Raw genomic sequence first — 72,089 nt, 5'->3', positions numbered from 1 at the left:
ATAATAAATATGTTACTAGTGTCATTTATGCTAGTAGTTCAGAAAATAATTTTTAGAGATGTTTTTACGAGTGTTCTGATACACCTAGTTTTAGTAGTTGTACACCAGAGATATTTTAATATTATTTTAATCCACCTCCAAGCCAACCAATCACAACTCACCCTACACCCCCAAGACACTCCAAGGCTGGTCATTTACTCCCTTTGGCCGAAATTGAAAGGAGAGAAAAGAGAGAAACTTTCATGAACACTTAATCTTCAAAGCTTGATTTCTTCTGAACCAAAACTCAAATCAAAACTCCAATTTCACCAAAATGATCCTCTCTTCTTCCTCTACATAACCATGCAACTTATCAAGGATGGAAATAAGGTGAGATGGCTGTCTCCCTCCCATTTCAATTCGGTTTTCAAGGAAAACCATGCAAAACATGTGTTCTCTTGATGTTCTTCCTTAGGAATCATGCTTAACTTGACTTGAGGGCCAAGAAACGTTAATTTCCAGCAAGTCTAAGGTGAGATATCTCTTCCTAACATGCTGAGGGAGATTTGGTCAGTTGAGAGTTTGTCAATTTAAAGTTGTTCTTGATGTGTTTTAGGAGGAAAAAGTGCTTAAGGACCACCTGAAAGTCTAACTGAATTAGGAGCAGCAAAACCAGGTAGGGTGTCACGAAATTAATCTTGATTATTTGTGTTTGAGTTGTGTGAATGTTGTATAAATTGGCTGTGCTAAAAATTGGTTGCTTATATGATTGATTCTTGGTGAAAATTTGGTGAAATTTTGATGAAATTTGATGAAATTCAAGCTTTAAAGTTCATGTTCTTGGGCAGATGGAAAAACGAAAACCTAAGCTTAAATTGAGGTTCAATTTGTGTTGAAATCATGTAGAAAAGATGGGGTTTTAATGGCTGCTAATTTATTATGAATTATAGTAAAAATCGGTTGCCGAAAAGACTGAAAAACGGGTAAAAACAGAGAAAGAATCTGAAGAATTTATGAAGAACATGAAGAACACTTTGAGTGTGGTGAAGAACAATGAAGAACACCTTTTTGATTCATAAAAGGGCAAGGAAGTAATTAATTTGGTGTTTGAGGGGTTATATGGTAATTTCTGGAAGTTAGGGTGGTAAAAGTAGAAATATTAAAAGTTACGGGTGGTAAAAAGTGAATTTTAAAGGTTAAAAGTAAAAGTAAGTTAATTTTCGAAAATTTAATGATAAAATAATAAAAAATAATAAAATATTAAATAATAATATTTAATTAAAAATAATATTTTAATAAAAATAATAAAATAATGCGGAAAAGGCAGTTTTCTGTAAAAGTTTTAGAAAGACAACTTTAAGCGCAGAATTTCATAATTACCTTCATAAAACACTTAGGGAGTGGTAAAAACATATTAGTGAGGCAAAGATAAATAAAAGATAAAAAGTTGAAGAAAAGATAAAAATCGAAGAAAAAGTCTGTAAAGTTTTAATGACAGAAAAACAGACAGAGACTAGTGAAAGAACTAGGGCAACATAGTTAGTCCTGGAATTGCGAATAGGGTTATGTATTATATGAAAAGTTAAACTGTTTTAGTATAGACTTAATGAACCTATACTTGGGACAGACTAACTATTCATACCGAAATTTACATAAGCTTTAAATACATATGTTAAACAGAGAAATCAGAGCAGAGTAAAGAAACACAGAGAACAGAGTAACCAGAGTAGAGTAAAGGGATACAGAGAAAAGAGTAATCAGAGCAAAGTAAAAAGACAAAGAGAAAAGAGTAATGTGATAAAGAGAAATGGTTTGAATTAAGATGTTGTAAAAGTGAAAGATGTAAAGTTTGTACAGTATGATTGAACAGAGAAAGAAAGAGGTACTGCATAAGAATGTGAAAATGATGATGAATAATGAGAATGATGATGAATGATGATAATGAGAATGATTATGTGATGATTTGTTGCTTGAGGCAACCCAAGAGATATTTATTTGTTGCTTGAGGCAACCCAAGAGATGTGTTTATTCATTTGTTGCGTTAAGGCAACTCCAGATATACTTGTATGATCATCTGCTGCAGTGAGGCAGTCAGATAGATAATGGTATGATCACTGAGAACGCTTTCCTACGGTACAGATCCATATTTTATTTCTGTAAGGCAGAGGGGTTATTTCCTGCTACAGAAGTACCGTGACCACCTGTTCCATTTCTGTAGTGGCAGAGGGGTTATTTCCTGTATACAGAAGGTGTGTCGGCGTACATCCCTGCAGTGGCAGATGTGTTATTTCCTGCGTGCAGTGGACCCTGTGGTGGCAGAGGGGTTATTTCCTGCACACAGGGGTATAGCCAATAGGAAAGCCTTATCCAGACAGAGGTTGCTGGATAACGTCGGGAGCGGGTTAGTAACCGACAAATGAGCTCATTACCTGCACTAGGGCTAGACATGCATCATATTTGGTTGCGCATTTACTCTGTTATGGTTGTTGTTTGAATGTATGATTTCTTTGTTTGTATTCTATTCACTGTGTCTGTGTTTTATTTTCTTGTATTCTCTTGTTTTTGTTTTGCTTTCTTTTTTCTCTGTTTTCTCTAGTTTTCTGCTTCTTCTGTTCACTACTCTCGGTATTCTGCTATTTATCTGCTAAACAACACAGAATTAATGAACTTAACTAATAACCCCGACCCCACTAAGAACTCCCCAGTTCTTACCCCTTCTCTCTCCCTTCCCCCTTCAGATGGAAGCAAGAGTTCCTCTCCGTAGTTCGCTGACGATCGTTTGCGAAAAGGATTCCGCTCTAGGTAGTCTTCTGAGTCTAGGGTGAATCCCGTTCTCTGTTTATATGTATATACTGTGAGACCAGCCAATGTCTGCACCCTGTTTGTACGTGAACTTTAACCTAAATCCTATGTACGAGACTCCTGTTGTGTGGCTACTTGATGAGGTACCAGAGAGATGTCCTATGGCAATGTCTGATCGTGCAGAGGAGTAGCAGATGATGTTCTACCTTTTGGTGACGTTCCACCTGACTTGAGTTTTGAAGACTTAGAATGCACTTTCCCTCACTTTAGTAGTTTAGAGGGACTAGGCGAGTATAGAGTCTAGGCTAGCCTGGGCGCCAGCTTAGGGACTTCTTGAACAGGTCAGGACCTGGGATGTTGTATGTATATATATGTATATAGATATTATTTAGCTATATCTAGGGGCGTTCTAACTAATAGTCTATTTTCTAATAAAGGCTGGATAACTGAATGTTGCTAGCTAGTTGTGATGTATTTATGTGTGGTTGCTTATAACTGTTTTATCTGTTATCAGCTGTGAGTTGATTATGAATGATTCCGTCTATTGATCCAAATGTTTTCAAAAAAAAAAAGTACCTCGCTAACTAACTACGCTTTTAACAACGAATCAGGCTCATATAATAAATAATAGATAATAATTAGGATGACAAATTGGTAGCACTCAGTTTCTGGTATGTCCTAGGCATACTGAAAATTGGGTCGTTACAAAATGCTTTTCAAGTTGATTCTTTTAAAGCTTTGAGATTGAGTTTAACCCGTTGAGAATTTATTTGAGTTAATTTTATTGAGAATGTGAAAAATAGAATCCACTCTTGAATTCAGCCCGGCTTGCTTTAAATGATCTGGTTTGATAAATGATTGTTGCTGAACCGTTTCTTTAAAGCTTTGGAAATGAGTTAATTCAGTTGATATTGGTGTGATTTTGAAACAGTTTTCTTGAGATATGCCAATGAGGCGACTGTTGGATTTAGCTTGATTTTGAATTGATTTTGGATTCTAGACTGTTGAAAAGGATTGTGGAACGGTTTAGTTCGGACCCGAACCGGGTGGCAAAGTCCAAGTTTTAGGGGAGATGCTGCCGAAATTTCTATAACATCCGAGTCTTTATTGAAATGTTGTTTGGAAAAATGATGAGTTAAAGACTTATACTATTTTATTTGAATTATCAAGAAAAGGATGATTCATGCTTTTGAAATGAATTACTAAAGAGGAAATTGTGATTTAGTCTTGCTTCTTAAGAAAGGCATTGTATCTCTTTCAGGGGAAAGTTATTTAGATGAAACTTATGTTTTAAAGCTATTTTAAGTGTGACAAGGGCAATGCCTTTGAATTTGACTTGAGGGTTTCAATTAGAGGAATTTCAATGACTTTGAAAGAACTTGAATGTCTATTGACAAGTTTCATTTTGAAATGTTTTGAGAAAGGTTTTAAGTACTCTTCGAATTCTGAATTCTTGCAAGACTAAAACAATTTTGAACAGTTGAAACGTTCTAGAATTTATCATAGATGTTGAAGTTGGTTTTGCCTAAGTAAAGGAAACGGCTTTGAAAGAAGTAAATGATTACGTGACTCGGTTTGGCTTAGATCCTATTTTATTACTCAAATCGAAAAGCCAATGTTTTAATGATTTTAAATGAATTTGGCGAAATGAGTTATGCTATTCTTCCCTAAGGACTTGGGACTCTGCCGAGGAACTTTTGTTACAAAAATCCCATTGTTGGATGGGTGATTTTGAATGTTTCAAAAGGAATCTTTAACTTTCCATGGTTTTGGAAGTTTTGGAAAGAGGAAGCCGAGAGTGGCTTGTTTTAAAAAGGGGAATTTTCCTTGAGTAAAAGTGGCTTATGAGCCTGAGATAGTTTGAGAAATGAGATCTTTAAAGGCAAGGCTGAAAAGAGTTGAAATCTGATTTCAAAGTGAAATGAACTGAAAAAAGTGATTTATGGCTTAAATGCCGGTTTTATGAATTTGATGATGTTGAATGGTGGAAGTGTTGTTTTGTTGTGAGCCGGAATGGCTGTGTATGATTATGAATAATGGCTGGTTCTGGATTGAACCGTGAGTTGGAATGGCTGTGTATGATTATCAATATTGGCTGGTTCTGGATTGGACCGTGAGCCGGATGGCTGAGATGGATGTTGATCCATGGCTGAGAATGAATGCATATATGCTGAGATATTGATAATTGTGATGTTGCACTTCCACTATCGGAGATAAGAGTTTTCCTGGGAGAAAGCAGTGGCTAGCCACCACGTGCTCCAGGTTGAGACTCGAAGCTCTTTTGACCCTATGTCGTCAGGGTGGCCGGGCACTGTGAAAGCCCCGAATGAGCTCACCCCCATAAATATTCACCAGTGAGGGTGATGGATATGGATCATGATTATGATCAAGTTTATATTGAGTATAACTCGAGTTGGGGAGACACGATAGAGGGACAGTTCAATGGTTAGCTACCAGGACTTGTCGGGTTGGCTCTATAACCGACAGATGATATCATCAGCCACTAGGGACAAGCATGCATCATATGCATCTATGTGACATTGTTTGGGTGTGCATATTGTACTTGGTTTGCCTTGTGATTACTTGTGATTAACTGCTATTTGTTCTACTTGCTGTGACTGTTTGTTTGTGCTTGAACTTCCTATCTGTGTTTGCAACTGGAACTTTGTTGGATTGTGGTGATTGGTTGATGGTTGGATTGTTTGGGCCTAGGGCCGTGGTTAAAATGAGATGGACCGGTGGTTGGTTTCGGTTTTGTGTGTTTCTGGTTTGGAAAAATATGAAAGGCTATTTTGGTTCAGCATAAATAAATCTTTTTGAAAGGCTTTTGAGTTTTTGAGAATTGAACGGTTCTTCTTTCAGAAAAGATTTTCAGACTTTACTTTTATTATAAACCGTTGTTTTTGAAAAGGAGGCATAAGACGGTTATCAATCACTAGTACGGTTTATCTTCACGTATCCTATTACAGTAATTCCCAAAAACCCTCTACTGAGAACCCTTTCGAGGATGATGTTCTCACCCCCCGTACATTTTTTCCCTTTCAGGATATGGGCGCAGAAGTCACAAAGAGTTTATTTAGTTGTTGTTGAAAAGCTCTGTATTGCTTTAGATTATTACTTATTATACCCTCGCCTTTATCTTGATATATTCTGTAAGAGGGATAGGAATTGTATTGGGTAATGCTTGTAATATTATTTATATATATATATATATATATGTGTGTATATATATGGATGTACTCTTTGTGAGTTGTTGTAAGTGTATTGAATGTATGGATGTACGTTGTATAGCAAAAGTATTTTTGGGAACGGTATTGCGGTTTAAAGTTTGAAACAGGCTCATACTTTAGTATTAAATAATATAAGTGTCGTCGTAATGTCCGAGCTATCAGAATCGCGCAGCCGGAAGCGTGAACTTTGGTAGTTAGGGTGTTATAATTTATGTATTTTAAATAAAAAAATTTTAATTTTATATATAGATATCATTTCATAAGCACTAGTTTGTATGAAAATAATTTATTTTTTTGTTGATAAAAAATAAACTAAAAAAATAAGAGAAAGAAATTTATCCAAAATAAGTTTATAAACCACAAAGATATAGTTTTGAATTTTTTCAACTTTGTTTATATTAAATTATTAATAAAATACTTCTTGCTATGCTTTCTTCCTCTTCGTTTTGTTGCTGCTATGCTATATTGCTATCTGAGAATTGGCGATTTTTTTTATTAAACATGACATTGGAGTAAAAAATGACGTGTTCTCATTGCAATTTAACTCATGTTTGTTTCAAAATTTTCTTTTTTATTATTTTTTTTTGTCTCGGTGCATCGAATCAATGCCCATTCTTGTTGATGTGTTTTATACTTTTATTCATTGACTATTAAAAAAAATATAAAAATATAAAAAGTTGAGAAATCGTGTGACAGTGTATAAAGAGTATTGGAGTTTGTGTCCGTGGATCGCCATATCTTGTGCAACGTGCATATTATTATTATTATTATTATTATTATTATTATTATTATTATTATTATTATTATTATTATTATTATTATTGGAGTTTGTGTCCGTGGATTGCCATATCTTGTGCAACGTGCATATTATTATTATTATTATTATTATTATTATTATTATTATTATTATTATTATTATTAATGAATGAACTCGTGTTAAGCATGGAAATTAAAAATTACATAATATATACATAATGGTTTATTAACATCTTGCATTATATAATAGAAAAAAAAAACTACATGAAAATAAGAATAGTACCATGTCCAGCACAAAATATAAATAAATGGATGCTGTATTACCAGATTTAATAAATTACTTTCATTCAAATAAAGGTTATGATTAATAGATAAATTAAACATATATATTACAAAAAAAAAAATTGAACTTTTACTAAATAATCAAACAATTATGTTTTATCCAAAATGTTAGAGGAAAATTACAATTAATTTTAAAGAAAAATTCATAAATAAAAAATAATAAGGTAAATTACAATTAACTTTAGAAAAAAAATTATAAATAAAAAAATAGTGAAAAAAATAAATAAATGTAAAGATAAAATTGTTATGATAAAATTGTTTGGACATTAAAAATTATATAAAGATTAGGTTTTGATAGTAGTAAGTGGTTAAATAATATTATCCAAAAAAAAAAGAACCTAATAGAAAAGAGAATTGACAAATAGAACTAAAATTAAAGAATTAAATTTATGACAAAGAAATGATCATATTAAATAAAAAAATATTAATTATCAAAAATAAAAATATAAATTATAAAATGTGAAAATAAATAATTAATTAAAGTTTTAATAATATGAAAATTAAACATGATGTAACATGTAATAGCAATGAGGAAAATGAAATATATATATCTCTCAAAAATAGTATATTTTTTTTGGAATTTGAAAATTAAAAAGTACAAATTGATATATCCTTATGAATGAGTCAACTATAAATAATTAAATATAATAAAAACAGAATCATGTGATTTAGTTCAAGATTTACATGAACATTCTAATATTGTCTATATAAGGTAATAAGTTTTAGAAGAAAATCAAAGAGAATTTTTACTTACAAGTGTTTTGTATTTACAAGCTTTACAAGTTTGAAGAGAACAAAATCCACTAAACGTGCTATTTATGTTATGTACCTCTTTAAAAGACTTTTAAATCAATTAAAATCAATTAACGCGCAAATATATAACTACTATGTTTCAAAAGATTTCGTTTCTTTTTTTGAGTTTCTTGCCAAATTTGTTGGATCTCCTTCGTGCGTTCTTTCTTTGCTTCTTTTTTTTTTCGATTTTCATGGTTTCTGAAATCAAGCTTTGAAATCGTTTTAAAGATAATAGAACTTCAGAAATACACCCAAACGATTACATAAATACACCCAAACGATTATAGAAATACACCCAAATGATTACAGAAATACACCCAAACGGTTACAAAAAGGATTACAGAAATACACCCAAACAGTTACAAAAATACACCAAAGGATTACAGAAATACACCCAAAGAAATTAAGAAATACACCTAAAACATGGGGAGACAGTATATTTCTTTTTGAAATCTTTTAATGTTTTGCTGGTTAAGGATGAGGCACATGACAGAAACAATCTAGAAGAAAAACCTAGAAGAACAGTAAAACAGTACCTTGAATAATGTTTCTTCGTTTTTTCTGGTGATTTTTGATGGAGATTTGTATCTTTTCTTCTTGATTTCTTCTACTCTTCGCGAGGAGTTAGAACGTTTCTGCATAATCATAATTTGTTTCGAATGTCCCTTAAATCTTGACGGTTTGCGTTTTGATTGAGGAAGAAGAGGAAGAGTGAATGTGTTGTGGAAGGGTGATTAAGGCGCGTGCGTTGGACGCTTGATTCTAAAAGAGTGGTGCGCATGCTTTTTTCTTGAACTTGAAACAATTTGTATAGGTTGTAAGTCAAAAAGACTTGTATGTGTAGCAGGCCTGAAAATCAAAATATGAAATAAACCAAATAAAAAAAAGCAATTAAAGTATAAAAAATAAAAACATGTGATATGTAATAATATATTTTGATTATTGGAAAGTTAAACTAAAATATAGTGATATATGATGTGATTATCATATAAATTAGATGGTACAAAAAATATGCTTTCACCATTCAATGTAACAAAAATAATCTATTGATGGAAAATGTAATCTACAAAAAGATTAAAAGAATGATGGTCATCCCTAATTATTTCTACATGATTTTTTAATTTTAATATATTACATAGGTACTTAGATGATATAATTAGCATTACTATTAGAAGATATGAGATTTGGGATCAAATATACCTTAGATACTGAACATTAAAAAAAATATATACGGATTAAGCTACTACTATTATTTATAATGTATTGATAAATGGTGTCTAAAATAACAGAAAGAAGGAAGTGTTAAAAAATAGGATATGATATAATTAAAAATATAGAGTAGTAAAATTACATATGTTCAATGAAAACACAGCACATGCATAGCTGTAAATACAATGTTTGGAAAGAAAACATAATTATAATAAATATGAGAAGAGAAAAAAGTTCTAATCATCCTCTAGCAAACTCTAAATAATAAAGGGTCACTTTTTTAAAATCTCAGCATACATTAACCTCCTGAAATGAACAAAAAGAAATTAATGATTAAATAAATTATATTCAAAATCAACTATATAAAGACAACCAATTACACATTTAATTGAGTTTTTAAGGTGTCTAATTCATTAGCAAAGCAACCAACAATCTTCTGACTTTCTTTACTGAAGATTGAGACATAAGCCTCCCCACTATCATCAGCAACTTTTATAGCCATAATGTATCTAAAAGAGGACAAACTAAATTTTAATAACATTTTATAATATAAACTTCTTTTCAGAATAAAGATTTCAAAAGTTGAATTTTCTTAAACTGCATTATTCATCATTTTTTGGCAACCTTCACACCAATACCCAACATAGATGCTCTCTCTCTACGACTTTTTTTGTTGCAAGTTTTGCAAGCATGATACCACATTGCTTGTCTGAATTTATGAAGCTTATGTATCTTTTAAGGCTGAAAAATGAAGGTTGTGAGAATAACAAATTAGAAAATCCAATCAATTTGCAAAACTTCAAAAATTTGAATTTCCTGATAAAAACATACACATACTGGAACTATTTAAACTATTATAACACTATAGGAAGTTAGAACTCAATGAATGCACAATTCAATTCTAGTCTTGATTAACCATTAAGAAACTTTGAAATTCTATGGTACACTTAATTTATCTCTTTGTACATAATGTTCAATCACAAATGTTAGTACTAACGCCTAAACACCATGTATGTAAAGAGAACGTGTAACTTAGCATGATAAGACATATAGCCCTGCTGTTTATTTTTTCTCTATCACTATCATTCTCCTAATCTCCTAGAAGTCTTTTTAATGAGTTTCCTGGTGCGAAATTTAAAGTCCACAAACTAACTGGCAAATGCACCGGGTCGTACTAAGTAATACTTCAGGTGAGTGAGGGCCGATCCTACGAGGATTGATGAATTAAGCAACAATGATTAAGTGACTGACTTAGTTAGACAAACAGAAAAGATTGTTGAGAGTTCAATTGCATCAAACAGTAATTCAGAGAATCAGAAAATAAGCAGTAAATTGAGGTGAAATATATATAGAGAAAACGGTTAAGGTTTCAGAGATATCTATCTTTCGGATTGACTTTTCTTATTAACTATTTTAATCATGCAAGATTCAATTCATGGCAAACTATATGTGATTAAACCCTAATTCCTTAGACTTTTTTAGTCTCCTCTAACTTTCATCAACCGCCAATTCCTTGGTCACTTGATTCCAATTAGAGGGTGAAGTTCAATTCTAGTTTATATGCCACAGAAACCCTAATTACCTAAATATAAGAGGATTATATTTCATGTATTCCATTAAGTCCAAATAATTAGAAATTTAGGAGAAATTGTTTTCAAACTGTTGTTCAAGTAAAGAGTTTTTCCAAGTTATACAAGAACTCAATTAGAACAAGGGTCATACTTCCGTTCCACCCAAATTCATAAGATAAAGAACGAAAACAATTCTTGAAATAGAAATCAGTACATGAATTAAAATAAAAAAAATAATAGTATCAATCCATACAATAGACAGAGCTCCTAACCTTAATTAACAGTGGAGGTTTAGTTGTTCATGGTTCAGAGAGAAAATAAGGATTCTAAAAAACTGTCAATTGCGGAATGAGGTAGAAGAGAAGAGAGGAGCCCAAAAGACCGATTCTTTTCCCTTTTATATCTAATCCTAATTAATATAAATTATATTTCCTAAAACTAAATAATATCTTTTCCTATTTTAAAAATAAAATAAAATTTAATCAAAACTTAATAAATAATTCGTGCAGTTTTCACTTGGACGAATGGGGACCACTTGATATGCTAAAGGTGGCGCCAAACTTGGAGGCGTCGTTGAGGCCGTATGAAATCTTCAAGGTTTCCTTAGCTGGCGCCAAACTTGAGATGTCTCAAGTTTGGTTTCATCATCTACTTCTTGTATTCCTGGAGTCTGAGTGTGTGGCGCCAAACTTGGAGAATCCCAAGTTTGGTGCCGTTGAGACCACATGTAATGGGAAAGTGTAGTGCTCCTGTTCTCCAAGTTTGGCGCCACCTCCTGATTTTGCTGCGACTTCGTTTCTTCACGCAAATTCTGTTAAATTCGTCCAAAATGCAACCTGAAATAAACAGAATTGTACACAACTCAAAGTAGCATTCATAGTGGCTAAATGATATTTAAATATTGATTAAACTTAACAATTTAAATACAAATTTACTAGAAAAAGATAGAAAAGATGCTCACACATCACTTCCTTCCTAATCTATCCATGCATTCTCTTTTCTTAATTATGTGCATCCTTTTTAAAAAATCTCATAACCTTGTGATGAAAAAAATCAAGTAATAATTTAATGATATATAACAACATATAGCCCTACTTTTGGTATTTTCTTCACAAAGCTCACCAAATGATACCTAAATTTGAAATTGTACTAAATTTCATTCACATCACCAAAAAACACCACAGAACATAGTTCAAAATGTTAGAAAAATTCATGAGAAGATGATTGAGTCAAAGACAGAACCAAGGACTTGAGAAAGAAAGAGTAAAAATAAAATAAAATAAAACGAAGTACAGGAGTTCATGAACATTCCGAAAGACATAGGTTCCAATGACATCAATGCCTCCTTCTTTCGCCTTGTGAATTAAAATCTTTTCACATCTGCACATAACCCCATTTCCAACACAAAAAAACAAACACCAACAACCCAAGAATTTGGTAAAAATTTTAATTTTATATATTTTCTTTTGTTGAAGATAAGAAATAAGAAATAAGAAGTGAGATAAAGAAGAAGAGACCATTACATTAGGGGTACTTCTGGAATAATATATGGAGCCATAGAAACTGCTATCACTGCCTATTTGCTGTCGAATCCCATAATCATCACCATTGATCATCTCGGCAGCCTCACATAACGGCACAGCAACATCATTCTTATCTTCATAAAAAGCCTGGATGATAGGTGAAAGAGAAAGGGGGATACAACATTAAAATGTGAATAAAAAGAAAGATGGATTACGTTAATGATGATAGAGAAAGCAAAGGATTGGAAAATGAAAGAAGTTAAGAAAAAGTGTTAGAAGAGAAAGGACAAGAATTAAATTAGGTTAGGGAATAAAAAATGGAAGAAGTAACCAACATAAAGAGGATGTGAAGAGAAAACAAAAGAAATTGCTGCTGTTAAGATGATGGAGTACGGATGATCTAACAGGAGAGGGGACGTACACAACATCAACACCCACCATGAAACACGCTCCTTTTGTTCACAACTCATAAACTCCATTTATATACCTGAAACTCATAAGTCAAGAGATAAACAACCTTCCTTAAAATTGCCAAAAAAGAGGAAAGAAAACAAAACCTTTGGATGGTGGCTTTGGTGAACCAAGAAGCATTAAGGGCAGATGGAGAACGCAAGTGATATAAATTTGTAAACCTTATTTAGAGTTTGGTATAAATAGAGCAACAACCACATTTATATAAAGATACTTATCACAACAAACTTAAGCCAAAAAATAAATTAAAAAAAATAAAAAATCACAATTCTTTATAAATTATAAGATTTCAACTAAATAGAATCAAAGATTACATAAGCAAAAAAAAAAAAAATGTAAGCCTCCAGATTACAAAGAACTTGGGTAAATAAGAACTTACCTATTTTCACTCTTTTTTTTTTTTTTGTGAGTGACTCTTTCTCTAATCTTGCCACTATTTCCAATGCCATCCACTTTTACCATAGCTTCAATTTTTCATGCTAAATGTATATTAAAAGAGAAATCTTAAAACCTTTTTATTTAATCAATCGAGAGAAACAACACAACCATGAGAATTTGATCCCAAAATTTAACTTTCAAATGATAAATCTTTAAAAAAAAAAGTGTTTTGAAAAAGAATAAAAATAATGGGTGATTAAGTAAACTACAGTGAAAGTATTGGTAATCCTAAAAACATATTCATATAATGGTTAATGTAGGTTCTTAGTCACATCACATCGTATATTTGATATGATGTGTATAGAGCTCCAATAGAAGTATAGAACAACAGCCATTCTGACAATCATATGTCTAGATTGAAATTTTCAACTCATTCAGCTTAAAAAAAGTAATCCAACTCAAAATTTATAATAAAATTAAATATTTAAAGAAATAAAACTCATTTTTTTTGTTTTAAAAAGACTTCAATTTGCTTTTATTACATGCTAATAATTAACTTTAATTTGAAATTCTCTCCCAACAAGCTTGTTATCGTAACTTACTTGAAATTTAAAATAAGTTAACACAACCTACATAGTTAAAGGGAAAGCTCTCACTAGAGGTGAGATGACAACTACAATATTCAAGTCCAAATTATTGTATGTAAATATTTAGTTAACATATTAGTTTTGCATCAAAACACTATGCGAATGCAATTTTTCTATTGAGGAAATTGAAATCCATAGAGAGCACAATCCAGCAATCAACTCTTTATTTATATTATTAATAAGTTAACCATATCAGAAAACTCACCTTAAAAAATAAAATCAAATCAAATAAAAGCAATCTTTTTCTTCCAAGAGTTTTCACAGAAAACAGAGTTATATCACTCAGAATATGAAGAAAACTTAAATGAATTTCTTGTGTAATCAACCCAAATAAACCCCAAAACACAAAAAATCTACTAAAATAATCCACAAAAGAGGAAAGAGAAAGAGAATGACACAAAATTAGAATCATAAACAATGAAAAAAATGAAAAAGGCAATGTTAGAACTCAATAGAAACACAAATACAACTTTGATAAAAATCAAATTGATTCAAAATGAGGAACAAAAAGAATTAAAGTGAACATAATTAAAATAGGGAAAACAATACAATCATTTGATATAAACCTTTCTAATCTTGTCACTAGAAGTGAGAGCAAGTGTTGGTTCTTAGAGATAAAATTGGCAACAACACCAAAAAAATACTCCGTTGGCAAAAAACTACAGGAATGAGAAGATAGTTTAGTCAAAACTAAAATGAGAGAAGAGATAAAACACTTAAATAGAGAAGGTAGCCACCTAGAGATTCTCTTTGAGAAAGCCAAGTGAGTTGAGGACATTATGAGCAAAGTCAAAAAAGAATATACTCAGTCTCCAACCAGCTGCAAACCCCTTCTTTTTAAGGAATGAATAAAATATATTTTCAGTTAAGCAAATCAACAAACACCACAAAATGCATTCCAATTCCAAAATTTAAAGTGAAAAAAAGGGCACATGTAATAAACCAATCATATTTAAATCACATGTCTATATTAAAATTTTCAACCCATTCACCTTAAAGCCTAAATTGTTTTTGGGCTTCCCTAGGGGAATGACGACCGTCCTCAAGTGTCTGAGCTTTTGAAAAAATTGATGATGTTCCTCTTAATCCTTTTGTGTTGCAACATGAAATTGTAAGCATTTTGATTAGAAAACTTGACTCAGACACTTCAGATACTTAAATATTGACAATTTAAATTTGAGAAACAAACGTAAGCTTTCTTATTAACATCATACTTTGTTGTAGCAAGCTTAGCCATATCAGCAAGTGTAACCTAAAGTACAGTAAAAAAAGTTATACTCCATGAAAAAGAATGTTAGTAATGACATAATGCACAAAAAATGGCAGACTTTAGGAAATTTTTATCCTATAAATTGTTTAAAATATTGGACACACCTAGACTTCGGAATCAAATAGATAATTTTTGTCTAGACCAAATTTAGCACTATAATGATTTCAAGCTCAATTATTCTAATATAAAGCATTTAAAAATAAACAAATAGTTCATACACAAAGTTCAAGCATCCAATATCTTGTCCATGAGAATCTTCATTTGCGTCTTTCATCATGATAATTGTAGTGCACAACATCACTCCTTTTCACCTAAAGTAACCAATATAACTATTGTCTCCTTTCAAGATTGTATTAATAATGAAATCAAAACAAAAGTAAATAACCAACCTTCAACTTCTCATGAGCTTCCTTCTTAATCTTTCCATGAATTCTCTTTCCTTAATTATGTGCATCCTTTTTTAAAGATCTCAAAATCTTGTGATGAAATAAAAAACCAAGTAATAATAATTTAACGATATACAACAACATATAAATGTGTAACAAATAAATTAACACTTATAACTTCGTTTAAGAAAACATGATTGATAGGCATTAACGGAAGCACTACAGCAAGCACAAATACAATGCACATACAAAAAAATGTCAAAAGAACAAAAGAAAAGGCATTTATAGTAATATATCAGCTACAAACGTATGCATAGTTTTATCAAATAATCAAATAATAAAAGGAACATATGAGGAAGTCATCCTTTGAACAACACGTTCACTAAATCATTATAGAGATTAGACCATTAAAGGAAGATGAAATTAAACAATAGACAACAGTAAAGGATGTTAGTACTTGGTGAAAACAATGGGTGCATTAAGTAAATTGCAATGATTTCAAAACAACAAATCAATTAAGGAAACTTTATCCATTAAAAAAAAGTAACCAATTTGAAAGGATTTTCTACCTTGGATTCAGTTGCATAATGCATATTTCTTGTTCAAATAATGCACTGCCTAGATATACATAAACAAAGAACTGAAATTTTTAAATAGTCTTTACTTTTTCCAGAATCAGCACTATAATGAGCACTGAATCCAAGCTTCCTAGCATCATTCATTTTTAGAATAGCCTAAAACCTGAGCACGAAGTCGAATTATCCGGGCATCTCATTATTTTTTTTAAAAATGGTATCGGAAAGAAGAACACCACAGAAGCTCTAATTTGACACTAACACCAACGACAAAAATAACTAAAAAATTAAATATATATTGGGGCTTAAACAACAGATACCAATTTCATTGAAAAATCATAACTTTGTCAAAAGTTTTCAACGACAAACATTAAACCCAGAAAAAAAGAAGAAAGAAAGGCAGAACATGAAAGATCAATTTACCTATATTTTGCAGGGAAGATGTGTTCGCAGAAGACATGCATTGTGATGATGTGCGATATCAGGAGCAACAAAAGAATTAATAAAGTGGAACTGAGGGCGTTATGCACAATGCCGAACAGTTCTTGAACCCTGAAAAGCAACGTACCAAAGAGGAAGATATGGATAATTGAAGAATATGATTTTGTTAAAAAGGAAGGAAGGAAGATTTGTGACTCGATATAATTGGATTTAGATGCAGAAGAAGTCCACAGTCGCTGCCGCTTCGTCAACCACTGTAACCCCAAAATACAAAAAACTCACTTCAACATCTCACAAAAGAGGAAAGGGAAAGAGAATGTAACAAAATCACAACGATCAACCGTGAGAAAAAATCAGAACCATAAGCAAACTAACCATGAGGAATGATGAAGAATACGGAAGTTGAAGAAAACAACAGTGCAAGTGTGCAACCCTTCTGGACAAACTATGACGCCACTGTACGTAAAACAGGGGAATTGGAAGAAGCATTGGAATTCGAACTAGCCTAACTCGAATTACGAAGGAACACGTGATTTACATAATTCGAATCTACATGGTTCGAACTACCAAGGAGCATAATTCGAACTAGCTTGGTTCGAATTACACATTGAACGCTTCCCAAAGTAATTCGAACTTAGTTGGTTCGAATTACTCAAAATTTCCCTCAAATAGTAATTCGAATGGGGTTGGTTCGAATTACATAGATTTCGGCTATATAAGGAGTTTGAATCAGCCTCATTCGAATCACTTTTCCATTCTCATACCCCACCAAATCCCAGAGAAAACGACCCAGATTCGAGCCGACAAAGACTCGAACAGAATACTCAGCCGATGGGAGACGATCCGGAAAGGCTATATCGGTTGGACGGAGTTGCTCATATAGCTGGGGTCATCAACGACGAGGTTAGTAGATAGAAAACTTTGTGCTAGCGGTTTATCTGAGTTAGTGGTTTTGCATGCGATTTTAGTGGCGGTTTATCCTAGTGGAATTGCAAGTGGTTTATTTTAGAGGTTTTGCATTTTGTTTAGTTGGTAGTTTATGTTAGTGGTTTTTATTAGTGGTTTTTGTTAGTGATTTTGTATGGGATTTTGTTGATGGTTTATGTTGGCAGTTTATTTTGGTGGTATTGGAAGTGGTTTATTATGTGATTTTGTGTGCGGTTTATGATAGTGGTTTTGCATGTGGTTTTCGTAAGTGGATTTGTATGCGGTTTATGTTAGCGGTTTAGGCATGTGGTTTTGTTGGCGGTTTAGGTTAGGAGTTTTTAGTAGTAGTTTTTGTTAGTACTTTTGTATGCGGTTTTGTTGTTGATTTATTTTGGCGGTTTATTTTGGTGGTATTGGAAGTGGTTTACTATGTGGTTTTGTAAGCGGTTTATGATAGTGCTTTTGCATGTGTTTTTCATAAGTGGATTTGTATGTGGTTTATGTTAGTGGTTTAAGCATGTGGTTTTGATACTGGTTTGTTATATTGGTTTTGCATGTAGATTCTGTTAGTGGTTTCCATAAGTGGTTTCCGGTGTTAGTTATTTTTGTCACTGGTTTTCTAAGTGGTTCTAATAATGCCGTCCATGTAATGCGCAGTCACAGCGATGCATCAGGAGCATGCGGCGGCACCAGGGCATGAGACTCGATGAGCGGTATGTTCCGTACTTGCAGATGGCCGGATTATACCATCTTGCGAGGCTGAACGATAGATGGTTCCGGTTAGATGAGCCCCTTGTCAGTGCCTTCGTCGAGCGGTGGCGTCCGGAGACGCACACCTTCCATATGCCGTTCGGAGAGTGCACGATCACAGCCTTCTGCTTCGCCAACCAAACCCTCATGTACGTCGGCCTAAACCCAAAGTGTGCGGCCGTGGCATTTAGGAGCACCTTGATGCTGACGGATGCATCAGCCCTAACCATTGGCATAATGAATGCCGATATCACACGATAATCCAAACTCCTGTGGTCGCTGGAGATGGAGGTGGCGAGACACGTATGCGGACCATTGTACCGTTTGACCTCTCAAAGGCCCTTGCGATGTCGGAGACTCAGCCGAATCAACCATGTGCACCCATTCCCGAACTCAGAACACTTGCCCATATACCGGCGATAGTCAGACTCCACTACCATGTACTGTACCCCATGGCAGATGCTATAAGTCTTCACACTTAACAAGGCCTCATCTTTATCCTGAAATTGTTGACCAACCTGGAACTCTGTCAGACCTGCAGACCCTTCCGCATCTCTAGCGCCAAATCCAGCAGGCTGACCAGGAACCCCCTCCTGCCTCATGGCATCCAAGTCCAAAGAGGAAAAATGTGGAGGGTACTGCTGTGTGCCAGAGCTAGAACCACCTCCCGCCCGAGCAGGCTTGCTCGCTCCAATATCATCGCCACTGTCATCAGCAATCATATCCGGCTCGACATCATCGTCCTCTGGATCATCCAACACTCCATCTCCAACCCCAGGCGGTGCAGCACACTGTAAAGAGGTCGGCAGAAATTTTTCTGTTCCGACCTCGTCGCCCACACTGCCGTTGAGATCAACAGCGAACGAAGGGGAGGCGACATGCTGGATGGGTGGCTGGTACGCAGTGACGGAGGAAGAAGCAACGGCAGGTCTGCAGCTAGAACCGGCTACCGTGGCTAAAGTGGTGGTATTCCGGTTCGAACTCCCCGAGCTGGATACCACATCAACCAACTTTGCCAACAGTTCTGGTGTCCTCACTTCTGGAAACTTCCGGTGACAATGGAACATGACCTGCAAGTCCTCATCACTCCCAATCGTGAAACAATCATACTTCACGGTTTCCTGGAGCACCGTGATTGGAATGCGATAGAAAAACTTCTTAACCCGTTTCACACCTTCCAGACCAAGTTTCAGCAGTACAGAGCTAACAAGGTCATCATAGCTCGTTGTAGGCCTCACGATAATATAGAGAGGATCCTTATCAGTGAACTTCACACCGGAACGAGTTTTCCTCTTAATCGATCCTCTGTGGCGAACCAACACTACAAAACTCTCCTCACTAGCCATCTTACCCCCTCTAATGAGAGCAACTCACGTTTACACCATATATATACAGGTCTGGTCCTCACTAATTCGAACTAATTCAGTTCGAATTACATTGCATTGCGTGCATGAAGGTAATTCGAGTATGCTTGGTTCGAATTACTTGGGGAAGCTTGCACCTACGTAATTCGAACTCACCTAATTCGAATTATGTATCCTTGTAGTTCGAACTCACCTAGTTCGAATTAGTGTGAACTTCGTTCTTGTACAATTCGAGTTAAGTAGGTTCGAATTATGTAGAACTGTAATTCGAACTAGGTTGGTTCGAATTACATAGAGATGTCCTTTGGTTGATTGATGAAGCAATTTTCAACTTGGCTGATTCACGTAAATTATTTCCTCCCTTGGCTTATTTATGTTTTTTGCCCTAAAATATAAATAAATATATTTATTTATTAATCACAAAATAAAAAAATTACTTACCCATTGAGGATAATTCAGATATTTAATAATGTGTTCTTCCAGTTTGGTAAAATTACGAACCATTTTTATCAAACCCTTCACAGTATACTTCTTCTTCTCCCACACTTGCTTCTTCACTCTTCTTCCTTCTTCGGTTCTTTTTTAGTAACCTTCCTCACTCTCGTTTTACACTACATGTTTTTTCACCCTTTGACCTACCTGCATTTTGGTTTTATAAGCGGATTCACCACCCTCTATGACATGTGTCGCACATGCAGCTTGGGAGGCTGTCAATCGCAACGTGCGATTTGCCCTACACGGTTGACAAACGCAACCTACGTTTTGCCGAGTCCAATGCTAGTCAACACCTGCTCTGGTCTGCATGCAGGAGACACCAGCCCACGTTTCGAAATTTGGTTGCCCTGCCAATTGCAGGTTGCGTTTTGCAGGCACCAACATTTTCTTGATCTTCGTCCCACTCAAAACGTAGGTTACGCTTTGTGGTTTCTGACAATAGCAGATCCATATTTGTGCATAATACGCCATTCATCCATTTTTCAATATTTTTTTATTTTTAAATCTATTTACAAATTAATTTCTGTCTTTTTTTAGAACAAGAAAAATAATCTCATTAACGACTAATTGGAGTATATTAGAAGCTTCAAATCACTAACAAAAATAAGAAAAACAATTAAACAACAAAGAACAAAGTATAACCTTACTTAACTTATTGCAAATAGCAAACAACATAATATAACACAAACAATCAACAAAGAGAATTTAAACAACATATATATATACATGTCACAACTTACACAATGGACGCAATATGATAAGAATGAGATAAAAAAGATTTTAGTATCAGTTTCTTAATTATATTATAATAAAATTTGTTAGAGTTATTTATTTAGAACAAATGTTAAACAATTTATTTCTTGAGGAAACTGCTACACGATGATGGGGTCCAAAAGCAGTGCCATGATGTGATCGTTCAGAAGTTCACAGTTGGTGTATTTATCTTCAAAGTCTGCATATAGAAACTCACATATGCGTGCCAAATTAACAATGCAATCAAGGATGGATCTTGGGATTTTCTCAGTTAACTTGAGATACTCTTCATTCATATCCTTCCAAGAATCATTGATATCCTTTTTAATAAATTCATAGGCCTCCTCTTTTGAAAAGTCATATTGCTTCATGCAACTTTCTACTGCAGAAGCAACATGTTCCCTTTGTTGTTCAAACTACATATGTTGATCAAATATAAAAAGCGAAAGTTATTTTAATATAAAAAATAATTATTTTTATAAATATAATATTATATAATTATATGTATGTTTAAAATTATTTTATACTAATAAAAATATTATGATGAATTCTACCCAACCCCTCTAAAATAACATGTAAGTTACCCTTTATGATGTGTCACATTTTAATTGGTCATTACTTAACTATAGTTGAGTTATTTTGTAATTTATTATTTGAGATGAACAGATGGGTAATTGTATAATTTCTTAAAATATTAAAATTCTTCCCCGTTAATTGAAGCACGTTCTCACGCAATCTCTTTCTACATTGCATCATTTCTTAACGGGTCGTTGAATTCCCATAGCTCGTAACTTCCCTGTTCTTCCCAGTATAGCCAGCGCCGACTTCATTGCTATCTCTTGTCCTCTCACTCAATCTCTTTTTTTTTTTTTTTTTTTTTTTTTTGCCATGAATCACTCCTTACCAACATCAACATTATTAATGGTTAGTTCAGTTATTAAATTTTTTCATTAAAAAAATATATCTTTATTTAATTACAAGATGGAATATATATTCATATTTAAAATATAATATAATAAAATAAATTTATTTAAAATACTTAAAAGTATAATTAAAATCATGAATATATAAATATAATAATAAAATTTGTACTCTAAACAAGTAAACATATTTTTTATCATATATAAATTATTTAAAAAATAAATATATTATTAAAATTAATAATACAAATTTAAAATAATAAAATCCAACTTTTTTTACCGTATTTTTTATAATATTTTTATTCTTTTAATTTACAATTTATTAGTACTTTATTATTTAATTAATGATTAAACAAATTATTTTTATAAAAAATTATTTTTTGTATTATTTTATAGAAGAGACCAATATAGTAGTTTAAAAAATAAAGTAAAAATAAAATTTTAAATAAAAAATATTTAATATTAAAATTTTTAAATACAAAATAATTTGTATAAATATTTAAAAGATAAATATAAAATATATGCTTAAAATAAATAAAACAGATAAAATGGGAGTACTCATGAAAAATAAATAATTATTTTTGTCTCCTTTATTTATTTTAAACATATATTTTATATTTATATCCTGAATATCTATATAATTTGTTTTTGTATTTAAAAATTTTAATATTAACTATTTTTTATTTAAAATATCATTTTTACATTAATTTTTAAATTGGTATATTGGTCTCTTCTTTAAGATTATACAAAAAATATTTCTCATGAAAATAATTTGTTTAATCATTAATTAAATAATAAAATATTAATAAATTAAAAATTAAAAGAATAAAAATACTATAAAAATTACTTATAAGAAAGTTGAATTTTATCATTTTAAATTTGTGTTATTAATTTTAACAATTTATATTTTTTTAAATAATTTATGTATGATAAAAGATATGTTTACTTGTTTAGAGTACAAATTTTATTATTATATTTATATATTTCTGATTTTAATTATACTTTTAAGTATTCTGAATAAATTTATTATATTATATTATATTATATTATATTTTACATATGAATATATATTCCATATATTATTTTTAATGAAAAAAATTTAATAACCAAACTAACCATTAATTATATTGGTAAGGAGTGATCCATGGCAAAAAAAAAAAAAAAGATTGGGTGAGAGGACATGAGATAGCAATGAAGTCGGTGCTGACTATACTGGGGAAGAACGAAGAAGTTATAAGCCATGGGAATTCAACGACTCGTTAAGGAATGATGTATTGTAGAAAGAGATTGCGTGAAAGGCGGGTAGAATTTTAATATTTTAAGAAATTATACAATTACCCATCTCAAATAATAAATTACAAAACAACCCAACTATAGTTAAGATAATAACCAATTAAAGTGTGATACATCATGAAGGGTAACTTATATGTTATTTTAGAGGGGGTAAGGTAGAATTCATCAAATATTATTTATATACTAAAATCAATCAATAATATATTTGTGTATAAATATTGTATTGTTTAATTTATTTTTAATGTGTATTTATATTTTAACATATATTTTATTTTAATAGCTGATTTTAATATACCTAACATGATTATTATATTAATAGTGCATCAAAATTGAATTTTATGTAATATCAAATTAATTAAAAAAAATTAGAAAAATCTCTACCTTGTGTGAGGCCAAATCATTTAGTAGTCTGCAAACAAGTGATGTGGCTTTTAAGATGACCGGAATATTCGAAATCCAACCAAACATTTCTTTGGTTGCAGATTCTCCGAAGGCAGTGAACACTGTTGTAAACAATGGATTTGCTGAAGTGAGAACTCCGTTAATCTTGTACTCATCATATGTTGGAATATAGCCTTCATGGCACCATTTTGCTTCAACCATGTAACCTTGTACAAAATTAGAAAACTGCAAGTATATATAATAAAGTTATCTAACTAATTAAAGTGCTCATTAATAAACTAAATAATAAGTGTGTTAATGAAATTAGCATACGGCTTGTTTAACATGTTGCATTACTAAGCTTGAGTCTCCATTCACATCATTCATGAAAACGTCTATTTCCATCAAACATTCCACAATTGCATTGAAAACAACTTTAAAGCACTCTGAAAGAGATTCAATGTAACGAATATCCCATCTGAAAAATAAAAATAAAAATATAAAAGGTCTAAAAATTAAGGGAAAAAAAACTAAATATAATGATGGGATTGATAAAGATATTATTTTTTTTTTCTTTTTATTCTTTATTGAGATAGCATAATATAAACTTTGGTGAATTCTTATTCTAAGATCAAACCTTTGGATTGCTCTAGTGAAGAGTTCAAGTTCTTTAACCGTGCCATAAACATCATAAGTATCATCCATAAGAGAGATACATAAAACCAATTTGGTTATTATTTGTCTTGCAGTGCTATATTTAGGATCAGAGTTCATAGCAAAAGGCCAAAAGAATACTTCAACTATCCTGTCTCTTGCATAAGGAACCGTTGTTGCAAAATCTGATTCTCTCCACCACCTGTAATACAACGTAACTAGTTAAAGCTGATGTCATGATAATTAATTATGGGAGTTCTTTTTAGGTTTAATTACTACATTGATCCTTATAATTTCACCAAATTTTTAATTAGATCTTTATATTTTTTTTTCAATTAAGTCCGTATATTACTTTTAATTTTGTAATTAGATCATTCTTATTTGTTTACAAATTGAAATATTTATAATTAAAAATCTAATTAAATCTTTCACCACATATTTTTGAAAAAAAATATTTCGTTAATTTTAACGTTTTTTATATGAAAATAACCTAATTATAGAAAAAAACTAACTAGGAGAACTTGAGTAGAAGTATAGTACTTACTTGGTGTTGCTACCAATTTCTTTTTTGTACAATTTTTGCACCATATTGAAATCCAATTTTGCGAAGTTTAGAAGATCAACCTTGTCACATGAAGGATCTTTTTCATAGAAAGATATATATGACCTTGCCTTCATTCTTGGAATTGCCTTGTGAAAAGGTTGTCCTAAACTTTGATTGATTTGGTCACCAAGAGATAGACTCAATTGATTGGTGATAGACTTAAGTCTATTGTATGTGAATTCATGTGCTTCCTCTAATATATCTTCTCCATGAACTCTTAATTGTGCAGCTTCATACAAGCTCCACATTCCTTGAACATCAGTTATTTCATCGAATTCTCCCCTTCTATTCTTGAATTTGTTGAAAATATCTATGTAATTCACATATATACTAACTAGTGTGAATCCATATAATTAACAACTAGTACGCATTTTTTTAAGGTAATGTAATTATAAATAAGATAGAAAAATGAGATTTAGACATACCTGATGAAATGTAATATCCCTTTTGTCGAAATAAACGAAAAAGTAATGCAATAAAGTGAAGATCGCATTCTTTTGTAACAAGGTCATTATTGTTGGTAAAATCATTGTGGATTTGGGCTAATATTTCATCAATTTCATGTTGAAAATGATAAGATATACTCAAATGTTGAATTGAATCTATTAAACATAACTTTTGTAAGATATTATTGTCATTAGAAGACAAATACATCTTCACCTTCTTTTTATGCATTTGAAGTTCTTGTTTCATGGTTTCGTTGATTCCCTGTAAATGTTTTTGGTTTAATATATATGTTAGTTCAAAAGAGTGAAAAATTAACAAATTAGAGTAGGTCACTTATCTAATGTTTCTATATATGATCAACCCAATCAAAATTATTATATGATGATTTATTGCGAAATTTGTGGATTTGATTTAATTCTTAAATCAAATCTAATACAAATCAAACTGGTACAAATATTGCTTTATGTTTCAATTATAGTATATAATAATTCGATTCGGGGTTGATAAATAAGTTTTTAAGTTTTCAATATTAGAAAATACAAAAAAAAAACATCTTTTTATTTAGGGAATTACCCCAGCCCGCCCACTCTGTTGGCATGACTATCAAGGAAAGGAAATGGGCTTGATGAGGAACAGATCTAGGAATTGCATAAATTAAAGGGGAGGCCATGCATGGTGGCTTCGTCTGGGGAGGGACCCCTCGTCAGTATGACCCAAGGGAGAGAATGTGGAAGGAAGGCGAGATTCTCCATAGATTAGGAAAGAAGGTGAGAAAGTCAGGGAAAGGAGATGAATACTTAAGGGACATGGCCAATGTTGAGTGGAGGAATGGATGGAGGTAGAAGAGATGAAAGACGGTGTGGATATGGTGGTATGCAGCCCACAACCAGTTATAGACAGTCAGCGGCATGGTTTTGGTGCACCGGGAGGAACCCCATCCTTTGCGACCATTGTGAGGAACGGTAGCGCTACTAAGAGGATTGATGATGAGGGCAAGAAAGCTAAAAACAAGGTAATAGAGTCAGACTTGGAGGATGAAGAGAGTGAGGCCCGAGTTGAGAAAACGGCGGAAGGTATCTACAACTTGATTATAGGAGAAGAAATGCAGAGAGAACTCAGGAGTCGTTGGTGGGACTCTTTGATAGTGAAACTGTAGGGAAGAGAAATCTCCTTGCCTGTTTTGAAATGCAGATTTTAGAAGCAATGTAAAAAAAAAAAAAAAAACAAGGAAGCTTGGATGTGATTAATTTATGCAATGATTTTTTTTTGTGCATTTTTATAACTCTGAGGACCTAGATTTTGCTATTACTAAGGGGCCATTGAAAATGTTTTACCACTATTTAACTATCCGGTTATGGCAACCAGAATTCAATCATTTTCTTACTTTCATTGAAAAAATTGCAGCTTAGATCCGCCTCCCTAGTCTAGCTATTGAGTATTGCAATAGAAGAATTCTTGAAAAGATAGGAAATGTTGTGGGAAGAACTCTGAAAGTGGATGTGAACACTGCTCAGGTAGCAAGGGGTAGATTTGCACAGCTATGTGTAGAGGTGGAGATAGAAAAATTCCTGATCTCCCAATAGCAAATTAACGGGGTTACTTACAATGTGAAATACAAAGGAATTCATCAGGTTGTTTCCACTATGAAAGAATTGGCCATGAGAAATCAGAATGCCTGGAATTGAGGAGGAAGGAGGTTGAACAGAGGCAAAAGTCTCAATCAGCTGAAAAGGAGGAGGAAGAAGGGGGCAATAAAGAGATTCCAAAAAATCACAAGGGTAAAGAGGTCTTACAAGAAAATGAGGATAATTATGGTCCATGTGGCTGGTACAAAGGACAACACGTGGCAAGAAACCTGCAAGGGGAGGAGGTGAAGGTACAAGTAGTAGTGAAGGTGAAAAAGGAAACAAAAATATATTTGTGGAGGGAAAATTTTTTTCGAAATTTGCAGTGTTGGTGAATGGGGAATCTAATGTGCAGCAGGGTTATGAAATTGTGGAAGCTTCTATTGCCAATGCCACACCTACAGAAAAAGACAAGAGTAATTTTTTCACACAGCAAAAGAAGAGCCAACAACAAGACCCTGTCAGCCACTCCCAAGCCCATTTCTGCTAGCAACCCAAAAAAACAAGATGGCCCATCTAGTCTGTTAACCTTAGAAACTTCTGTTGCTAATGGAAGCCCAATGAATGTTGACCCCAAAGGCCTCCCATATGCCAAAACCCACGTGTCCATCCAAAACCAACAAGATGTCCAAACTATTCAGTCCAACCAGTATCACCAACCTGTCCATACAAAGCATCCTTCATCCCAAGTTAGCCAGACATAATCCACCCCACAATATTTTATGAATGTGACTACATACATCGAGAATCAAGTGAATAGACACTAAGAAAAATTCGGTTTCTCAAAATTCAGTTAGTCCAAACTTCTTCCAAGAAGTACCTATCACTAGAGTGGATCCACCTGACCCAAAACCTCCAGAATTTGAGTCAATGGAGACAAAAATATTAATCCAAACAATGGAAAAATATGAAGAAAAAGAAGAAATGAGAGTTGACCAAAACCAGGATAGAACCCATCTGATGAAGGAGGACATGCAATATGTTTAGGGAGCCTATGCCTTCATAAGCGGTGATGTTCTACCATTTTTTTATTTTGTTTATTTATGATTTTATTATCATGAAATATTAGAGGAGTGGCCAACAAAGCCACTATAAACATGTTGAAAGAGCTTTGCAGGCAATATAAGCTGGACATTGTGCTTCTGTATAAAACTAAATGTAGTGGTTAGAAAGTGGAGAATGTTGGTTACGAGCTGGGTTTTTCTTTCTCTCATAGAGAAAAAGCTGTGGGTTTTATTGGGGAATATGGGCCCTTTAGAAAAATGCTAGTTTAGATATTAATGTTGTATGCTCTCACCCCAATTTGTTAATTGAAAATTGTTGACGGTTAAAAAGACAGATGGTTGCTTTCTGCAATTTATGCTAGCACTCAGGAGGATACAAGGAGAATTTTTTAAAATAAAATTTATGAAATAGTTGTTAATATAGTTGGTCCCTGGATGTTGGTAGGGGATTTTAACGAAATAGCGGAGACCATAGAAAAAAAAAGGTAGAACCGCTGTAAACAGTCATGTTTGTAGCCATTTCAGGAGATGGATTAACGATTTTCAACTTTTGGATTTGCGATTTGTTGGTTCCAAATTTACATGGAAAAGGGAAGTTAGAGAAGGCATGGACAGTGTAAGACCCAGAAATTTTAGAAAAATCTTATTAAGAGCTAATTTTGATTTATTTATTCATTAAGTACTTTAATTTCAGAAATTATTTTATTAAAGATAATTAAAGCAAATTTTGATTAATTGAGTTTAAAGTAATTTAAGGTTTTATCTAATTTTATAATTAACGAATCATTTTCTATATTTAAATTATAAAGTTTAATAAATGTAAAATAATAAGAATTTTATATAATTTAGTTTAAATAATTAAGATTTTGTAATTTAATACTTTAATTCTTATAAACAAAGAAAATTAATTATATTATTTTATATTTTAAATTAGAATATTTAATTAAAAGCTAATCAACAAATTAATAATTAAATAATATCTTCAAAATAATTTTAAAGGATTAATTTAGAATTTAATTTAATATAATATCTCTTAATTTTATTAAAATTTAACAAAGCCCAAATTTACTCAAAAATTCCTAATTTTACATTTGCCCTAAATCAAACCCTAATTGTACCCTAACCCCTAACCCATAACCGCCGCCGCCATATCCCCCTTTCCTTTAAAGAAACATAGCTTCAGAACAAACCAAAAGAGAAAGAGAAGGGAAATAGAAACAGGGAAAGCAGGGAAGAGAGAGTGAAATCCGAGAAAACAGAGAGAAAGAGAGAGAAAGAGAGGGAAGAGTGACGGTGGAAGGGGGAAGACGCACCGGAGCTGGTGGGCTGTTCCGTCGCTCTTCGTCGCGGCTGAGGCCGTCGCCGCCGCAGATGCGTCCGTGCCGTTGTGTGTCGCCGTCAGAGAAAGAGGAGCGCGAACTAGAGCTATGCAAGGGAGGAGCAGAGCGCGCGCAGGGGAGAAGCCACCGCTGCCGTCGCATCTTGCCGCTGCTGCCACTACTGAGGTCACCATCGTCGTCCTCACCGCAAGCAGAGTCACCACCATCCATGGTGGAGCCGAGGAGAGAGAGTGCCCGAAGAGAGGAGACTGACAGAGGAGGAGTGCGACGCGAGGAAGGAGACGATGTTTACGTCATTGCCGCCAAATCTCACCACCGCCGCTGGAGCCTATGGCCGTCGGGACAGCCTTTCTTACCACCGCTTATGAAGCTTATCGGAGTTGCTCGAAGGTTACTGTCGCTCTATTTGGTTATGTTGGAAGCTGCGCTACTGTGGGTGTGGTTGCTGAAAACTGCCGCCGGAACCCCTGTCTTCTTGGTTGGTCGGTTAGATGGTATGCAGCAGTCGTGTAAGTCTTTGGTTGTCCAAGCTGGAACCTTTTTGCAAACAAGTGAGAATAAACAACACTAAGAGGAGTTTGCAAGCTGTCCCTAGTATTTCTTATTCGTCAATTTAAGACATTCACAGTGATGATGGTGGATACGGGTTCTGTGTTAAGAAGTGTTGGTTCCCTTGTGAATATGATGCCAGAAAAAGATGATGATGGCCGGTTTGCAAGTGGAGGGTGGAAAAGTAAGGATGGAAGGCTTAGCTGTGGGTATTCAAGCTTTAGATGGAAGAGAGTAACGATGGAGGATTTTTATGATATTAAAACATTGAAGTTTGGTGGTCATTCTGCTTATTTGGAATATTTGATGGTCATGGTAGTTCTCATGCTATAGAGTATTTGAAAGAGCATCTCTTTGATAATCTCATGAAGCATCCAAATTTTCTTTACTGGTGCCAAATTGGCTATAAGTGAAACGTATCAAGGGACTGATTCTCAATTTCTGGATTCTGAAAAAGACACTTTCCGGGATGATGGCTCTACTGCTTCAACCGTTGTTTTGATTGATAACCATCTCTATGTTACTAATGTTGGAGATTCTGGGACTATAATATTGAAAGCTGGTAAAGCAATTGCTCTCTCAGGAGTTGATGAATGGAAGAGGAATTGATGCGTTTAACTACTGAGCCTTGACTAAATTGAGGTAGGGTTTTTCTTAAAATCTATTTTACATTACAGAGTTGGTATAAATAGATATTAATGTGAGAAACATATGTCTGTGATTATGATTGTCTTATAAATGTAGTTGTTTGCTGGACTGAATGACTGATTGCTTGATTGCTTGAGTAGTTTGTGATGGCTGAAAAGAAATTAATTTGAAAGGTTATTTAGTTGATTATTATGAAAACTGACTTTCTTGGTTTTGAAGCTATTTTTGATAATGTAAAGAAATCGGCTTTGGAAATGATTTGGAATATGAAACTGAATTAATTTTGGAAACGGTTTAATTTTGAGTTAGTCTGACTTTATAAATGATTTAGTATTTGAGCTGGTTTGATTTTAAAAAGAGATTTATTATGGGCACTGATTTGCTTTGAAAACAATTTTATATTGGAACTGGTCGAGTTTTGGAAATGAATGAGATTTGGAAATGGTTGAGAAAATGTTTGAGAAATGTTTGGATGGGACCCGAAAAGGGTGGCAGCGTCCGAGTTTTAGAGGAGATGCTGCCGAAATTTGATAAAATTGGAAGTTTTATTTGAAGTGATTAATTAAAAAGATTTGTTTTTAAAATGTTATATGTTTTAAGATTGATTTATTTATCAAAGAAAGAATTACATTTTGAATTGGGATTGTTAACGGACGGAATAGAAAGAAGGATGATGAGGATTTTCTTTGAAATATGGTTTTTGAATGAATTTGGAAATGAGATTTGGATTGATGAATGATTATGATGTTGAGAATGTTGAGATATGAACTTGGAATTATTCATTTGGCTTATGAAATTGAATTATCTGAGATACGAGGTTCCCTGGATAAAGTACCATGGCTTGCCACCACGTGTACCAGGTTGAAAACTCGATACTCTGTTGACCCTACGACGTAAGTGTGACCGGGCACTATATAAATTCCCAGGAATGTTACCCCCATTGAGCAATATTGATTATTTGAGAAAAAGTTATGCATAGACTCTTGGGAATGCACGTCGGGGGACAGTCTAAGGACAATTCAGACTTGTCAGGGTGGCTGGATAACCGACAGATGAGCCTCATCAGCTATAGGACAGGCATGCATCATATGCATTTGTATGCTTTGCTTGGGTTTGAACTTGTTTTGGTTTGCCTAATTGCTAAACTGTTCTTAACTGCTACTTGAACTATTTGCTGTAACTGCTACCTACTTGTGCTTTCCTTGTCTGACTTGCCTGTGTTTGTCCTGGCGTGCTATATTTGAGAATGAATTTTGGTGCTAAATTCATGATTGTGTTTTTTGATTGTGTGGTTGGTTTCTAATTGAGATTTTCCTATAAGAAGTGAAAGGTTTCGGATTTCTGAAAGATTAAACATTGTTTCTTTGAAAAGGTTTTGAACGACTATCTATTGGTTTCTAAAAGATTCATAAGGCAATGATAATCACTGAGCTTGAAAATAGTTTTCTTGTTAAATATCTTCTTATGACAACTTTGAAACTCCGTGGTGAGACCATGTGGTTAGGTTCTCACCCCCCTACAACTTTACCTTTTCAGGAACCGGATGAAGAAGCATTAAGAAGAGTTATACTGCGTTTGGTTTATATGTTGTTGTATTAATTAGATTATTTTCTTCCCTTGTCTTTGTTATTACAAGTTTGTAAGAGGGATAGGAATTGTATGTTTTATATGTATAATATATTGAGTTATTATGTAAGGAGTCTTGTATATGAATCTATGTCTGCTTGTATTTTTCTTAAGATAAAGTATTTATTTCTGGTTTTCAAAGAAATCAGCGATATAGTGTCGAGTCACAGGCTCCTATTTTAGTATTTAGTATGTAAAGTAGTCGTAATACTTCTTGCTATCAGAGTAGTGCAGCCGGAAGCGTGAGTTCTGATAGTGAGGGTGTTACATTATGGTATCAGAGCGGTCTTTCCTGTAGAGTCTTGGGAATGGACTGATTATGCTTCAATTGCATACTCTGAGCATTTGTCATGTAATAGGTCTCGTTCAAATAACGAGAATTAGAGCTTTATGCACATGACGGTCTATTGATTAACACCATTAGTCTTGCATTGCATAATTTCTGGTATTAAGTTTGGCCGGCTTAACACCAGTGAATTATGTGTATGGAAGCACTAATGGGTTATCATAGACGATATGCGAGTCATAGACAATGCGAGTCGCGGGTTTTGGGAACATTAGAAACTAAGCTCTAGAGATTAGTTCCGTTTCGACGTATAATCTTTATTCGTGCTTGACGTTATCTTTTTCTTTATCAATTGTATTGGAATCTCTAGTTCTTGATTTCTTCTTGGAATGTGTTTTGGATATTTTTCTACCATGTCTTGTCATTCATATATATCCTTGTTTGATTATGTTCCTAATTGTTGTTTGAATCTTTAAGGAACATTCAACCTTGACACTGTTCATAAATTTGGTATTTGTTGATTTGATCTCGAATTAGTTTTGGTGCAACGCATAGTCCTTGATTCCTAAATCATTTGAAATCTTAAGAGTCGCGATTCGTAGTAAACTAATTATGCATTTTAGTTTTCATGTTTTGTGTTCCGCAACTATTGTGTGTCCTACTCTGATTATAATCTTTGGTTTTATGTTTCTTCATAAAAACGATAAAAACTGACTTTGTTTTAATAAAATGTATCAATTCTAGTAGTTTTCTTCTACAATTCTTATCTTAGAATCTTTTTTGAAAATAGTTCTATTTTAATCCCTTTTCTGTTTGATTCTGATTCTGATTGTAACCATTATTTGAAATCTGAATACGACAACCTTTGATTTTATAAGTATTTTCCTACAAAAAAATAATAAATAATTTCTTTATATAGTTACAACATGCTTTTATCTAAAAGTACTACTTAGTCTTTATTTATCCTTACAAGAATACTTTACCTTAGATTTTCTCATTTGAACATAATTTGATCCTTTTACAACATTATTAGAATTTTTATGCATATATATATTTACTTGATTATGTATCTACGAACTCTTCAAAACTCCTAAAGCAAGATTTCTGCTTTTATTTCAATTAATTTTCATTTAATAAACTTCATATAAATTATTTTAATTTGAATTTGATTTAGCATAACATAATATTTACCTTTGTTTAGTTTGGTTTTTTGAAAAATATTGTATTTATATACTTTCTTTAGAAAAAGATAAACCCATTTCCCTTAGGTTCAATTTGAAGTTATTCTAAATTGTTGTACTTTCTTTCTTATTATTGCCATGTCGAAGCTCTTGATTCAAAATTCCTTCTTAAACTTTCAAATTAACTCCTTTTACACTACACTTCATTGCTTATATACATCTTTGTCTGTTGATAATCTCACATATTCTTTCAAATCCTTGCGAAGTACCATTCTTGTTCAACTGTGAACCTGGGTATTCTCCCTATTTCTTGCAAATACCATTTGTGTCATTTGTAATCTTCTCAAGTTTAGTATTTCTTATGTGTTAGCTTTTAGGGACGCGATTTGTGCGCGCAGAAAGTGAATTTGGTAAGTGTACGAGGTTATAAGGAGTCGCGAAGTTTCGAGGTAACGCAAACATCTATACTTTGTTCAGTTCCCTTAATTGTTTATTTCATATCTTCTTTTTTTACTAAGTAAGATGATTTTCCTCTTAAGTTTATCTATTTCTTGTGGACCTTTCATTTGATTGCGTTCCTACACATTCCCCTGGATTTTGTAAATGGCGTCCTTGACTCTGGTCACTTTCTTGTGAATCTTGTACTTTGGTTTAGCCTGAATTCAATTCTAACGAATACACCGTTCTCTTTTCATCGTCTCCATACATCCGCCTCTTATTTGTAAATTGCTATTAGAATCTTTAAGAACGTCTATCCTTGTCATTATACTTCTCTTTAACATAACATTGGAATCGTCTTGAGTACGATGCTGACTCTTGAATCTTTGAAAATGTAAAGTGCCCCTTTTTATTGTTGTATTGGTTTATGTGTTCTAAATTGTGCCGTTCAATTTGACATATCGTTCCTCCTTTTCTTTTCTTGAAATGTAATTTAAATTTTCTTGCTTCACCATTTGTACCTTACGTACACCTTGATCTGCTTACACTTCTGACTATGTTAAAACTTTTGCAATACGGCTATTGATTCTGTACTCCTCTACGAACTATGAAACCCCGTGATCATTTGAAGTTGTTCCGCAGTAATGCATTATCATAGTCTTTAATCATTCATTTTCTATGAAATCTCATACTTGTCGACTCAACTTGGAAATGTTTTAAATTAATGCGCTGATTTTCTTCTTATTGATCCTATTGAATTTATTTGATCCAAAGGTTATCCTTGAAATTGTCAATTGATTTCTTTTTAGCAAACATCGTTGCTTGAGCATCCTTGTTTATCTGCAATTGCATTTATTCTTTCAAATTCTCGCGAACGCTGCCCCTGTCACTTTTCTTTCTTTTCTATGGTCTATTATCTTTTTGAATATACTCGAGATTAGTTTTGGTATCTTGTGCACCGTTAGACTTAGTAAACGACACGTTAGTCCCTTAGGACACGTTTGATGAACGTAAAAGGTGAAACTCGTAAGTGTACGACATCACAGGAAATTGTGAAACCTTGTTTTACGTGAAAGTTTTATTCATGTGGGACCTATGACCAGTAGTAAGGTTTGCAAAGTGTTTGACAAAATTGGAAATCTTCGGATGAATTGTTCAATGAAGTACGGTTAAGAATGGTGGAGATAAGTTATGTTAAAGTTTGAATAGTTGAGTCTCTGAAGTTGGTATGAGATTAGTATACGGATGTTAAGCATATCGTTTTAATTCTGACTTGTTTTATAACCTTTTACCGCCTTGCTTTACCATCACATGTTTGAAACATATCATCTTGTACATCAAGCCTATCTTGTAACCTTGTTTCACATAATACTTATACCCTTCATATTTTTATATGAAAATCCTGGTATATGAAACTATATGTATATATATATTGAGGACCTTTTGCCTTTTCTTTAAATGAGTTCAAGAGCGAAGTAATATGAAATCTCTTTTATTTTGTATCAATTTTCAAGAATGAAAATTTTTATAAGGTAGGTAGGATGTAAGACCCAGAAATTTTAGAAAAATCTTATTAAGAGCTAATTTTGATTTATTTATTCATTAAGTACTTTAATTTCAGAAATTATTTTATTAAAGATAATTAAAGCAAATTTTGATTAATTGGGTTTAAAGTAATTTAAGGTTTTATCTAATTTTATAATTAACGAATCATTTTCTATATTTAAATTATAAAGTTTAATAAATGTAAAATAATAAGAATTTTATATGATTTGATTTAAATAATTAAGATTTTGTAATTTAATACTTTAATTCTTATAAACAAAGAAAATTAATTATATTATTTTATATTTTAAATTAGAATATTTAATTAAAAGCTAATCAACAAATTAATAACTAAAAAATATCCTCAAAATAATTTTAAAGGATTAATTTAGAATTTAATTTAATATAATATCTCTTAATTTTATTAAAATTTAACAAAGCCCCAATTTACCCAAAAATTCATAATTTTACATTTGCCCTAAATCAAACCCTAATTATACCCTAATCCCTAACCCATAACCACCACCGTCATATCCCCCTTTCCTTTAAAGAAACATAGCTTCATAACAAACCAAAAGAGAAAGAGAAGGGAAATAGAAACAGGGAAAGCAGAAAAGAGAGAGTGAAATCCGAGAAAACAGAGAGAAAGAGAGGGAAGTGCGGCGGTGGAAGGGGGAAGACGCACCGGAGCTGGTGGGCTGTTCCGTCGCTCTTCGTCGCGGCTGAGGCCGTCGCCGCCGCAGATGCGTCCGTGCCGTTGTGTGTCGCCGTCAGAGGAAGAGGAGCGCGAACCAGAGCTATGCAAGGGAGGAGCAGAGCGTGCGCAGGGGAGAAGCCACCGCTGCCGTCGCATCTTGCCGCCGCTGCCACTACTGAGGTCACCATTGTCGTCCTCACCGCAAGCAGAGTCACCGCCATCCATGGTGGAGCCGAGGAGAGAGAGTGCCCGAAGAGAGGAGACTGACGGAGGAGGAGTGCGACGCGAGGAAGGAGACGATGTTTACGTCACTGCCGCCAAATCTCACCACCGCTGCAGGAGCCTATGGCCGTCGGGACCACCTTTCTTACCATCGCTTATGAAGCTCATCGGAGTTGCTCGAAGGTTACTGTCGCTCTATTTGGTTATGTTGGAAGCCGCACTACTGTGGGTGTGGTTGCTGAAAACTGCCGCCGGAACCCCTGTCTTCTTGGTTGGTCGGTTAGATGGTATGTAGCAGTCGTGTAAGTCTTTGGTTGTTCAAGCTGGAACCTTTTCCAAACAAGTGAGAATAAACAACACTAAGAAGAGTTTGCAAGCTGTCCCTAGTATTTCTTATTCGTCAATTTAAGACATTCACAGTGATGATGGTGGATACGGGTTCTGTGTCAAGAAGTGTTGGTTCCCTTGTGAATATGATGCCAGAAAAAGATGATGATGGCCGGTTTGCAAGTGGAGGGTGGAAAAGTAAGGATGGAAGGCTTAGCTGTGGGTATTCAAGCTTTAGATGGAAGAGAGTAAGGATGGAGGATTTTTATGATATTAAAACATTGAAGTTTGGTGGTCATTTAGTATGCTTATTTGGAATATTTGATGGTCATGGTAGTTCTCATGATGCAGAGTATTTGAAAGAGCATCTCTTTGATAATCTCATGAAGCATCCAAATTTTCTTTACTGGTGCCAAATTGGCTATAAGTGAAACGTATCAAGGGACTGATTCTCAATTTCTGGATTCTGAAAAAGACACTTTCCGGGATGATGGCTCTACTGCTTCAACCACTGTTATGATTGATAACCATCTCTATGTTACTAATGTTGGAGATTCTGGGACTATAATATTGAAGGCTGGTAAAGCAATTGCTCTCTCAGGAGTTGATGAACGGAAGAGGAATTGATGCGTTTAACTACTGAGCCTTGACTAAATTGAGGTAGGGGTTTTTCTTAAAATCTATTTTACATTACAGAGTTGTTATAAATAGATATTAATGTGAGAAACATATGTCTGTGATTATGATTGTCTTATAAATGTAGTTGTTCGCTGGACTGAATGACTGATTGCTTGATTGCTTGAGTAGTTTGTGATGGCTGAAAAGAAATTAATTTGAAAGGTTATTTAGTTGATTATTATGAAAACTGGCTTTCTTGTTTTTGAGGCTATTTTTGATAATGTAAAGAAATCGGCTTTGGAAATGATTTGGAATATGAAACTGAATTAATTTTGGAAAGGGTTTAATTTTGAGTTAGTCTGACTTTATAAATGATTTAGTATTTGGGCTGGTTTGATTTTAAAAAGAGATTTATTATGGGCATTGATTTGCTTTGAAAACAATTTGATATTGGAACTGGTCGAGTTTTGAAAATGAATGAGATTTGGAAATGGTTGAGAAAAGGTTTGAGAAATGTTTGGATGGGACCCGAAAAGGGTGGCAGCGTCCGAGTTTTAGAGGAGATGCTGCCGAAATTTGATAAAATTGGAAGTTTTATTTGAAGTGATTAATTAAAAAGATTTATTTTTTTAAATGTTATATGTTTTAAGATTGATTTATTTATCAAAGAAAGAATTATATTTTGAATTGGGATTGTTAACGGACGGAATAGAAAGAAGGATGATGAGGATTTTCTTTGAAATATGGTTTTTGAATGAATTTGGAAATGAGATTTGGATTGATGAATGATTATGATGTTGAGAATGTTGAGATATGAACTTGGAATTATTCATTTGGCTTATGAAATTGAATTATCTGAGATACGAGGTTCCCTGGATAAAGTACCATGGCTTGCCACCACGTGTACCAGGTTGAAAACTCGATACTCTGTTGACCCTATGACGTAAGTGTGACCGGGCACTATATAAATTCCCAGGAATGTTACCCCCATTGAGCAATATTGATTATTTGAGAAAAAGTTATGCATAGACTCTTGGGGATGCACGTTGGGGACAGTCTAAGGACAATTCAGACTTGTCGGGCTGGCTGGATAACCGACAGATGAGCCTCATCAGCCATAGGACAGGCATGCATCATATGCATTTGTATGCTTTGCTTGGGTTTAAACTTATTTTGGTTTGCCTAATTGCTAAGCTGTTCTTAACTGCTACTTGAACTATTTGCTGTAACTGCTACCTACTTGTGCTTTCCTTGTCTGACTTGCCTGTGTTTGTCCTGGCGTGCTACATTTGAGAATGAATTTTGGTGCTGAATTAATGAATGTGTTGTTTGGTTGCGTGGTTGGTTTCTAATTGAGATTTTCCTATAAGAAGGGAAAGGTTTCAGATTTCTGAAAGATTAAACATTGTTTCTTTGAAAAGATTTTGAACGACTATCTATTGGTTTCTAAAAGATTCATAAGGCAATGATAATCACTGAGCTTGAAAATAGTTTTCTTGTTAAATATCTTCTTATGACAACTTTGAAACTCCGTGGTGAGACCATGTGGTTAGGTTCTCACCCCCTACAGCTTTACCTTTTCAAGAACCAGATGAAGAAGCATTAAGAAGAGTTATACTGCATTTGGTTTATATGTTGTTGTATTAATTAGATTATTTTCTTCCATCGTCTTTGTTATTACAAGTTTGTAAGAGGGATAGAAATTGTATGTTTTATATGTATAATATATTGAGTTATTATGTAAGGAGTCTTGTATATGAATCTATGCCTACTTATATTTTTCTTAAGATAAAGTATTTATTTCTGGTTTTCAAAGAAATCAGCGATATAGTGTCGAGTCACAGGCTCCTATTTTAGTATTTAGTATGTAAAGTAGTCGTAATACTTCTTGCTATCAGACTAGCGCAACCGGAAGCGTGACTTCTGATAGTGAGGGTGTTACAGACAGGGTTTTCAAGAGATTCGATATAGCACTTGCGAATGCACAGTGGAGAACTCTCTTCCCAGAAGCCTTCATTTCAGTTCTTCGAAGAGTCAACTCCGATCATCATCCCCTGTTAGTTAATTTGAAGCCTTCTCAGACTAATAAAGGTGTTAAACCTTTTAGGTTTGAAGCAATGTAGGAAACACACCCGGAGTTTGCTGATTTCATTAATAAGATGTGGAAAAATTCCCTCCCAATGCCCCAAGCCTTATGTATGTTGTCTACTGAGCTATAGAAATGGAATAAAAAAAATTTGGTCATATTTTTAAGGAAAAAAAATAGACTATTAAATCGTATTGAAAGTATTCAAAAATCTCCTAACTATGGTACAAATCCTTTCTTAGAAAATTTGGAACGAAGACTGGAAGGAGAACTAGAGGAGATTTTGAACAGAGAAGAAGTCTTTTAGATACAGAAGTTGAGACAACATTGGCTGGTTGAAGGAGATAAAAACACCGAGTTTTACCACACAAAAACTCTTGTGAGGAGAAGAAAAAATAAAATTCTTAAACTAAGAATTGCAAATGGTGTTTGGTGTGATAATCAAGATGTTTTAAAAGGCGCTGCTTGCAATTTATTTTATTGAATTGTATAAGGAGGATAATCTTAGGAGGTCCCCTTTTTCTACTAATCTTTCATATCCATCAATGGATGAGGTGCATAGAAGAAATATGTTGAAGTCCTTGACTTACGATGAAATTAAAGGAGCCTTATTTGGCATTGGATCTTTAAAGGCACCTGAGGAAGATGGATTTCCAACTCTTTTCTTCAAGGAGAATTAGAAAACGGTTGGAAACTCCTTTGTACAGTTTATTCAAAGCCTATGGGAGGGATTTTACTCTAATTTAGGGGGTCAACAACACTTTAATAGCTCTTATTCCAAAGAGAAAATAATCGAAATTCCTCACTCAATTCAGACCAATTGCATTGTGCAATGTGATGTATAAATGCCTCACAAAAATTTTGGTAGCTAGAAAGAATCAAACCTAATCTCTAAGGAAGAATAGCTCTGAACCAATCCATATTTGTTTCGAGAAGGATAATTCATGATAACCTAATTATAGCTAAGGAGATGGTGCACTCCATGAGACGGATGAAAGGAAGGAAGCAATTTATGGCCATCAAGATAGACTTTGAGAAAGCTTATGAATTCAATATCCCAAATCAAATTTGCAGAATCATTATGTCTTGTGTGAGGTTAGTATCATATAGCCTTCTTTGGAATGGGTGCAAAACAGATCAGTTCAACCCTTCTCGGAGAATTAGGCAAGGGGACCCAATTTCACCCTATCTCTTTGTTATAGCTATGGACAAGCTGTCTCATTTAATAGAAGATAGGGTGAGGAATGGTGATTGGCGTCCAACGAAGGCGGGGAGGGATGGTCCCTATATTTCACATATTCTTTTTGCGGATGATCTTGTTTTATTTGCAGAGGCGAACAGTGCTCATATGCATATAATTTTGGACACTCTTAAGCTTTTTGGTGAAGTATCGGGGCTCAAATCAATGGCAATAAGACTTCTATCTTTTTTTCTAGCAAGGTGGAAAACAACATGAGAAGCAGATTGTGTGACATAAGTGGCTACAAGGAAGCCAAATGTATTGGAAGATACTTAGGAGCTCTGATCCAAGACAAGGGGAGAGCCAAAGATAACTATAAGCATGTCCTAAATAGGGTCAACAACAAGCTAGGAGGATGGAAAGCTAGCTGCCTATCCTTGGCAGATAGGTTAACTTTAGCGCAAACGGTGCTGGTTCCAATACTCAACTTTGACATGATGCACTCAAGAATACCCAAAGGAATCATCTATGAGATTGAAAAGCTTCAACGAAAGTTTATTTGGGGAGGGGATCAAAATGTCCGTAAAATTCACGCTGTAAGTTGGAACACTCTGTGCAAGCCGAAATGTGAAGGAGGCCTAGGCTTTCGCAAACTCACCCACATGAATGAAGCCTTTATGTGCAAGATTCTTTGGAGATTAATTAATGAGCAAGATGGGCTCTGGATTGATGTTTTATATAGTAAGTATGGAAGGAGTAAGAATTTTCTCAATGAATTCTCTATGATAGCAATGGATTCTCTGCTTTGGAAGGATCTGGCTAAGTCACGGGAGCAATTTAGACAGCATATAGCGTTAAACATAGGAAATGGAGAAAGCATAAATTTTTGGGGTGATAAGTGGATGACAAATGGCCCACTTTTGGAAGAAAGGGAAATTGCATCCTTATGCAATGAAGAAAGAAGCTGTAGAGTGGTTAATTATGTGAAAAAAGATGGTGATTGAGATCTGGACAGGCTTCGGGTCTTCTTACCACAAGAAGATTTGAACAAGATTAGAGTTATATTGGCCCCAAATATTATGCTGGAGGCAGACGGAATTATTTGGGATTTGACACAAGATGGAGACTTCACTGTGGCTAGTGCATATCATACCATAGCAAACTAGCCTGGTGTTGCGGATGTAACCTAGAACTTGATTTGGAAATGGTCAGGACCTCAACAAATCAAAATATTTAATTGGTTGGCTGCCCATAAGAGAATTATGATTTCGACCAGGAGGGCAAAATTTTTTTGCTCTTTTCCGGACTATCATCGATGTGCGGGTGATTCCGAGACAATGGAGCATGTGATCCATGACTGTCCTGCAGCGTCTAAGCTTTGGACGCAACTCATTCATCCCTCTAAGTTGTGTTATTTTTTTAGAGCTCCCTTCGATGTCTGATTTTGTTGGAATTTAGTAATGAAAAATAGATAAATATAACCAAATCAAGTGGTTAACCATCTTCATGACAACCATTTGGATGATTTGGAAATGGTGAAATAGATAAATTTTTTTCTCACCATTTAAAAGGCCTGAGAATGCTTCCTTCAATATCCTTCTATATGCCCATGAGATAACCACAACTTTCAACAAAGCTAATTTGATGACAGGGAGCACAAGAAAGAGAGTAAAAGCTCACATAGCTTGGACACTAGCTTCCTCAAAGTAGATGGATAAAACCTAACACAGATAGAGCCTCATCGGAAAATCCAGGACACACAGGTTGTGGAGGATTATTTAGAAGCGAAGAGGGAAATTGGATTACAGGATATATGGTCAATCTTGGGTGTTGCTTAGCCTTTCAAGTGGAGATCTAAGCAGTTTTTCATGGCCTTAAAGTAGGCTAGCGGTTGGACTTGAAGAAGATTCTAGTCGAGTTAGACTCCCTAGCAGCTTATACAGTGATTATTCAAAAGCAGAAAAGAAACAAACATCTAGAAAAATTAGTGCAAATTATCGGTGCCCTATTAAGACAAGATTGGGAGGTTACGCTCAAGCACACCTACCGAAAAGGCAATAGAATAGCAGATCGTTTGGCCAAGGATAGTTTGCTTTGTGACTTTGGTCTTAACTTTTTTTTATTTGCCTCCTTTAAGTATTAGGCAATGTTTAGATGAGGACATCAGAAGGGTAACATTGCCCGATTGATTTCTATCTCCGCTGATTAGTTTTGGGTCTAAGGACCCCGATCGTCAACCGAAAAAAATAAGGGAGAGGCCAAATTTTAGTAAAATGTATTATTTCAAATCAAGAAAAAGAAAAAAGTAGTATTATTTGATAAAAGTTATCAACAAATTTACATTATCTTTGTTGTTATAAAAAATTAAAAGACTAAAATTAAAAAATAGAGTAGTTAATTTTTATTAAAAATTAATTTTTTAATATTTATTTTTTGAAAATTAGTATTTAAAATTTAGGATTTATCATAAAAGACCAATGTCCAAAATTTTACCCATAAATATTAGCTAAAAAAAATTGATTTTTTGATTAAATTTATAAATATAATAGGTGCTAAAACTAACTCCTTTTATATTTATAAAAGTTAATACATGTTTAACACAAATTTTGTAATGAATTGAACATACATAAGTAAAAAGAAAAAACATTATTCTTGAAAATAGTATATTATGTGATCTTTTATGATTTGAATTTGATTAAATTGATTTTAAAAATTAGATCCAAAGTTTGTTTCATTTTATATATGATTTATAAAAATGAGATTATTCAATTTAAATTGCTGTATTTTTATTGGTCATTCTATTTGAAATAAATTAAAGTAAATTTAAATACTGCTATCATTATACTTTGATTTATAATAGTAATTCTAAATAATCAAAGTTTTTCTGTAACCAAATTTAATTAAATAATAATATATATGTGTTTTTTTATTTGCTTTTATTCTCTTTTTTTTAATTAAATAATAATATATATATGTTTTTTTTATTTGCTTTTATTCTCTCTTTTTTTATCCTCCAGCCTCCTCATTCTTTCTTCTTTTTTCATTTGATTTCTTCTTTTTTTTTTATTGTTCTCCTCCTCTTTCATCATCAACGTCATTATCCACGTCATTTTCTTCTTTTTCTTATACTTTTATCTTTTTTGTTTGTGTATTTTAAAAATGTCATAAAAGAAAAGAATAAAAAAGAAAAACAAAAAATAATAATGATGATGATAATAAAAAAGAAGAACAACACTAAAATTTTTTATATAAAATACAGAAATAAAATAAAGATGGCACTGAAAAATTTGTTATATAAAACACATAAATTTATCATGATAAACACAAAACTTGAATTGATTTTTATGCTACATTGCCAGACAATTTATTACTTAGGACTTAGAAGTATATAATTTAAATTTAAAACAAATTTGTTTAGATAAAATTTTTTATTTTTGAAGTAAAACATAAGAAAATATAAAATTTTTTTTTATATCAATAACAAAATATGGAAAAGAAAATGAAGAACATGTTGAGAGAAAGAAAAAGAAGATAAATATAAAGAAAAAGAAGCAAAAGAAGATATGTTGAGAGAAATTTCGGTGTTACTACGATTAAAATATTCGGTGCTATTTTTGTTTTTATAATTTCTAATTAGTTAAAGAAATTTTTGAATCACTATTACGAAATTTTGGTGTCAAAATTTAGAAAATTTTTATATCATACTTAAAAAGTTTAATATTAATTTTTTTTGATAAATTCTGCCCAATTTAAAACTCATCTCTTCCTCTTCTTCATCATCGTCATTATCTTCTTTTTCATCTCTTTATTTTATCTTCTCATAAATTTTTTTGTTTTCACCCTTTTAAGAAGAATAAAAATAAAAAAAAATAGACAAAGAAAAAAATTAAAAATACTGCAATAACAGTACGAGAAGAAGAAATAAAAAAAAAGATGCAACAATAGCAGCAACAATAAAAAAACGACAATGAGAAAGAATCATGCCAAGAAAAAAATGCATGATTTACGCACACTTTATGTGAATGATTTTTTTTTTAGTTTGAGTCAATTTAATTAGATTTTATTGATAAAAATACTTAACTGTATAACAAAATTCAATTTATAAATGTTATTGGACTGTGGACTCTCTCACACATGTGGTTGCCTGTAAATCTTTTTTCTTTTCCGTTAGAAATACGATCTAGAATTATAGATAACTTTAATAACAAAAAAAAAAGGATTCTAGATAACTACTATATAACTAGGGATTATTATTCTTGTTAAACTTAAAACTATTTATAATTTATTCACTTTATTACACCCTTCCACCACTACTACTACACTACACTTATCCAAGCATTATTCTAAGTCTCTTGCATAGAAGTATTAGATTACATACTAATCCATATTTTGAATATATGTAAAAATTCAAAAAGATATACCACGATAATATAGATATATCAATACTCATATTTTATCATATATGTATATGCATATACAAAATTAAATAACATACCGAAAATTCGGAATCAGCATATTTCAAGAAAGTATCATGCCAAATGCTAGGAGCAAAATTTGCAGAGCGTCGCTTTGAGTTAGAAGGGGCATGTTGAGTCGAAGGTATCACTGGAACCGAAGCTGAAAGAGACATGTATGGTACTAGTTAATAAACGATGTTAAGGAGTTAAGAACCAATTACTATATATAGAAAGAATATGGTTCACTCATGCAAAGGGAGATGAGTTAATGTCCCTTGCTCTGGATGCCTATTTATTTTTCAAATGTGAAAAATGTGTGGCCAAGTGGACAGCTATGTATCAAACAAGATTCCTTTTTATTTTGTCTTGTTAAAAAGTGAGTGAATTCTCTAGCCATTCCTCAATTAGAGAATTGCATATCCTTTATGGGTATATCTTGATTAATGTTAACTATTTTTAACCTTATAAATTAGTTAATTAAATCAAACCACTAAACTATGATAAATTATTTTTGTAAATTAAAAAAATATTTAAATAACTCTCAATTTATAATTTTAAACTTTTTTTCCAAACCACTCGATTCATCAATCAATTTCAACCACAAAAATTAAAGAGAAAAAAAAATCAAAAGATGAAATAGAACAAGTTATTTAATTAGAAAACTGCAAGTATATATAATAGGAAGTTATTTAATTAATTAAAGTGATTATTAATTAAAATGATTATTAATAAACTAATAATAAGTGTAAATAATGAAAGCTTATGGCTTGGTTAACATGTTGCAATACTAAGTTTGAGTCTCCACCGACATCATTCATGAAAACCTCTATTTCGGTATTTCCATTGTGCATCCACAATCGCATTGAAAACGACTTTAAAGCACTCCAAAAAGGATTCAATGCAATGAATATCCCATCTGAAAATAAAAATAAAAATATAAAAGGTCTAAAAAAAAAAAAGCGAAATAATGATGGGAATGAAAAGTGATTAAGATTATTATGTAATAAAGGTATTAATTCTTTTCCTTTTTATTCTTTATTGAGATAGCATAATATAAATATAGGTGAATTCTTGTTCTAAAATCAAACCTTTGGATTGCTTTGGTGAAGAGTTCAAGTTCTTCAACTGTGCCATAAACATCAAAAGTATCATCCACAAGAAAGATTTATAAAACCAATAATTTGGTTATCATTTGTCTCGCAGTGCTATATTTAGGCTCAGAGTTCATAGCAAAAGGCCAAAAGAATACTTCAACTACCCTGTCTCTTGCATAAGGAACCTTTGTTGCGAAATCTGATTCTCTCCACCACCTGTAATTCAATTAATTAAAGGATATGTCATGATGATTAATTATAGGAGTTCTTTTTATTATTTATATGTATGTTGATAATTAATGCTCTGTTTTTGAATAACTTTCATAACTCAATGAACAAATCATTATCTATTCTTTTTTTTTCTTTACCAAAGATAGGGACTTGAACCCCCAACCTCTTCTAAAGAAAATAATAAAATAATATAATTTATTTTCTATCTTCCACATGATCTAAAACAATCAACTAAGGTAGCATTTTTACAATTTATTTTGAAAACATAAAAGAAATTAATACAACATGCCTATGCTCTTAATTAACTTATTTGGGCCTCATATATTTATGAGTGCTAGGGACTAGCAGATTATGTGATTTGTAGCCATCAATTAGTTATCATCGATGTTTTTAATGGTATGAAATTACATTTAATGGTGTGGGATTACTCACTTTTCTTTTGATAATTAAATGTTGGCCAAATTTTAATAAAAGTACTGGCCTCCTAGACTTTCTCTATATTTATATTTTGATTTTAATTGTCATTTATATTAATAGTAACTAGGAGTACTTGACTAATCAATTTGGATTGGTCAAATATTAAGCTAAAATGTCTGTTCAAATAAGTGTTTGAAATTCAAATATAGTCTTAGTGTATAAATATTATAGAAAATCAAAAATAAAAAAATTAGGCGAAATTGTTACATGACTTGACACTTCAACCAGTTCGTTAGTGTAGTGTGCTAATGTATACAGTGTTAGTTACAAAACTAATTAGTGAATTAGTTAGCTTGTGTAAGAGAGAAAATTAGTTAGCATAGGATAATTAGTGACTATTTATAGCAATATTGTTTACTTTTGTGAAGAGGGGATTGTGCATATATTGTGAAACTTTATTTACTACATACATATCCAGACGAGGCATATTGTAAAGCACCTACGATAGATCTATAAAGAGTGGGTTTATCAAAGACTTTTTCCCTGCATAAGCTGAGAGTTTAGTAGTAGTAATCATAGGAGTAGGTATTGGTTGAGAGTCATGCATATGTGATCTAATTAATAGGTCTTCTATAAACTTTGTCTGAAATAAAATATATGATCCAGTTTTAGTTTTGAAGGCTTCAATACCTAAGAAATAGTTGAATTCACCTAGGTCTTTTAAAGCAAACAAAGAATGTAACTAATTCATGAGCACAACAATTCATTTTCATCATTACAAGTTACTAGAATATTATCCACATATACAAGAATGCACATTGTTGTTTTGGATGTTATTTGAATAAAGAGAGAAGGGTCTGACCTTGTATTTTTGAAACGAAAATGAGAAAGAGTTGTAGAAAGCTTAGTAAACCAAGCTCTTGGAACTTGTTTCAATCCATAAATGAATTTGTAAAGCTTGCAAACCTGAGTTGTTTGTCCTTCAGAAAAGGAAGACGGTTGTTGCATAAACATAATTTCTTGAAGCTCACCATTGAAGAATGCATTATTAAAGTCATATTGTAGAATTGGCCACGATTTTGAGATAGCAATGATGAGTATAATGTGGATAGTTGTTGGTTTAATCACAGGGTTGAAGACTTGATCATAATCGATGCCTTCTCTTTGATAAAATTCTTTAGCAACTAATCTTGCTTTATACTTAAGAATGGTGCCATTTCGATGTCTCTTGATGGCAAACACCTAACGACACCCTAGAACAGTGCTGTTTTCTAGGGGATCAACAATTGTCCAAGTATGATTCTATGAAGGGCTGAATTTCTTCTTCCATGGCCTTGGTCCAATGTGATGTTGTAAGGGCCAATTTAACACTGGTTGAGATTTCATTTACCAAATTAGCAGGCGGTTTGACATTAGTAGTCAATGCCTTGTGTTTTAAGGTTCCTGATTTAGATCTTGTAACCATTGGATGAAGGTTGGTAGCGGGATTAGAGGATAATGGGGGAAGGACTATCTCAATCCCTTAAATTGGAATAGGTTCATTCCTAGTGGAAATGGGTTCTAAAGTGGAGGTTGTAATATGGGTTAAGGTATTTTCAGAATTTTGAGTTTCTAAAGTTAAGGGTGTAATCTGAGATGGTGAGGAATGATGTGTTATTTGATTGTCAAGAGAAGGAGATAATGGAAATTCTATGGAAGAAATAACTGGTTTGGACAGAGTTAAGAGAGTTGTAGAGTTCTTGGTAATTGAAGGAGTCTGAGCTGCAAACATGGAATTATAGGAAAAAACAGTTTCATCAAACAAAACATAATGAGTAATGAAGATTTTACCTTGAGAATTCATACATTTGTAACCTTTGTGGTGTGGTGCATAGCCCATAAACACACAAAAATCTGGTTTGTATTGGAATTTTGTTGAATTGTAGGGTGTTAGAAGTGAATAGCATCTATAGCCAAAAATCTTGAAGAATTTGTAATCTGGCCCTTTATGATATAGCATCTCATAAGGAGTTTTGTTAGCAAGAGTAGTAGATGGTAAACGATTGATAATAAATGCAGAAGATAAGAAAGCATCATCATAGTGTTTTAATGGTAAACTAGCAGTAGCTAACATGGATAATCCAACTTCAACTAAGTGCCTATGTTTCTTTCTATCCTACCATTTTGTTAGTGGGTGTAAGGACAAGAATACTTCTGTGTGATACTATTTTGTGCTAAAAATTACTTTCTAAGTATGGGACATATATTCTTGATCATGGTCAGTTTGTAATTGTTTAATGGAATGTCCAGTATATTTTTCTATTTTTCAATTTATACTGTTGAAAGGTTGAGAAAACTTGAGATTTTGTAGAGAACAGGTAAATACATAGATATCTAGTATGTGCATCAACAAACGAAATATAATAAGAGAATCCATGATATGATAGGACTAGAAAAGGACCCCAAACATCACTGTAAATCATTTCTAAAGGCTGGTTAAATTGATTAGAATTAGAATGAAATGGCAATGCATGCATCATAGACATACAGCAAAATTTACATAAAAGAGAAAGAGTCATGATTATTGATCTGTATTGGTGAAAGATTACATTTATTGAGAATCAAAGAGACAATCTTAGGTGCACAATGACCTAATTTTTTGTGCCAAATATCAAAATCATGATAAATAGCAGACAAGGCAATTGGATTAGATGTAATAATGGGTGATTTTGCTACTGCCATTCTTTTAAATTTGTAAACTCCTTCCTTAGAATATCATTGGAGTAGGATCTGGTGGGTGTCCGGAGATTTGAAATTACAAGCATGAGAATAAAATTCAAAGTAGCAATTATTATATTTAGTAAATTGGTAAATACTGATTAAATTGTTAGAGATATCAGGGACATGCAAAGGTTGTTTTAGAATAAATCTCATATTGTTATCAAGAGAAATTAGGTAAGAATGACCAATATGTGCAATAGGTGTTGAATTACCATTATCTAAAACTACTTGTTCTGTACCCTGAAAATCAGAGGAGGTTAGAAGACTGGAATGATCATTTGTGATGTGATGAGAAGCTCCAGAGTTTGAAAACCAAGAATTCTCAGAAGATGCAGCTGGTGAAGTGAAGTAAGCTCTTGGATTGTGAAAATTTGATTGTGGTAGTGAAGCAGATGTAGTTGCGGATGTTGAATTTACTTGAAAACTCCGATCAAATCTGTGAAAACAATTCATAGCAGTGTGTCTAGACTTGGCATTGAGATCGATTTGATGAGTTCCAATTATTTCTTCCTCCCCTCCAAGCTCTGCCACAACCTCATCTTACTGAGAAGTCTTTGCCATTTTTTCTATTGAAAATTTGTTTGAGTAAAATTGGACTAAACAATACTAAGATCTGATTTCTTGAATCTGTCCAGCATGTTTTCATGAGTGATGAGTAATGCTTCAGCATCAATTAGGCTCATAATGTTTGATTTTGACATCATAGAGATGTACATAGCATACTCCTCACTCAAACCTTCAGTGATTGCATCAAAATGTTCATCGGATGTTAATTGATGATCAACAGCAGCTAGGGAATCAACTACTTTCTTAATCTTCTGATCTTGAGATATTTACGTGTTGAGGATCCACCTTTCTTGATTCTCTTCAGCTCAGTCTTTAATTGTTTTACTGATCTTTGAAAAAACTTTCAAAATGTGCTTGAATTCTGTCCCACATTTAATGAGCAAAACGGCAACCAATCATCTTTGTCTTGAATGAGTCATCCATTGATTGCATTAGTCATGTTATCATCAACCCTATAGCAACTAAGTGTGAAGACAAATATCTTTCTAAACAAAGCGATCTAATGGTACCTTAAAACAATCTTCATATGCCCAACAAAAAGTAACTGAATGGTAATTAAACACCAATTTCAGTCGTTAATTAAAATAGACAAAAGAAGACATAAGCACAATGCAAACAACTAACAGAGGGAAATTAAACAGCATACATATAATTATTAGAAGACTAATTAATTAAGACAAGATAACACTTGAAACGTAACATTATTTATCTAAGCTTTCGGCAGTTCTCCTCGTCCGTATTAAGGATCATATAACACACCAATAGAGAAAGCCAACTTTAATTTTGTCCCACACACACATATATATATAACAGAACATTTATGCATGCTAGATGATGATGGGATCCAGAAGGAGAGCCGCGACGTGATCTTTTAGAAGTTCATTGTTTGTGTATTTATCCTCGAAGTTTTCATAAACCAACTCACTTGCACGTGCCAAGTTAAGATTGCAGTTAATCACAGGCTTTGGAATATTATCATGTGAGTTAAGGCACTCTTCATTTATATCCTTCCAACAATCACTTATTTCCTTGGAAATGAAACTGTAGGCCTCTTCCTGTGAAATGCCGTATTGTTTCATGCAACATTCAACTGCAGATGCAACATGCTTTCTTTCCTGCTCGACCTACAAATTAAAGGGTGCATGTCACATCCAAAAGTTGAATAACTCACTTATCATGTATCTATATATATTTTGGGTTAAACAAAACAGAGCGCTCATGTAATATTGGTTAAAATAAATATACATTTAGGGGAAAAAAATAAGACTCAGAAAAAAAAAAAAAAGCAATTTACCTTAGTAACTAAAGTCTTAGCTCATGCGTAATATATAATTATTTATATATTTTAAAATAAGTAACTTATGACATAATTTATATCTTCTAAAATTTCAAATATATAGTTCAATATCCTAAATTTATCAAATGGTGCATAAATGACATTATTGCACTAACTTTTTTTTCCCCGAAATTATTACATATTTTATTAACAAGAATATCACAATGGCACTAGAAATGGATGTTCTCAATTTTTTTTTAATTATTTGGTAAAATTTAATCTTTCACATTATATTTTTTAAATTAAAAAATTAATGAAAAAAAATACATGAATAATTATATTTTTAATACACCCCTCATGTAAGAGTCTTTTTTTGAGTTTTTGCATGAATTTTAGATATATGCAAAAAATTCGTGCAAATTTAAAAAAAAAACTCTTACGAGAAGGAATATGTTAATTATATAATTATTCAAATGTCTTTTCTTATAATTTTGAATGTTTGAAAGAAGTGATTTTATGAAAAAAAAAATCTCTTAGGAATAATAGTTTTTTAAAAAAAATGATAAAATCTTCTATATTATTAATTTTTTACATTTATTAATAAATTAATTAATTTATTCTATTAACAACTATGCTAGATGTATATTAAAATATACCATCAAAATAGAATACATCATGTTAAAATTTAAAATACTTATTAAAAATAAGTTAAACTACACATATATTAATACACAAATATATAGTGACTGAATTTGGTAGTTGATTTTAGTATGCAAATAATATTTTTGTTTTATTAATGATTTTAAATTGAATAAAATAAATTTATTGAGAATGATGTCCACCTTATGTGAGGATAAGTCATTTGCAAGTCTGATCATAAGTGAAACAGCATTTATGATTTTGGGATTACTGAAGTTCCAATCAAGCATCTCTTTGGTAGCAAAGTCTTGCATAACGATAAAGGTTGTTAGCATAAGAGGGTATGTACTCGTTTGAACTCCGTTAACCTTGTACTCATCATATGTTGGAATATGTTGCTCATGACACCATTTTGCTTCAATTAAGAAGGCTTGTGCCAATGTAGATATCTGCATTAATAATAATAATAATAATAATAATAATAATAATAATATGTAATTATTTAAATTAATGAAATAATTAAGTAGAGCCTACAGCTTGTTTAACATTTTCCAACACCAAGCTTGATCTTCCACTCTCTGTAGTAAGTGACACTATATCAACAAATAATTCTTCTACAAATGCATTAAAAACCACTGTGAAGCACTCTGGTAGAGAAGCAATGTAATTAATATCCCATCTGATGCAAATAGAAAATAAATAAATAAACTTTATGTTTGTGTGAAATAATTAATAATGAGATTGGCTAATCTTAATATATATATTTGTTTTCATTTTCAAATTGAGATAAATAATACAAAATTGGTGGTTAAAGAGAATAGAGATCAAATGAACCTTTTGATTGCCTCAGTCAAGAGTTGAAGCTCTTCAAATGTGCCAAAGACATCATAAGTATCATCAAGAAGACATATACATTCAAGCAATTTGCCTAATATCAATCTCCATGTACTATATTTTGACTCAGAGGATATGCATACTACCCAGAAGAATAACTCAACCACCCTATCTCTAGCATAAGTAACCTTTGTCGCAAAACCTGCATTTTTGCACCACCTGATGAATGAAATAATAATACCAATACAAGTCAATATACAAATAAAATGCACCTAGATGTTGAATCTTTATGTTCTGTTTTTAGAACATGTGCTTTAGTTAATTTTGGCTTGTATTTCCTCTTTTGTTTTTTTTTTTCCCTTTGGGTTTTCTGTGAAAGGTTTTAACGAAGCTCTATCCAAATGTATCGAGCATTAGTACATTTTATAAATAAAAACTAAAAATACTTCTTCTTTTATTTCAATAAACTTGTGAGTGATAACACGATTTACCTGGTGATATTACCAATTTCTTTTTGATGTAGACTTTGTAGCATATTGAAATCTAATTTCGCAAGAGCGAGAAGAACTTTGTCATGGGAAGGATTTTCTTTGTAAAATGACATATATGACCTTGCTCGTATCCTTGAAAATGTCTTGTGAAGAGGCAACCCTAAGCTTTGATTGATTTGGTCAGCAAGAGATGGACTCAATTGATTGATAATGGACTTAAGTTTATTGTATGTGAATTCATGTGCTTCCTCTAATATATCTTCTCCATGAACCCTTAATTGTGCAGCTTCATACAAGCTCCACATTCCTTGAACATCTTGAACAACAATTATTTCATCGAATTCTCTCTTTTTATTCTTGAATTTGTTGAAAACATGTGTATAACTCACATATACTAACTAATGTGAATCTATAATTGATAATTGGTATGGATTTTTATTATATATAAGATAAAAAAAATAGTTCTATATGTACCTGATGAAATGTAATATCCTTTTTGTCGCAGCAGACGAAAAAATAATGCAGTAAAGTGAAGGTTACGTTCTTCTATAGCAAGACTATTGTTGGTAAAATCATTATGGATTTGAACTAATATTTCATCGATTTCATCTTCAAAATGAGAAGATATACTCAAGCATTGAATTGAATCAATTAAATTTAATTTTTGTAAGATATTGTTGTCATTAGAAGACAAATTCATTTTCACTTTCTCCTTATGCATTTGAACTTCTTGTTTCATGGTTTCACTGACTTCCTGCAAATGTTTTCAGAATATTTAACTCAAAAGAGAGAAAAATCAGCGAATCAGAATATGTTATTTGTCCCTATATATGATCAACTCAACTTGATCTAGAGTTGTCATGAATCATGATGCGAACCTTTTTTTTTTTCACTTTTGTGGGATAATAAAAAAGATTGAAGTAGATTAAATTTTTCGATCATAAAAAATTTGATATTATGTTATAATACTGCTTCATTTAAAAATTTAAACTAATAAAAAAAAAACTTAAATTATTATATTTTAACAAAATTATTATTATATGATAATTTGTTGAAAAATTATCAGTTTGATTTGTACTGGTAAATAATGATTTATGTTTTCAGTTATTTATATAATTTTTCAATTTGGTTAATAGATATACTTTTAGGTTTTTAAAATTAAAAGTTAATATAAAAGTTCTTTTTTAAAAGAAACTATCTCGTCCAATCCCTTTCACATAGTCATAAAAAAAAGAAGACTGGCTTGACAAGGAAAAGGAAAGATCAAAATTTAGAAATCATATTTCAAATCAAAAGAAAAAAAGAGGGAAAAAAAAAGTAGTATTACTTGATAAATGTTATAATATGCTAGTAGTTTTATCGATACCTTACATGCTGATTAAGTTATTTTTTTAATTACTAATATAGAAATTAATAAATTTTTATTGACTTCATATAAGATGAAATTTGCTTTTCAGTAATGAGTTAACTTCAATAAAGTTATATTATTTATCTATATAATTATAGAAATGTTTATAAAATGCCGACTAGGCTATTTTAATAATATGACTATAAAACAAAACAAAAAATAGAAAATTTAACAAAATTATATAACTAGGGGGTTGCATTTGCATAATAGAAATACAATAAGATTGATAACTTCTTTTATATAACTAGGGATCCATGCATCCATATAATTATTATTCTTGTTAAAGCAACTTTACTTAAAACTACTTATAGTTTATTCAATTTACGCACTACTACATTTATCCAAGCATTATTTTAAGTCTCTTGCGTAGAAGTAATCAGATATATACTATCCATATTTTTAATATACTAATAATTCAAAAAAATACTACAATAATATATGTATAACAATACTCATATTTCATCGTACAAAAAATAAATAAGATACCAAAGATTTAGAATCAGCATATTTCAAGAAAGTATTTTGCCAAATGCTAGGAGCAAAATTTGCTGAGCATCGCTTTGAGTTAGATGGGATGTGTGGAATCGAACTCATCACTGGAACCGAAGCTGAAAATGACATGGTGGTTTTTTTATATGTATGGTATTGAGCAATGGACAATGTTAAGAGTTAAGAACAATCACTATATAAATGTGATTTCTAACGTGTCCTTCATTAATCATTAATTAGAGGGTTTAATACCGTCCATTGTTGGCAACAAAACATTGGTTAAAATGTTAAATTTTGCTTTCACATTAAATTTCATATCAACATCGGCAGCAATTTACTAACATTACACCTCAAAATTCATATAGCTTATAAAAATAATTCTTAAAAATATAAACGACAAATAAGTTTTTAAATAATTTAAAAATATAATGAAAATAATTAAAAATATTTTTATAAATAGTAAAAAATTTTATATTTAATAAATAACTTATGTATTTTATTCAAATTTTTGTAATGACATTTAAAAAATTACATAAAAGATACACGTAATAAATAGAAATAAAATTTAATTTCTAGAACTTTATTTTCATTTGAAAAAAACTAGTTATTCACATAAAATAAAATTTATTTGACAGAAAATTATTAAATTTTAAAAAATAAATTTTTTTAATAATAAATATAAAAATTATATCAAAATCTGATTTTTAATTTTTTAAAATATATATTTAATATCTATTATCATATTTTTAAATATTTTGATGACGACTTATTTATTATTCGTATTTTTTTAATTATTTTTGTCAACGATCAGCCATATGAATTTTTAAATACTATTTTAGTAGTATACTACAGCATGGATAGTTTGCTATTCGCATTGTCCATCATCTCTTTCTCTAAGAAAAACAAGTAAACAAATAAATAAAGTTTGAATAATTATTTTAATATTAGTTAGATTCGAAATTTACTAAATACTATTATCAACTCTTAATTTTCTAAACTTAAAAATAAATACTTAAACTAAGAACTTTGATTTTACAACAGATTAAAACTAAGCTAAGTAATGGGCTCATTTATTTGTACTTTTAGAACAAAAGTACTATTTTAACAAAATACTTATTTTATTGTTTGAGTTGTATGTTTTTTCCTCTTAAAGAAAATTAGAAGAAAAGCTTAATTAATTTCACTTTTTTCAAAAATAATTTGTGTTGTATATATTTCATATTATTATTAAAATAAAATAATTTTGATTAAAGTTTTAAAATATAATATATTTACTCTTTACTAATAATCTATTCAACTATATATTATTTTATATAAATAAATAATATAAAAGATTTTTTAGCAAATTTCATAGAATATGTAAAATAATTTTTGTATTTCGTATGACCATAATTATAATTCTATTAATTAAAAATATTAGTTACATTTTTTATATACAAATAACTTAATTTTTTCTGATTCTAATAAAATATATACTTCAATAAATATGCCTAAATGTAAAATAATTTTCTATTTCTACTTTTATTTTTGAAAAAATACTTCTCTCTCAATCTTACTAACAAATGAACCCGATATTCCTTTTCCCTTCCCAACTTTCATCTACATATTTAACTTAATAGTAACTTAAATAAAATTTACTATTTGAATTAAACAGTCGACAAATTTCTTATACAATAATAGAAATAAAATTCCAAGTGATAGCTAATCGAGATTGCAAAAAAATAAATGAAGATGTAAATTAAAATAGTTTAATTATTAGTTTATTTGTAATAAGTCTAAAATTTTTGTCAATTTAAAACTCTGATACATTTAAAATTTAATAATTTTAATTATAATATATATTTAAATAAACATACTGAATTATCATTTATGTTAGCTACATTATTTTCATTAAATAGAGTATAATACTTTAATAATAGATGTACTGTAGCAGCTAGGCTGCCGTTCATGCCTTCATCAATTCATATATGTTTGTGATTGAATAGAGAATAAGAAGTTAGACATGTCAATGAGTTATAGCTCAAATGGCATAGTCTTCTCATACTCAATTAAGAGATTGCGAGTTCAAGTCTCTTATCTTTGGTAAAAAAAAAAAAAAATAAGAAGTTAGACATACGTAACCTTTAATTGCCAATAACCTAATCACGATTTTAAATTTTAACGGTAAGGTATTAAAAATGACAAACGGAAGTTCAGCACTTGATTTAATGCGAAGACAAAATTTGACCTCTAAACCAGTACTTTGTTGCCAATTATAAATGATATCAAACCTCTAATTAATGAAAAGCACGCACCTATATAAAATATGGTTAAGGATTGGATCAAATATGCTTAAAATTTTAATTCCATCTACATGAAAATTATTGAATCAAATCAGATCTAATATCTACATTTTTTAAGTTTAAATTTGATCCAATTTATATATTTGTAGATGAGAATGGAATATCAGATATATCCGTAAATATAAAAATATTTTAAAAAATTTATTTTTATTAAAAATATCAATAAAAATCTTTTTTTTTTCGTTCTTTTAAATAAGTTTATTTTTAAAATATTATTAAACATATTTTTATAAATAATACAAATAAAATAATACAACATATATAATAACTATTAGTTGAAATAAAACATAAAAATAATATTTACATAAAAATAATATTTATTTATTTATGGGATAAGTATTGTTTTGGTCCCTTACGTTGAGGGTCAGAATCGAACCTGTCCCCAACGTAATTTTCGATTTAGAATCATACTTAACGTTCTTTTTTATTATTAAAATCGTCCTTTTAATTTTTTTTGGACAAAAATACCATCACCACTACCAACAAAATTACCTCCTCCACCAGTAGCACCACCACCACCACAACCACCACCACAACCACAACCAGCACCACCACTAACACCAACACCAATACCAACACAACCACAACCACAACCACAACCACAACCACCACCAACCACAACCACCACCAAGAAAGCAGGAAACAACACCAAACAGAAACAGAAACAACACCAAACAGAAACAGAAAACAAGAAAGCAGAAGCAAGGCGTGAGGCGGAGGCAGAGACGGAAGCGGAAGCGGCGAGGCGTGAGGCGGCAGAAGCGAGGCGGAGGCGGCGAGGCGGAGCCGACGAGGTGGAGGCGGCGAGACGGAGGCGACAGAAGCGAGGCGGAGGCGGCGAGGCGTGAGGCGGCAGAAGCGAGGCGGAGGCGGCAGGCGGACTCCAACGGCAGTGGCTCGCCGTCCCTCTCCTCCCTCTCCCCTTCCCCCCACCCCCATCCCACCCCGCGTTCTTTCCCCCTTCCCCCTTCGCTGCCGCCGTCCTCCTCCCCCTCTCCCCTTCCCCCCACCCCCACCCCGCGTCCTTTCCCCCTTCCCCCTTCCGCCGCCGTCCCCCTCCCCCCTTTCCCCTTTCCCCTTCCCCCCACCCCGAACCGGCTTCTTTTCCGGCTTCTTCCACTTCCCCTCCTCCCTCTCTTTGCCGCCGGCGCCGTTCCCCCGCCGTACCCCTTCCCCCCTTCCCCTTCGCCCCTTCCCTCTTTCCCTCCCCTCCCTCTTCGTAAACCCTTTTCTCCCTCCCCCCAACGCGTTTTATTTTTTTAATTTTTTAATTTTTTATTTTAGGGGTAGTTTAGGAATAAATTAAAAAATTTTATTAGAAATGACGATTTTAAATTCAAATATGACTTTAAGGATGATTTTAAATCAAAATATACATTAGGGACGGGTTCGATTCCGACCCTCAACGTGAGGGACCAAAACAATACTTATCCCTTTATTTATTTATTTTTACGAATTTACAGATATATAGATACCTATATAAAATCTATCATCCGATCCTGTTAATATGCGAATTTGATCTGATTCGATAACTTTATAGATCAAATCAATATCTATAATCTTCGATCAAATTCAAATAAACACATGAATATATGGATTAAATCTAATCTATAAACATTCTTAACTTAATTTTTAAAGTGATCCCTAATATTTATAATATTTATTAATTTAGTATCTTAAATTAAAAAATTATTATACTAACTTTTGAGATTTATTTCTAAACACTATTTTAGTCCTTTAATCTTTCTCCATCAATAAATAAAATATTGGACTAGCCCAGTCACGTTAAACGCTATAACAATTTGACGTGACAATATTTATTTTAAGGCCAATACTATGGTGCTGAAAGAAAAATTTTTCAGTTGGTGCTGAAAATATGTCATAGAAGAAAAAGCAACACGTGTTTATTTTGTTGGTAAAGTTTCGACAATTCTGCAGCTTGTTCAGAGAATGTTGTATAAGATAATTAATTAGTTGAAGATGATTATGATCTTGGCCTTTTTTGATGATCCAGCAATAATTTGATAAAATAATTGGGCTGACTATGGTTTGATTTTTTTTGTTATATTATTGAACAAAGATGAAGTGATTAAAATATATGATGGGCTATATTGGCGATGGGGTTATATAGGGTTTATTTTTTAAATATATTTTTAAAAATTTTCTATTGAATTGATAATTTTTGGTCAGTTTAACATAATATGCATTTTTTTATTGAGGGAGATGGTAATTATTAATTTAGTTATTGAAATTATCATGATAAAAAGAAATTAAAATTATAAAAAAAATTATTATACTAAGTGTGTATTTAGATTGAAGTTTGTAAATGAGAGCTTGTATAAAATTGATTTTGATTGTTGAGAGTAGCATGATTTATGTTTATCAAGTTTTTATATGGATTATAGTAAATTAAAAAGTCGTTTAGATTATATTACTCAAAATTACTTTTAAATAAAAAATTATTAAAAAAGACATGAACTTAAATAGTTATTTGATATTATGTTATCTTTTTATTTTAAGTATTTAAATAAATTTTATTAATCAAATTTATAATAAAAATTAATATTTATTTATTGAATTAAAATTAGCATAAAAAATTGACAAAATATATTTTATATCAAAACCATAAATAATATACAAATAATATATATAAAAATATATTTTATGAAATTAGATTACTCATAATTTATTTAGTATTATTTTGGGTTATAAATATTACTTTGTTCTATAGTTATAGTTAGTTTTTATTTATTTTGTCCTTTATTTTTTTTTCATAGTTTCTTTAGTATTCACATCTTTTGTATATATAATTAATTTTTATAAAATTTTATTTTTTTCTTATACGAATTCTTGTCTTCTATTTTTTTTTGTTGTACTTTATTTTTTATATGTACAAATTTTTTTTATTTGTTTAACTCATTTAAAACTTGTAATTGTAATAGTTGTATATTATGTTTATTATTGTAATTTTTTTATAATATAAATTATTCACCCTACTAAAAAGAATAAAATAAATAAAAAATTAATTATAACTAACAATAGAATCATACCAATAAAAAATTTATAATAAAAAATAATACTAAATAAATCATGAGTAATCTAATTTAATGAACTATATTTTTATATATTATTTATGTTTTTTATATAAAAGATATTTTGTCAATTTCTTATGCTAATTTTAATTCAATAAGTAAATATTAATTTTTATTATTAACTTGATTAATAAAATTAATTTAAATATCTAAAATATAAAGATAAGATAATATAAAATAACTATTTAATTAAATTCATGTCTTTTTAATAATTTTTATCTAAAATTGATTTTGAGTAATATAATCCAAGCAACATTTAATTTACTATAATCTATTTTGATATAAAAATTTACCAAACATAAATCATGCTAATTCCAGCTCACTTTTAATCAATATTAATTTTTTCATCTACAAACTTTAATCTAAACATACACTCAGTAATAATAAATTTTTTTTTTAAATTTCAATTTTTTTTGTCATGACAATTTCAATAACTAAATTAACAATTAGTATCACCATCAACAACAAAAAAATGAACTGCATACTATGTCAAACTGACTAAAAGTTAACAACTCAACAGAAAACTTCCAAAAATATATTTAGAAAAAAACTCATTTATAACTCCATAGCCAATTCAACCCGTCATATATTTTACTCACTTCATCTTTATTTAATAATACAACAAAAAAAACCAAACCTTATTATGAGCCTAAATATTTTTTAAATCCTAAAAAAAAAAGTCCAATACCATAATCATCATTATTAACACATTTTTTTATCAACTGATTAATTATACTTAATCCTCATATATCACACTCTGCTATTATACAGAAATTATCCAAAATTTTAGCAATAATCTAAACACGCATTCTTTTTTCCTCTATGTCGAGTACTTTCAGCAAAAAAAAATTTTCTTTTAGCACGTTAATCTCTTCCCTTTATAACTCTAATTTATTCTTATTATTGATCTCTGTTGTGCTGCATTTTTTTACCTTTTCTTATTCTTCTTCTTTTCTTTTTTTTTTTTTTTTTACTTTTTTTTCCGAAGGTTTCTCTTTCATCTCCAGTAACTTCTAGTTTGAAGAACCATAATGCGAGGTGAAAGCACCCTAGCTGGTAGCTCTAGCGTGCCCTTCACTAGTTAGAGAGTATTGTTGGCAACAAACCATTGGTTCTATAAAGCATGAATATTTTTTTAATTTATCTTATTCACTTATTAGACACATTTTCAATACGACACTCATCGATATTTGTTCGATATGCATATTTTTTGTGTCTAAATCGTGTCTTGATAAAAAATAAAAAATTTTTTTGGACATATTTGGATGCACCTAAATACTATCACGTGTCAGCATATCCAATATTATTCTTAACATATATTCTTAAAATGAATTTAGAAATAATATATTACTGATTATTAAAACAAAAAATATTTTAAATATTTTATATAATTAAAAATAATAATTAAAATTTTAATTTATATTTTAATATCAATAAAATATCAAAATATCATTATAATTTATCCAAAAAAATACTTTATACTTTATATATATGTTATGTTCTATATCTTATAAAAAATTTAAATTTATATATTTACGTATTTTATATCATATCGTATTCTGTATCCATATCAATATTCATGCATCATAACATTGGTTAAAATGTTAAATTTTACTTTCACATTAAATTTCATACCAACGTCGGCAACAATTTACTATGCAACCCCCAAAATTGATGAGAGGGGATAATCTGCAGCTTGGATAATCTCCTAACATTATATTAAAAGTTTATATCATTGAAAAAAATAATTTAAAAAAAATAATAAATAAAATTTTAATAATTTAAAAATTTGATAAAATAACAAAAAAATATTATATTTTTTATAAATAAAAAAAATATATTTAGTATATCCAAATTTTTGTAGCAATATTTAGATAACTATTTAAAAAATACATGAAAAAAATTGAAATAAAAATTGATTTCTAGACTTTTGTTTTTATTTTTTTTAAAAAATTAGTTATTTGCATAAAAAAATTTACTTGACAAAAAATTATCAAATTTTTAAAAAAAATTATTTTTTTAATAATACATACAAAAAAGTTATATCAAAATTTAATTTTTAAATTATTTTTAAAATATATATTTAATATCTAATAATTTTTGTCACATTTTAAACTTTTTTGGAGACTTATTTGTTATTTGTATTTTTAAAATTACTTTTGTTAGTGATATAAATTTTAGATACTACTATAGCCTGTATAGTTTGCTCTCTCTCTAAAAAAACAAAACAAACAAATAAAGTTTGACTAATTATTTTAATAATATTAATTAGATTGTAAATTTAATAAATATTATTATCAAATTTTAATTTTCTAAAATTAAAAATAAATAACTCTAGACTAAGAACTTTGTTTCTTATTCTTCATAGTTTGACATTTTATAAGAAAAATAATATCTATATTTGATTTTACAACGAATTGAAACTAAGCTAATTAATGGGCTCATTTATTTATTTGTACTTTTGGAACAAAGGTTTTTTTTTAAATACTTATTTTATTGTTTGAGTTGTTTGTTTTTTTTCTTCTTAAAGAAAGTTAGAAGCAAAATAATTAATAAAATAAAATAAAATAAAATAATTTTAATTAAAGTTTTAAAAATATAGAATATTTATTCTTTACTAATAATCTATGCAACTATAATATTTTGTGTTAATAGTCAATTTAATCCTTAAAAGATCCACTACAAGAATTTGACAAATTAGCGACGAATTTTTGTGAGAAATATTTTTTGTCACTAATCCATCACTAACTTGCGAGGAATTAGTGACGCACTAACGACAAAATTAATGAGCGGTTACAAAATACCCGAACTTGAGAAAAACGACTGATAAGCGAGAGATTTACGAGTAAGTTTGTTTCTCGCAGATTGACTTTTGTAACTAAAAAAAAGAGTGAGGAAAATTTCCTTGCTAATTTCTCAAATTAATTAGCGAGTGACAATGTTCTAGCAAATCAGTCACTTAGGGGTTCAATCGAATAAAAGTAAAGTAGCGAGTGATATTATTGTCACTATTCCGTCACAAGTGTTGATATACAATTAGCGAGAAACAATTCACACACTAGTTCGTTGCTAAATAAACTTTGTGTGAAAAGGCTAATTAGTGAGGAACAATGTCCCTAGCTAATCCGTCATAAAGACTTAAAATGCATTCTGCGATGGACAAATTCCTAGCTAATTTGTCGCCAAAGTTTTTATTTTTAGCGAGCAATTCGTTTCTCGCTAATTTGTCGCATAATATTGTAAAATTCAAAATTAGGGTAGCGACAGAAGACAATCGTCACTAACTCGTCGCAACGGATATATCATTCAGTTAGGAAAGTGTTCCTTGCTAATTAGTCGCTAAAGTGGAAATACGGATATTGAGCGCCTATGACCTAAGTAGCGAGAAATTTGCCACTGTTTAACAACTGACGCACTTTGTTCGCTGATTTCAAGTCGCTGATTAGCGGGCGAAATACATTTGTCGCTAAGTTGTCGCAAGTTTAATTTAGCGAGCGACTTGACAACTGCAATCTTGTCGCAAAGCAAAAGCTATATCCTACCTATTTTATAGCAAATTACTCGCTAACCTCGTTGGAAATCAATCGCAAAGTTATAACAAATCCAAAGCTAATCGAGAAAATTTTAGAAGTAACTAGTCGCAATAGAGTCACTAATCAAAAGCTTATTTAGTGAGGAATTAGCGACTGTTTAACAACCGATAGACTTTTCTCGCTTATTTCATGTTGCTACTAATTTGTTAGAAAAAATGTTAGTCCTTATTCTGTCCTTATTTCATGTTGCTACTAATCACTAACCTCTATATAAATTCATAGAAAATTCATGAAAAGTTTGAAGCAAATTTGCCAAGTACGCTAATGTAAATTGTCACAATTTTGTCACTAATCTAAGCTATTTTAAATGAGACAATAATTAAAGTCTCAAAGTCGTGACTAATAATTAGCTAGCTAATTTTTAATAACTAATAATTTACAATATTCTAGCAAGAAGTCAATTCTCAAAAATTTTACAAACAACTCAAATCAAAAGCTTTTTCTTAAAAAATATTTTTTTCCCTATTAGATCACAAATTTATCGTTATTTTTAATAGAAAGTTTGCTATTAATTTGAATTGAAGTTTTAAATTAATATATTTTAAAGACAAATTAAAAAATTTAATATTTTTAGAAAATGAGAGCATAATGTTGATATTTTCAATCACAAAATATAGGGTAAAATACTTAAATAAACCAAATGTATGCAAATATTACTAATATCACCCAAAGCAAGAAATGATACGTGAATCTCCCAAAGGTATTTTTTATACCAATCGAATTAGGGTAATTAGATTTACAAATTTTAGTAGTAAATTGAATTAGACTAATAGATTTATTAGGTGAGTTTTAACTACACATAAATCGAATCAAGCTAGCCAGATTTATGCATGGGCATGGGTGGTATGTTTCCAAATAAATCTAACCAGCCTAATTCAATTTATATAGGACGGAGGGCTTTATATAAATATTAGATGAGTATGAAAAGACTATATCATTTGAGTTATAACTCGTTCACATGCCATTGATTTATTAGGGTGATTTGCCATAATAATAATAATAATAATAATAATAATAATAATAATAATAATAATAATAATAATAATAATAATAATAATAATAATAATAATAATAATACGTATTCACGATCACAAAAAATTATTTTCTATAATATTTTTTGAGAAAAAATAATAAATATTTAAAGAATAATTAAATACGTGTTCATATTAAAATAACATTGAATATTATATTATTATGGTTTTGTTTTTATTATTTAAAAATTAAATTTTATAATTTAACATTTTTATTCTATTTAAATTATCATTAAGTTATGGACAAAAATAAATATTTAAATGTAAAATTAAAATTAATATCCAAAAATTAATAGTATAAAGTACAACCAGTTAAAAAAATACTTAAAAATCTCATAAAAAATTTATACTTATCCAATAGAATTATTATTATTATTATTATTATTATTATTATTATTATTATTATTATTATTATTATTATTATTATTAAATACTATAGAGACTGTTGGATAGTGATGTTTATTTCTACTTAAATATTAAATAATAATAATTTATTATTATTATTATTATTATTATTATTATTATTATTATTATTATTATTATTATTATTATTATTATCACTTATAAATACCAAATATGTATTTTATAAATAGATTTAAAATTAATGCACTAGTACTTAACTTTTTTTTAACATATACTCAATTATTTATATATTAAATATTTGGAGTTTGAATTATGTGAACATGTACTCAATTATTTATATAGATTTGAGATAGTAAAATCCAAATAAATCTTTAACCCTAATCTCATATTTACGTAAAAGTAAACATTACCATCCAGCAGTCTCTATAGTATTTAATAATAATAATAATAATAATAATAATAACAATAATAATAATTCTATCAAATAAGTATAAAATTTTTTATAAGATTTGTAAGTATTTTTTTAATTTGTTGTACTCTTTACTATTAGTTTTTGATATTAATTTTAACTTTATATTTAAATATTTATTTTTGTCCATAGCTTAGTGATGATAATTTAAGTAGAATAAAAATGTTAAATTATAAAATTTAATATTTAAATAATTAAAACAAAATTATATTAATATAATAGTCAATGTTATTTCAATATGAACACGTATTCAATTATTTTTTAAATATTTATTATTTTTTTAAAAATATTATAAAAAATAATTCTTTGTGATCCTAAATACGTATTATTATTATTATTATTATTATTATTATTATTATTATTATTATTATTATTATTATTATTATTATTATTATTATTATTATTATTATTATTATTATTATTATTATTATTATTATTATTATTATTATTAGGACAAATCACACTAATAAATCAATAGCATGTAAATCGAAATAGGGCAGCTAGATTTATATAAAGTCTTCCGTCCTATATAAATCGAATTTGGCTGGTTAGATTTACTTAGAAACATATGAATGTGTAAATCGATATTACCTGTTTCAATTTATATGTAGGTAAAGCTCATCTAATAAATCTATTTAGTCTAATTCGATTTACTACTAAAATTTGTAAATCTAATTATCGTAATTCGATTTATATACAAAATGCCTTTGGGAGATTCACATACCATTTCTTGGTTTGGATGATTTTGGTAATATTTGCATGCATTTGATTTATTTAAGTATTTTACCCCAAAATATACTAGAAAAATATATAATAAATAAGATAATTAAATTATTATATATGAGAATTTATTTTTATATGATCGTACAAGTTTTATTATTAATTAGAATAATTTTAAAATTCATTCAATAAAGATTAATTTGAGCTAGCTTTTAAATTAATTAGGATTGTCAAAATGAGTCAAATCCATCGGACTAGCTCGTTTATTTGACATAAATAGATGGATATTTAACTCTAAAATCAAACTTGTAAAAATGCAAGTCTAAACAACTTAGCCATAGTTATCAGAACCGGACCAGCCGGCCAGTTCGACCAAAAAACCAGTGAACCGATGTCATATCCGGTTCGGTTCATTATTAAGACCAGACCTGCATTGACTCGGTCAAAAACGGTCAAATAGTTAAAAACCAGATGATTTTGTCACGAACCAGACTCAGTTTAGGTAGTTGATGACCCGCACTTCCTCCTTGACCCGCGTGCTCCACACATAGACCAGTGGGGGGTGTGGATCACTGTAGGATCATCTATTTGAATCCCCTTCAAAAGTGGCATCTCTAAGGTTCGATCCTTGAACCTAAGAGTGAGTAAATGATGGATATTTGACTCTAAAATCAAACTCGTAAAAAATGCAAGTCTAAATGACTTTGACATAGTTATCAGAACCGAATCGGATCGGACCGATCGGTTCAACTGAAAAAATAGTGAATTGATGTCCTATCCGGTTCGGTTCATAATTAAGATCGGACTTGCAATTAACTCAATCAATGGCGGTCAAAAATTAAAATCGAACAATTTTGTTGCGAACTGGACTCGGTTTAGGCAGTTGACCCGCACTTCCTCCTTGATCCGCACACTCCATACGTAGACTAGTGGGGTGTGGATCACTGTAAAAGCATCTATTTGAATCTCCTTAAAAAAATGGCTTTTTAAGGTTCAATCCTTAAACCTGAGAGTGAGTAAAAGCCCCATCTCACTGTGACAAGTGAATCTTCAATAGATGTAATGCTTATAATTTATATATACCATATTATTTTATATGTGCCACTAGTAGATTTTTTTTATTATATTTGCTCATTATTTTATGTATTATATAAAAGTATCGATTATATCATAATTTACATATAATTTAATTAAATCAAATTTAAATAATATAAAATGTTATTATCATTTAATTTTTACTTTTAATATTTAAATTTTGATTTTATTATAATTTTATATATTTATTAAATTATTACCGGGTTAAACAGTTCGACCAATAACCTACCAGTTGAACCACACTAACCCAGTGATTCAGTAATTTGATCGGGTTAATTGCTAGTTCGATTCTGATAACTATAGTTTTAGCTTGATCAACAAAAAAAATAACAAATTTAGATTTTTCATGTTTATTAAAAAAAATTTATCTATCTTATAATTTTTTTAATTATTTTTAAAAAAAATCAAAATGAAAATTTAAAAACAAAAAAAAAATAGTAACTCAAAAAATAAAACAAGTTATATTAATTTAAAAAACGTATAATTTCAAAAATAAAAACGCACAAATAAGCGCCCTTTCCATTACTTCAAATAAAAAATGTGTATAAACCATTGTTTTGAAAATCAAACTGGATCGATCGGTTCAACCAGAAATCGGTCATCTAACCTGTTCGGTTAAAGCACAACCATTTGGCAAAAAACCGATAAAAAATCGATTGAACCGACAGTTAACACTTAACAGGTGAACCGTTTGAACCAAACAGTTTTTTTCCAGTTTTTTTATTTTTAATATATATATATACTCCCCTCACTCACACATAAGTCCACGGAACCGAGCCCCCCTCTCTCTCTGCACACCACGGAACCCTAGCCCCTTTTTCTTTCTCTCTCCCAGCCAATAGCAGCAGGAGGCCAGGAGCCATGGCCTAGTGCCCAGTGCCTAGCGCCCAGCGCTGTCGTCGCCGACAAACTTGTCTCCTCAGCCAGCGTCCAGCCTCGTCGTCGCCGATCCTCTTCTCCTGGATCCCGTTTCCTCGCGTCGCTAGGTCTCATCGCCGAACAGGTGGCATCAGAAATCATCGCCTGTGGAAGCTCAACCCCGCAGCCCCGTCGCTTGTGGAAGCTCGGCGCCGTCGCAGGAGCTTGACGTCGTCTCCTCTATTCCAGCACGCTCTCTGTGTTCATCGTGCCTCCGTCACCGTCACTGTGCCTCCGTCACCATCATCGTGCCTCCGTCACCGTCTCCTCATTCTTGTGATTATAGGTTCTGAAATTTTTGATTTCATATTCTAGTTACTTTTGGTGTCTTCGTTACAATGTTCATCACCTTTGTGATGTTATATTATATCTTATCTTCTGTGACTAGGAATCATTTAGTTTGGTTAATTACTTAATTTTGTTCATGATTTTTGTTAGCTGAATTTTGAATTTTGTTTGCTGTGATATTGAACATTTTCCTCTGTTAGATACTTTGGTAGTTATAATTATGCCAAGCTAGAATGATTAGAGGGAGATAATGATCAACATTCCAATTTGAGGTAAAAGTTCTCCATTTTGTATCTATGTCAAATTTGGTGACCTTGTCCAGTGACTTGAAGGATCTATGAAGCCATTAGTCTTGTTTTGTTCTTTGTATTGTTCTGTGTTCTTGCTTTAAATGATTAGCTCTGCTCACTGCTGTTGTACTGTGCTGTACTGAAAAAAATTGAGACTGAAATTGTCCTCAAAGCCTGAAATTTTGATAATCTTTGTTAATCTTTGGAAAAGTTTGTTGTTGTTGCTGCATAATTTTTTATTGTGTTTTAATTATTTGTGTTGTGGCTCTGCTCTGTTTTATTGTGTTATCCTAGTAAATGTTTGCACGAAAGGTGCAACAAAGAACAGAAAGTTTTACATATTTTGCATTTGCTTGCAGTATAATTTCAAGGATAGCTCTGTGAAATTGGTGTATGTACCCCAGCCACATCCTCGGGCAATTGCTTCTCTGTCTTGGAAAATAATTGTCAAAGTGGCATGTGGGACAAATCACACAAGTGCTTATTTTTTCCATTCTTGATCTCAATTATTTAATCTTTTCTTTCATCTACTCATTATTTCTTTTGAATGTTTAGTGGCGGTGGATAAGGATGGCGACTTTGTCTACTTGTGAGTAATTCTTTAATTTCTTAGTTCAGTATCTTAGCTCTGTAAAATAAGTTATAACTTAAGATTATCCATTTATGCAGTTGTGGATTTGGTGGTTATGGAAGGTTTATGCATAATTTTCAGATTGGTTGTCAATGTTCTGTAAAATACAAAGAAATCACAACAATCAGATGATTCAATTCAAATTAGTTTTATTTATTTATTTGGCTGGTTCTGTGAATTCTGCGTGTACTGCAGGTATGCTTGACACAAATTCAATTCCCTTCCTTGTCTTGTATATATATATATATATACACACTCAAAGATATGTCTAAAGTCTAAACAAATTTATTGCATAAAGAACTTGATCTTTGCATAAAAATACTTGAGATTTCTATATTTTAGAGTCTAAGTAGTGAGAGCGTGAAAGGAAAGGGGATCTTGACTAGTATGAACGCTTGGATGGGGATAGAAATATAACCAGCAGACTTCTTGCAGTTAAAGTGATTGTCATATTACCAATAGTAAACTATACTTTTTTTTTTTATCATAAATACTATTATCACTTCTCATTAGTAACACTTATCATGTTTCATGGCAATATACTAGGACAGCAGAGAGGGAAGCAAGCTTGATTCTACCAATGCCCATAATACAGAAGACAATTGATTATCTACTTTTTCTTCTAGATCAGCCCTATGTTGAGAGGTTTCTTAGTGCATATAAATTCTTGTGGAATAGGATGAGAGCAATTAGAATGGACCTGAGAATGCAGCACATTTTCTATCAAAGAGCTATTCTATGCTTGAACAGATGGTACTTTTTTATTTTTAACAAAAGTGTAATAAAACCTGAATTTTCTCTTATTGAAGTGGAAATAATATCTATTTTTTCTACAAGTTCCTTATATGCTATATTGATTAAGACTCAATACAAATATATATTGTGGCTACTTACAGATACAGTAGTTTCATATTTATTTATTAGTAAAATAATTTTCTAAAGGTTCTGATGCCTTTTATAAAAAATCTGCATCTGCTTGGTGATGTTTGTAAGAGCAATATCTAGTGATGGTTAAAAGTTTAAAACTCATGAGGCTATTGATTTTTGTGGTTTCAGATCCAATTACACATCATTGCAATGCATGAATTATGTGAATACACAAAGAAAAAGGATTTTCTGCGGGCTTTGATGCTCACTTCAATATTGAACATATGAACATAACTTCGGTTGAATTGTTTCAGATGTATGATGATCACAGAAAAAAAGGAATACTTGTGCCTACCGAAAAAGAGTTTCGAGGCTATTATGCTCTCCTTAAATTGGATAAGCATCCTGGTTATAAAGTAAGTTGTCCTTGTGCTCTTATCTTTAATGTTTCATTGGCAATAGAAAAACCTAAGAAAATAAGTAAGTTATCCTAGGTTGAACCTGTAGAGCTATTCTTTAATCTCGCTAAGATGACTCTAGAGACAAGGCAGACTCCAGAAATTCTACTTGCCTGCGATATCGCAAGGTTTGTAATTTCAAATGAAAATTAAATTAGCTACTTTTTTTTACCTTAGCTTGATTATTATTAGGTGTATAGTGATTTCATCTGATTTTGACTTTAGCTTAATTATTGGGTCTTTATTGATTAATCAATCAATTAATTAATTAATTCAAGACAATTGATTTTGTTCTATTCTTGATTTTCTCTGTTCTTGCTATAGTTTGTTGTTCTTTACTGCTATTTATTTGTTGTTCTTGGCTTCTTGCTATTGTTTGTTTGGTCTTGATTTTCTGTTCTTAATTTGTTGTTCTTCGTTGTTGCTAACTTTTTATTTGTTAATTTTTAATTTGTTGTTCTTCACTGTTGGCTATATTTACTGTTATTTTTTTTCGAATTTGTTAGTTTTTTATTTTAATTTATTGGTTCTATTATTTTTTGTTCTTGATTTTAATTTTTTTTATCTTCATTGTTGTTGTGATAGCTACTATTTTTTGCGTTTAATTTATTATTATTCTATTTTTGATTTTGATTAACTGATGTGCTATTATTTACCGATATTATTTTTCTGTGATATTTTGCAGTTTGATCCCAGTATAAATGACAATATTGGTGAAACTGAAGGTGAAATTGGTGGACATGTTTTTTCTGCAATTGATATGCCAAGTCTTAGGTGTTATTTGTATTTTTCATTTTTTTTAAATTTCAATGTGAAATGAGGAACTGAGATGTGTAATGTATAATGAATTTTATAGAAGTAGGAACACATTTGTGTAGCCAGATTAAAGCATCTCTAAAAAAATGAGTGAATACTTACTTTTACATTATATTAT

At 31.1% G+C, this 72,089-nt stretch overlaps 4 protein-coding genes and 2 pseudogenes across 11 annotated transcripts in view; 3 read left to right on the top strand and 3 right to left on the bottom strand.

The window, feature by feature from the left end:
* Nucleotides 1-10,907: 10,907 nt before the first annotated feature.
* LOC107614386 (uncharacterized) lies at nt 10,908-17,039 on the bottom strand. Of its 5 annotated transcripts, none has more exons than XR_015896018.1 (10): nt 16,751-17,039; nt 16,358-16,629; nt 15,363-15,449; nt 15,192-15,284; nt 14,918-14,955; nt 14,696-14,791; nt 12,629-14,536; nt 12,208-12,354; nt 11,978-12,064; nt 10,908-11,520 (listed from the first exon to the last, which is right to left on the bottom strand). XR_015896018.1 is itself a non-coding variant. In XM_016316594.3 (9 exons), the coding sequence occupies exons 7-9, from the start codon at nt 12,684-12,686 to the stop codon at nt 11,485-11,487; spliced, it is 327 nt and encodes a 108-aa protein (XP_016172080.1). In that variant the 5' UTR covers nt 12,687-12,694; nt 14,696-14,791; nt 14,918-14,955; nt 15,192-15,284; nt 15,363-15,449; nt 16,358-16,629; nt 16,751-17,020; the 3' UTR covers nt 10,919-11,484. The 5 variants fall into 5 exon arrangements, 2 of the variants coding, with proteins under 2 accessions (XP_016172080.1, XP_088352257.1); XR_015896019.1 differs by having other exon boundaries at nt 10,913-11,520; nt 12,629-12,694; nt 16,751-17,034; XR_015896017.1 differs by having other exon boundaries at nt 12,629-14,791.
* A 3,635-nt stretch (nt 17,040-20,674) lies between these two features.
* LOC107613369 (sesquiterpene synthase-like) lies at nt 20,675-44,965 on the bottom strand. Of its 3 annotated transcripts, none has more exons than XM_016315335.3 (7): nt 44,831-44,965; nt 24,942-25,224; nt 24,457-24,826; nt 23,896-24,114; nt 23,592-23,736; nt 23,259-23,504; nt 20,675-21,080 (listed from the first exon to the last, which is right to left on the bottom strand). In XM_016315335.3, the coding sequence occupies exons 1-7, from the start codon at nt 44,963-44,965 to the stop codon at nt 20,784-20,786; spliced, it is 1,695 nt and encodes a 564-aa protein (XP_016170821.1). In that variant the 3' UTR covers nt 20,675-20,783. The 3 variants fall into 3 exon arrangements, with proteins under 3 accessions (XP_016170821.1, XP_088352879.1, XP_088352878.1); XM_088496752.1 differs by having other exon boundaries at nt 20,703-20,863; XM_088496753.1 differs by lacking the exon at nt 24,942-25,224 and having other exon boundaries at nt 44,831-44,953.
* On the top strand, nt 29,424-30,090 carry LOC148547339 (putative protein phosphatase 2C 76 pseudogene; annotated as a pseudogene).
* On the top strand, nt 36,126-37,078 carry LOC148547338 (putative protein phosphatase 2C 76 pseudogene; annotated as a pseudogene).
* Nucleotides 44,966-50,688: 5,723 nt separating the features above from the next.
* On the bottom strand, nt 50,689-55,130 carry LOC107610601 (putative sesquiterpene synthase). Of its 2 annotated transcripts, none has more exons than XM_088497162.1 (7): nt 54,996-55,130; nt 53,576-53,855; nt 53,102-53,477; nt 52,611-52,829; nt 52,311-52,455; nt 51,980-52,225; nt 50,689-50,985 (listed from the first exon to the last, which is right to left on the bottom strand). In XM_088497162.1, exons 1-7 carry the CDS (start codon nt 55,128-55,130, stop codon nt 50,689-50,691), a joined length of 1,698 nt encoding a protein of 565 aa, XP_088353288.1. The 2 variants fall into 2 exon arrangements, with proteins under 2 accessions (XP_088353288.1, XP_088353289.1); XM_088497163.1 differs by having other exon boundaries at nt 53,102-53,510; nt 54,996-55,049.
* Nucleotides 55,131-70,568: 15,438 nt separating this feature from the next.
* The window catches only part of LOC107612112 (BI1-like protein), an 8,217-nt gene continuing 6,696 nt past the window's right edge, over nt 70,569-72,089 (top strand). Inside the window, exons 1-3 of the mRNA XM_088495392.1 lie at nt 70,569-70,583; nt 71,012-71,113; nt 71,841-71,897. Coding sequence (XP_088351518.1) covers nt 70,569-70,583; nt 71,012-71,113; nt 71,841-71,897 — 174 coding nt within the window. The remainder of the gene's footprint in view (nt 70,584-71,011; nt 71,114-71,840; nt 71,898-72,089) is intronic.

The sequence above is a fragment of the Arachis ipaensis genome, chromosome B8 (genome assembly GCF_059453495.1).
Source record: "Arachis ipaensis isolate K30076 ecotype BB chromosome B8, ASM5945349v1, whole genome shotgun sequence".
Classification (NCBI taxonomy): Eukaryota; Viridiplantae; Streptophyta; class Magnoliopsida; order Fabales; family Fabaceae; genus Arachis; species Arachis ipaensis.
This window is presented reverse-complemented; position numbering and strand designations above follow the sequence as displayed.

Excerpts from the sequence above, each read along its gene's own strand:
- LOC107613369 (XM_016315335.3), bottom strand. The coding sequence starts at position 44,965 with ATGTCTCTTTCAGCTTCGGTTCCAGTGATACCTTCGACTCAACATGCC. Across the intron at positions 24,115-24,456 it reads GAAATTGGTAGCAACACCAA|GTGGTGGAGAGAATCAGATT; the intron begins GTAAGTACTATA and ends GTTGTATTACAG. Across the intron at positions 23,737-23,895 it reads TTCACTAGAGCAATCCAAAG|ATGGGATATTCGTTACATTG; the intron begins GTTTGATCTTAG and ends TTTATTTTTCAG.
- LOC107614386 (XM_088496131.1), bottom strand. The coding sequence starts at position 12,686 with ATGGAGTTTATGAGTTGTGAACAAAAGGAGCGTGTTTCATGGTGGGTG. Across the intron at positions 12,355-12,542 it reads TCTCTTCACATCCTCTTTAT|GCTTTTTATGAAGATAAGAA; the intron begins GTTGGTTACTTC and ends CCTATCATCCAG. Across the intron at positions 11,521-12,207 it reads ATTCCAGAAGTACCCCTAAT|GTTGCATTTTGGACGAATTT; the intron begins GTAATGGTCTCT and ends TGTTTATTTCAG.
- LOC107610601 (XM_088497162.1), bottom strand. The coding sequence starts at position 55,130 with ATGTCATTTTCAGCTTCGGTTCCAGTGATGAGTTCGATTCCACACATC. Across the intron at positions 53,856-54,995 it reads ATGCTGATTCTAAATCTTTG|GAAGTCAGTGAAACCATGAA; the intron begins GTATCTTATTTA and ends AAACATTTGCAG. Across the intron at positions 52,456-52,610 it reads TTGACTGAGGCAATCAAAAG|ATGGGATATTAATTACATTG; the intron begins GTTCATTTGATC and ends TATTTGCATCAG.